Source organism: Dendrobates tinctorius, unplaced genomic scaffold (assembly GCF_039654945.1).
Source record: "Dendrobates tinctorius isolate UK_male_01 unplaced genomic scaffold, ASM3965494v1 ptg000075l, whole genome shotgun sequence".
NCBI lineage: Eukaryota > Metazoa > Chordata > Amphibia > Anura > Dendrobatidae > Dendrobates > Dendrobates tinctorius.
In genome coordinates this window covers 21,399,609-21,471,697 of record NW_027361743.1, presented here as the reverse complement: position 1 = coordinate 21,471,697, position 72,089 = coordinate 21,399,609, and the positions used below count along the sequence as shown (strand labels likewise).

The following is a 72,089-nucleotide window of genomic DNA, read 5'->3' as shown; positions in this document are numbered from 1 at the left end:
AACCCCATCTTGATGTTTTGCCCCCATGGAATAATAAATCCTATGTGTCATGATCCAGGATGGGCTTTGTCTTTGGCCCGTCCTGGTCAGACAGGGGTTAATTGTTTCTGCCTCTCTCTGGCAGAGGGCGGCTATTTAATGCTCACTTGACCTAGGTCCGGTGTCAGTTATACTCCTGCCCTCGGCTGAGTTAGTTGACCTCGTGCGTACGTGTGCCTTGTGCCTGATATCTTGCTTGCTTGTTTGGTTTTCATCCGGTTCTGTCCCTGTTAGGAGTTCTGCCTGTCCCTCTTGTACTGCGCTACCTCTCTGTGTATGACCCTCTGCCTGTGACTTGACTATTCTCTGCTCATCCCTCTGGTACCGCACAGCCCTCTCTGTGTACGAACCCTCGCTTGTCTGACCTGCGTTTTCCTCTACTACAGTTTCCCTACAGTAGGTACATTATATCATCTGCAGCACATGATCTACGTCCTGGAACTCCTTACTATTTTCAGTACCGCAGGTCCTGTCTGCTTGAACCGTCACTACTGTATTGGACCCCACGCTCTCCCATAGTGGGGGTAAGTCACCCTGCTCGGCGTGGCCGTTTGCCGACGCTGACAGGGTCCTGACATTTGAGTCCTGACACTATGTAGTGAAACCTCCACCAGGGGGAGCTGGTGAGGGAAGAGAGGTTACACACTAAGAGCAGCAACCCTGAGCAACAGCACAGGTGCCACAGGTAACGAGAGAGAATAGTCAGACGAACCGAGTCAGAAACTATCAGGAGCAGACGTACCAGAAGGAGCAGCGATACGCGTAGTCAAAATACCAAGCCGAGAGTCAGAAAGCCAGAACATGAGCATGGGGTCCAAAACGTGAGACGAAATACGTGGTCGGGGTACAAGCTGGGGGGGTCAGATGCCAGAGAGGGAACATAACAGCAGAGACGAATACCAAGAGACGGGGTCAGAGATCCGTCCGGGTCATACACGTGAATATCAGTCAAAGGCAGGAGGATCACCAAGGTACAAGGGTCAGAGGCTCTAAACTGGAAGCTTGAGCTATCACTAACACTGGTCAGCAGGCTGTGAGAGACTGAAATAGCCCAGCTAGCTCCAGAACGAGGCTGAGGAGATTAACCCCCGCATGACCAGTCCGGAGTGAAGACAGCAGAAGATAAACTCCGGACTGGACCATGACAGCCTATACTCACTTCCTGTGTCGGCGCCATTTCTGTGGTGTCGGCACTCGCTCTCCTGGGATTGTGGTTGTTGTGACATGTGATGCCGGTGCCTAATCAGCGCCGGTGCCACTGTCTCCGCCTTCGGACAAATTGAACATGAAGAGGAAGTCCGGTCTGCAGCTGCTCTCTCACTTCCTCTTCCGGCTCAATTCAACAGGCGCTGGGGGACAGTGACAGCAGCGCTGATGGCGCGCCGGCATTACGTGTCACAACAACAGCACAGGAGCCCCAGGGAGAGCGAATGCCAACACCGCGGGTACGGTGCCGGCACGGGAGGCGAGTATAGGCTTTATTATTTTATGCGGGCCAAATGAGGGCTATGAGAAGAGGTTGTCCAAGCAGTGGACAACTTTTTTACGTTATTGGGAACACTCCAACTCTGCAATAAAAAACTGCTGGAGTGGTGCTTTCATTCACCAGATTTGGTGACTTCTCGCTTTGCTTCTGCCTGGGGCACAAGCCTCGGCAAGTAGGGACTGAATGGACAGCAGACATGCGACTCCATTTTCCTATACAAAAATACAAATCTTTTTCAGTGATATGGGTTCATTTCTTAACAGTATTTATTAATTTCCACCAGGTATAGGCATAGTCTGGAAAATGTTGAGCAGCTTTGTAAATCTTCCAATTTCCACTGATGACTGGTATGAGCACTCAAGGGTTCTTCCTTTTCATTTATTTATATTTTTAAAACAAATATTCGTTCCTCCTCTTTTCCCTTTTCTTTCTTTTTCCTTTTTTTTTTTTACTAGAAAATCACCTTATCAGTAAACATTGCACTTAGCGTTTGTTCTTCATGGAATCCTAGACTTGTATGACTAGTATTCTATTTGGAGGTAACAAATGGAAAATGAATAGAGGGAAAATGACAATCGGCTTGTGATTCAATGTAATTGTTTATCATTGTGTGAAGAGTCACAAGGCAGCCGGATAGCTCCAAGGCATGAAGGTGATATTGCTAAACTGTTGTCCATGGTGCATTACATCCGGAAGTTTTATATTTCCTTTTTGGAAAACCCTATATCTGGAAACATGTTATTCTGAAGATCTTTGAGGGTAAAATATTGTGCACGCTTTATAATATCACAATGCACACTACATACATGAGTGAATAGCTCTCCCAGACCTGATGAGGCCATTGTAGTTACTTTGACAATTCACATCAGAATGGCAGTGTAATAAGGCCACATTCACACTCTCAGTATTTGGTCAGTATCTTACATTAGTATTTGTAAACCAAAACCAGGAGTGGGTGATAAATACAGAAGTGGTGACATGTTTCTATTCTACTTTTCCTCTGATTGTTCTTCACCAGGTTTTGGCTTACAAATACTGATGTAAAATACTGACCAAATACTGAATGTAAAATACTGACCAAATACTGAACGTGTGAACGTGGCCTAATCCTGAGAACAAAATGAGCATTTTATAAGTGCCACTAAAGAGTCAAAAAGCTTGTGAGTCCAAGTGTAATCAGTCTCCACCCACTCAGCCTGACCGACAGCTGCAGGATGTACTGAGCATCGTGAGATCTCACGCTCGGGGAGGAGGGACACTGAGGAATTCTCAGGTTAGATGCCAGAATGAGTTAAACATAAATTTACAAAATAAATACATAAAAGCCTGATTAGTTGTAAGAGATTTATTCAATAATGTATGTAGTTTGTATTGTGAAATCTCGAGGCAGATTAGTTTTAAGATCTCATTCACACCATAGTTTTGCTCTGAGCTCTGGATGTAAAAAAAAAAAAGGACAGCACTCAGAGCAATGTTATTGAATGGAGCAGTGCAGATGAGTGAGGTTTTTTCACTAACACAATTCTGCGTGTGAAAAAATCACAGCGTGCACTAGTTTCGTCAGTTTATTGGATCAAACTCGCCCATTCAAATGTATAGGTGCGCAAAAAAAAATCAGGTGCTTTTGGAGCCACAGTTCATCATCCATTTTTTATGAATACATTGCAGTTTTTCAATACAGGAAACTGTAAATGGTCCTGTAAATTATTAATAGCTGCTGCTATAAAAAAATGGATTGCACACGGATGACAAGTGAGAAACAAATCGTGTAAGTTTTCTGGATGAACATTTTGTTATACAGTCTTGTGAACCTGGCCCTAGGGTAATATTAACCTTAAAGCGTGGTAGGCAACGACAGTAACCAGACGTTGTACTAATTATATGTCCTCATAGAATACAATGGTGACAGCAGCACTATGTGGATTGATAGATCTGGTTATTGTTTCTTTGTATAATACCAGGGTATAGAGAAGTGTTCAATATAAGTGGGCCACAAATGATTACCACTGTACTATTGATTTGTCATTTGCTGAATTTTTCTGACATTTTTAAACCTTGAAAAAGTTTTACTACTGAGTATTGTTTTTATGTTAATTGTCATGATCCAGGACGGGGTTTCGCTTTGGCCCGTCCTGGTCTGACTGGGGGTTCATTGTTCCGCTTCTCCCTGGCAGAAGGCGGCTATTTAATGCTCACTGAACCTAGGTCCGGTGTCAGTTATACTCCTGCCCTCGGCTGAGTTAGTTGACCTTGTGCGTACGTGTGCCTTGTGCCTGATATCTTGCTTGCTTGTTTGGTTTTGATCCGGTTCTGTCCCTGTTACGAGTTCTGCCTGTCCCTCTTGTACCGCGCTACCTCTCGTGTATGACTCTCTGCTTGTGACCCGACTTCTCTCTGCTCGTCCCCTTGGTACCGCGTCGCCCTCTTGTGTATGACCTTTGGCTTTGTCTGACCTCCCGTCTGTTTATCCCTCCTGTACCTTGCTGTCCGTACTGTGAATGACCTCCGTTTTGCCCGACTCTGAGTTTTCTGTCATCTCTGAAAGCAGGATGCTAAGCCCCGCCCCCTTGCAGTCACATGACCGTTGGTCCCGTGCCGGCTTGCTAAACTTCATCTCTCAGGTCCTGTGCACCTATACTTTCTGGCTGACCTGGTCCCCAGGGGTCCCTACAGTGCGGGTGAGTCCCTGCTCAGCAGAGGCTGTACGCCGGCGCTGTCAGGATCCTGATATTATAACTGACCGATACCATTTTTTTTTTCTCTGCTCCCCTCTCCTGTGTGTGTGATGGATCCTATGCACGCTCTTTCTGAGCAGGTTAAACACCTGACCCAGATGTCTCAGAAACTCCTTGGAGAACGAGTCCTGGCTCAGTCTCAGCAGCTGATCGCTGACACTGTGCAGGGGTTTTTTTCATCGGGGGCTCCGGATATTACATTACTTTCCCCTGAGTCTCCAGTGAAGTTACCGGATACCTTTTCTGGAGATAAAAAAGAGTTCAGAGTTTTCAAGGAGGGCTGTAAGCTTTTTTTTTTCCTTAAGACCACACTCTTCTGGGGATGAAAGTCAGAGAGTGGGGATCATTATGTCTCTGTTAAGGGGCGCCCCCCAAGCTTGGGCTTTCTCCCTTCCGACCACGGCCCCTAGGCGTATGACGGTAGATGCATATTTATGATGAGCCTGATCGTATGCGTATGGCTGAGGACATGGTGATGAGTGTTTGCCAGGGGAAGCACTCAGCCGAGTGGTTTTGTTCAGAATTCAGACGCTGGGCTGCTGAGGTCTGTTGGAATGATGCCGCCCTCCGGGGTTTGTTCCGTAGAGGCCTGTCTGAATATCTGAAAGATGCATTGGCTCTCTACCCTCCGCCTGATTCTCTGGAGGAGGCTATGACACAGGCCATCCGAATGGATCGCCGGTTACGGGCGAGGGGAGTGATGCAAAGTGAAAGACCATTATTCTCCCAAGGAAAGGGAGCCAGTCCTATATTGGAGATAACGGAGATGGGAACCATCGACCTCAAAGAAAATGAAAGGAGACAACGGCGCGTGGGAAAAGGCTGTTTTCACTGTGGCAATTCTGGACATTGGAGAAAAGTTTTCCCCTCCCGTCCACTAACCAAGCGACTGAGCCCGGGTGATTGTCGTGGAGGTCACCCAGGCTCTCAGGTACCTCTTTCTGCCTTCTCTAAAATGTTGTTACAAGTGGAACTTTGTTGTGGGAGTGTCTCCACATCCACTTCTGCCTTCGTGGATTGCGGATCAGCATTGAACTTTATTGACTCTGATTTGGTATCCAGGTGTAAGTTAGGGACAGTTAGGTTGGAGACTCTTATTCACATTGTGGCCATTGACAAAACACCAGTGGTAAAGAATGACATTATGTTTCGTACTGAAGAGTTTCTCCTTAAAGTGAGTTCCTTGCACCAGGAACGTATTTCATGTTTTGTGATGGACAATCTGCCAGCGGGACTGGTGTTGGGGTTCCCCTGGTTACAAGTGCATAATCCAGTGATTAATTGGGAATGTCGGGACATTGTTAAATGGGGTCCCTATTGTTCTGAGAAATGTCTTGATACTGTGTCTGTATCGTCCATGGGTCTGGAAGGTATTCCGGAGTGCCTGATAGACTATACGGACGTTTTCTCCGAAAAAGAGGCTGAGGTTTTACCACCACACCGCCCATTTGATTGTGCCATTGACCTGGTTCCAGGTACTAAATTGCCCAAGGCCCGCTTGTATAACCTTTTGGGTCCAGAACGGGCTGCGATGGAGTATATTTCCGAGAGCCTCTATAAGGGACACATTCGTCCTTCTGTTTCTCCTGTGGCGGCGGGGTTCTTTTTTGTAAAGAAAAAAGACGGTGGTTTACGCCCATGCCTCGATTTTCGTGAGTTAAATAAGATAACTGTGAGGAATACGTATCCCCTTCCACTTATTCCTGATTTATGCAACCAATTGTCCGGAGCTAAGTGGTTTTCAAAATTAGATCTACGGGGAGCGTATAACCTTGTCCGAGACGGAGATGAATGGAAAACCGCTTTTCTCACTACTGAAAGGTTGTTTGAAAATCTGGTCATGCCTTTCGGCTTGACCAATGCTCCAACGGTCTTCCAAAACTTCATAAATCACGTGTTCTCTGATTTTATTGGACGTTTTTTGGTGGTATATTTGGATGACTTATTGATCTATTTTCCTGATAAACAGACTCACATTGGTCATGTTCGGGCAGTTCTCCAAAGACTCCGGGAGAACTGTCTCTTTGCTAAACTGGAAAAATGTTTGTTTTTTTGTCAGGAACTGTCGTTTCTGGGGTTCATCGTGTCTGCTGAAGGGTATCGCATGGATCCTAATAAGGTGCAGGTCATTGATGAGTGGGTTCAACCTTGTGATTTGAAGGCTCTGCAGCGTTTCCTAGGATTCGCCAATTACTATCGCAAATTTATAAAGGGGTTCTCACAGGTAGTTAAACCCCTCACAGACATGACTCAAAAGGGGGCCAATTTCAAGAATTGGTCAACCGCAGCGGTAGCGGCATTTCAGTTTTTGAAAACATATTTCATGTCGGCTCCGGTTCTTGTTCAACCGGACCCGTCAGAACCATTTATTGTTGAGGTAGATGCCTCAGAGGTGGGGGTGGGGGCGGTATTGTCCCAGGGACCCGCCACTTTGACCAATTTAAGACCTTGCGCCTTTTTCTCAAAGAAATTATCTCCTACGGAGAGAAACTATGATGTGGGAAATCGAGAACTTCTGGCCGTTAAGTTGGCCTTTGAAGAATGGAGGCATTTTTTGGAGGGGGCTGTCCATCCTATAACCGTAATTACAGACCACAAAAACCTAGCTTATATTGAGTCAGCTAAGAGGTTGACTCCTAGACAGGCTAGATGGTCACTTTTTTTTTTCCCGATTCAACTTCTCGATCACTTTTCGGCCAGGGTCCAAAAATGTCAGAGCGGATGCTTTGTCACGCAGTTTAGATCCGGTGTCCCCCCGCAACCTCCATCCTCCATTCTTCAGCCTGGGGTGGTGGTGGCAGGTATTTCGAATATGTTGGAACGAGAGATTCGGGAAGCCCAGTCTCTTGCACCGCCGGCTAAGCCGGTGGAAAACTTTTTGTGCCAGCTCAGCTTCGCCTTAAGGTCCTCCGGGAGTTCCATGACTCAGTTCTGGGTGGACATCCAGGGATCTCGGCTACCCAGAAGGCCATTGCTAGAGTATTCTGGTGGTCTGCTTTAGCCTCTGATGTTGGGGAATATGTGTCTGCTTGTGATGTTTGTGCCCGTGCAAAAACCCCCCATAACCGGCCGGCCGGGGAATTGGTACTACTGCCATTTCCTGAGAGACCATGGACGCATTCGTCCATGGATTTCATCACCAACCTTCCCCCCTTCAAGGGTAATACCGTCGTCTGGGTTGTGGTGGACAGGTTTAGTAAGCAGGCACATTTTGTACCTTTGGCAGCTCTACCTAATGCGGAAACATTGTCCAGATTGTTTGTTGAGCATGTGGTGCGGTTGCATGGGGTACCCTTGAATGTGGTGTCTGATAGAGGAGTGCAATTTGTTTCCAGATTTTGGAGGGCTTTTTGTAAAAGGTTGAGTATTGGTCTGTCCTTTTCATCCGCTTATCATCCAGAGACTAATGGGCAGACCGAGCGGACCAATCAGTTGCTGGAACAAATTCTGCGTTGCTTGACCTCAGACCGACAAGATGATTGGTGTTCTGTGTTACCGGTGGCTGAGTTTGCATTTAACAACCGCGTTAACTTGTCTACGGGTACATCTCCATTTTTCTGCAATTATGGGTTTCATCCTCATTTTGGAGAATTTTCCCGTTTAAATTCTGGGTGTCCTGGGGCGGATGAGACGATCCAGCGGTTGGGGGAGGTATGGCGAGAGGTCCAGAGTAACATTACGAAGGCCCAGGACAAATTTACATTTTTTGCGGACAAAAAATGATCCGCGGGACCGGTGTTTCAGATTGGGGATAAGGTATGGTTGTCCACCAAGAATATAAGACTCAAGGTCCCCTCTGCAAAGCTTGGACCCAAGTTTATCGGTACTTATGAAATTACCGAGGCAGTTAACCCGGTGGCTTTTCGGTTGCATCTCCCGCCATCTCTGCGGATCCCAAATGTTTTTCATAAGGCCCTTTCAAAGCCTGTGAGGTCCGCTGGGGAGGGATCATCAGCTTCCCCAACACTGGTTTTGGTAGACGGGCAGTCGGAGTACGAGGTGGAATGAATCGTCGACTCCAGGTTGGTCCGTCGTGCCCTTCAATATCTGGTACATTGGAAAGGCTACGGTCCTGAAGAACGCTCGTGGGTTCCTGCTCGATCGGTTCATGCGGATTGGTTGGTCCGGGCCTTTCACGCCAAGTACCCTGAGAGACCTGGGGGTCTAGTGGCCTCCCATTGAGAGGAGGGTACTGTCATGATCCAGGACGGGGTTTCGCTTTCGCCCGTCCTGGTCAGACTGGGGGTTAATTGTTCTGCATCTCTCTGGCAGAGGGCGGCTATTTAATGTTCACTGGACCTAGGTCCGGTGTCAGTTATACTCCTGCCCTCGGCTGAGTTAGTTGACCTCTTGTATACGTGTGCCTTGTGCCTGATAACTTCTGTTTGGTTGTGATCCGGTTCTGTCCCTGTTACGAGTTCTGCCTGTCCCTCTTGTACTGCGCTACCTCTCGTGTATGACTCTCTGCTTGTGACCCGACTTCTCTCTGCTCGTCCCCTTGGTACCGCGTCGCCTTCTTGTGTATGACCTTTGGCTTTGTCTGACCTCCCGTCTGTTTATCCGTCCTGTACCTCGCTGTCCGTACTGTGAATGACCTTCGTTTTGCCCGTCTCTGAGTTTTCTGTCTTCTCTGAAAGCAGGACGCTAAGCCCCGCCCCCTTGCAGTCACATGACTGTAGGTCCCGTGCCGGCTTGCTAAACTTCATCACTCAGGTCCTGTGCACCTATACTTTCTGGCTGTCCTGGTCCCCAGGGGTCCCTACAGTGCGGGTGAGTCCCTGCTCAGCGGAGGTTGTACACCGGCGCTGTCAGGATCCTGATATTTATGTTTTAATTGGTAAGAAGACATTTTTGATTAAAAAAACCTCATTAACATGTCTATGTTTCGCATAGAGTATTGATCAAATGTTTGGACACACCTGTTCATGAAATGTTTTACTTTTTTCTTATTGGAATATTCACATTGTAGAGTCAGACTGAAGGCAGCAAAACCATGAAGGCAAACATACAGAGTAGGGAAATGTGTGAAACAAATATGTGTAAGGCCATGTTCACATGTTCAGCATTTGGTCAGTATTTTACATCAGTACTTGTAAGCCAAAACCAGGAGTGGGTGATAAATACAGAAGTGGTGACGTGTTTTTATTATACTTCTCTGATTGTTCCACTCCTGATCTTGGCTTAAAAATGCTGAAGTAAAATACTGACCATATACTGAACATGTGCATGTGGCCTTAAACCTTAGATTCCTCACATTAGTGTTTTACTCCGATGAAAGCTTTATACTCCCTTCTAGTCATGAGCGCAAGGGCTCGTTACTCGAATTTACCTAGGGTGCTCGGGTATGCGCCTAGTATCACGGGTGCTCAAGTGACATGTTCGAGTCCCCGCATCGACATGTTTCGCAGCTGTCAGACAGCCAAAAAACATTTGGCGATGGCCTTGTATGTCAGGCCATCCCCGCATGTTTTGTGGCTGTCTAACAGTCACAAAACATGCAGACACGGGAACTTGAACATGTCACTCGAGCACACGCGATTCTCGGTGCATACACAAGCACCCTAGATAAACTGGAGGAACAGGCACTTGCTCTCATCACTACTCTCTTCGCCATTTTTTTAAGCAGCTTCATCAGGTCATCACCTTAAATGGCTTCCAACAGTCCTTAAGGAGTTCCCAGATGTGCTTAGCATTTGTTGGGTACTTAGCCTTTACATTGTGTCCAACTTGTCCCAGACCATCGCATTTGGGGTAAGGTTGGGTGACTTTGGAGGCCATGTCATCTCATCCCTCTCCTAGGACACATAAGCCCTTATGCAGCTTGGATTTGTTTTAGCAAATTTTCCTGTTTCAACACAAATGATAGTCTCACGGAATGGAAACCAGATGGGATGGCATATCATTGCAGATTGCTGTGGTATCCATCTTAAATATATTTTTAATTTGTTATGCAACCCCACATTATTTCACCACCCCGCCATAGTTCACGGAGGACACCACACATGTAGAAACCATCCACTCAACCTATTCTGCGTCTCATAAAAACGTGACAGTGGTACTAAAAGTCTCACTTAGTCTCACTTTTTGACTTAGCAGACCACAGTACAGATTTACACTGATGTAATGTCCAGTCCTTGTGCTGTAGATAAACAATTCTCTTGTTTGTGGTCCTAAGTTGTGGACTCTTTAGAGCAGTTTGACCATTAAGGTCTACTGCTCGCAGTCTCCTCTGGACAGTTGATATTGAGATGTATCTACTACTTGATGTCTCTGCATCATTTTATAGGGGCTGTTCAATCTGAGATGCTGTCAATTTGTGTTTCCTGGGGTTGGCAACTCTGCTGAGCTTATCCTCTTCAGAAGTGGTAATTCTTAATGTTCCTTTTCCAAGGTGCTCATGAGAGCCAGCTTCAGCATAGAAATTGATGATTCTGAAGACTACACCTTCAAGGATACCTTCAAGGTTCTAGCAATATCACAGATGAACTTTTGACAAGGCATACCTGTTTATTGGAAGCCATTTCTGGTGACTACCTGATGAGACTGCTTGAAATATTACAGGGGGTGGGGGGAGGAGGTCATAAATCCATCACCTGAGGAAAATGGATGTACTTTGAGGAATCTAAGGTTTAACACATTCTAGTTTGTTTTACACGAGCTTCTTTACTCCTTTTTTCCATATGCATACCTTCATGGTTTTGCTGTCTTCAATCTGCATCTACAATGTGAACATTCCAATAAGAACAAGGAAAACTAATACTCGAACAAGTGTTTCCAAACTTTTGACCAGTATTGCATGTGTTCTGTTAGAAAAAAAACACACACCCATTATGGTCTACGGGCATTTTTTTCTCGGACCAGTGGAGCCATGTCTGTTTTTTTAATCCAATTTTTAGATCAAACACTTCCATTCAATAGAATACCGTAAGTCTGTAAAGTAAAGATAACACTCTGATGGCATCCTAGTGCTGTCCATTTTATACTGAGGAGCAAAAGGGTAACAATGTTTTAAGGTTTTGACTCTCAGGCTCCATATCTCATTATCCACTGCTGCTTCAAACATGGGACTACCATCATTTTATAGGCAATCATCTTGGCTATTTCATACATAAATTTGACTTATAACTACACTGCTCAAAAAAATAAAGGGAACACTAAAATACCACATCCTAGATATCTCTGAATGAAATATTCCAGTTGCAAATTTTTATTCATTGCATAGTGGAATGTGTTCAGAACAATAAAACATAACAATTATCAATGTAAATCAAAATGAATATCCCATGGAGGTCTGGATTTAGAATGATACCCAAAATCAAAGTGGAATATCAAATTACAGGCTGATCCAACTTCATTGGAAATGCCTCATGACAAGGTTAAGATGCTCAGTGTTGTGTGTGGCCTCCGCGTGCCTGTATGAGCTCCCTACAATGCCTGAGCATGCTCCTGATGAGGCGGCAAATGGTCTCCTGAGGGATCTCCTCCTAGAACTGGACTAAAGCATCTGCCAACTCCTGGACAGTCTATAGTGCAAAGTGACATTGGTGGATGCAGCGAGACATGATGTCCCAGATGTGCTCAATCGGATTCAGGTCTGGGAAATGGGCGGGACAGTCCATAGATTCAATGCCTTCATCATGCATTAACTGCTGACACACCAGCCACGTGAGTTCTGGCATTGTCCTGCGTTAGGAGTAACCCAGGGCCAACCGCACCAGCATATGGTCTCACAAGGGGTCTGCGGATCTCATCTCGGTACCTAATGGCACATAGAGGGCTGTGCGTCCCTCCAAAGAAATGCCACCCCACACCATTACTGACCCTTTGCCAAACCGGGCATGTTGAAGGATGTTGCAGGCAGCAGATCGCTCTGCAAGGCGTCTCCAGACTCTGTCACGTCTGTCACATGTGCTCTGTGTGAACCTGCTTTCATCTGTGACCACAGGGCGCTAGTGGCGAATTTGCCAATCCTGGTGTTCTGTGGCAAATGCCAAGCGTGCGCGGTGTTGGGCTGTGAGCACAACCCCCATCTGTGGACGTCGGGCACTCAGACCATCCTCATGGAGTCGGTTTCTAACCGTTTGTGCAGACACATGCACATTTTGGAGGTCATTTTGCAGTGCTCTCGCAGTGCACGTCCTGTTCCTCCTTGCACAAAGGCTGAGGTAGCGGTCCTGCTGCTGGGTTGTTGCCCTTCTACGGCCCCCTCCACGTCTCCTGGTGTACTGGCCTGTCGCCTGGTAGCGCCTCCAGCTTCTAGACACTACGCTGACAGACACAGCAAACCTTCTTGCCACAGCTCGCATTGATGTGCCATCCTGGATGAGCTGCACTACCTGAGCCACTTGTGTGGGTTGTAGAGTCCGTCTCGTGCTACCACGAGTGTGAAAGCATAACCAACATTCAAAAGTGACCAAAACATCAGCCAGAAAGCATTGGTACTGAGATGTGGTCTGTGGTCCCCACCTACAGAACCACTCCTTTACTGAGTGTGTCTTTATAAATGCCAATAATTTCCATCTGTTGTCTATTCCATTTGCACAACAGCATGTGAAATTGATTGTCAATCAGTGTTGCTTCCTAAGTAGACAGTTTGATTTCACAGAAGTTTGATGTACTTGGAGTTATATTCTGTTGTTTAAGTGTTCCCTTTATTTTTTTGAGGAGTGTATTTAGCATATGATTAGTTATGCAGATTCTTGTCATGCCACTGCATTGTTACTGTTTTGCTCCTAAAAATCTAAATTTTAATTTTTATTATTTTGCAGTGTTTTGTAAATTCACCTTTGGCTTTCAACACTGCCTGAATCCTTCTGGGCATGGTCTCAATCAGACTGAAGCATGTCTCGACTGAAATCTGATCTCAGGCTTCTTCTACACGTTCCCCAAATCAGTGCATACTGGTTTATTCACTTCGTATGTATGCAGTTTTCTCTTCAACTCTACCCACAAGTGTCCATTAAGTTGAGGTCTGGGGACTGTGGGGGCCAATATAGCACCTCTACTTAATTGTCATTGAACCATTTCTTTGCCAATCACAACGTATGTTTCGTGTTGTTGTGCTGTTGGAACTTGTCTAGTAGAATACTCACATAAAGCTCAGCATTGAGACCACCATGGATCCTGGTTAAGTATCCAACACCTTTGTCTGTGAAGCAACCCCATATCATTAGACTTTCTACACCATACTTGACAGTTCTTTCAATTTCTCGATCCGTTAGCCCCTTTTTCCCTTGTTTCTTTCAGACCCATTTGCACCCATCAGAGCTGATTCTATTGACTTTCATCTCATCCCTCCAAAATACCCCTTTCCAATCTTCTAATGAACACTTTTCGTACTTTATTGAAAAAGTCGAGCTCCCACTATGACGATACTGAAGTTGAGGCTTCTCCACCTTTTTTCGGGCCACCATTCCAGACTTGTGTAACGTTTGTCGCATGGTGCTTTCATGGATGTCTGTGATCTTACTCTTACGAAGCATACAAGCCACCTCCACTGCCGTGTTTATCGCACCAGAACTGATAGACCTTGTGATGAACTTACTTGTTGACTACAATATTTTGCCTGGACATCCACGTCTTGGCTTCTCAATGGATGGACGGAGTTCATGTCATATTCTTTCAACTGTTATGGCATTCACATGATGAGGCTTTTGGTTCATGTCTGGAGACCCACGTTAACTTTTGAAAACACCCAGTTGTATATGTAACAGTAATTATATGGGTCTTTTTGTGTACTTTCTGGATTGTGTATCTTTCCTCCTGTTAAACCAGCAGTTTTATGTTTACACAGATTACAATTTTTAGTCCGTCCTAAAAGATTCCATAAGCGAATTTTCATTGACCACGTAATCATATATTTACACTGTATGCCTGTCACGGGTGAATCAGAGGCTGCAGACAGTCGCACTGCAGAAGGTCTCTGCGGTTGGCTTTGCAGACACCTTCTTAATCCTTCTGACTCTTGGACCTAGTGGCAACCCCCCCCCCGGCTCTAACTGACACACCTGGACTGGATGTTTATAGATTTCCTCTCTGCTTCTGTGAATCGCCGGTGATATTTCCATTTCCCCCTGTTGAGGCTTGGAGCTATAGCAGTCGGCTATATTCCTCTTTGGTGCTGTTAGAGGGCGTCTGTGTTACCTCTCTGAGTCTACGCAAGATAAGTCTTCCCCTTGTTTGTCTATCCCATCTGTCATTAGTTGTAGTGGGGATCAGTTAGTGTTACCCCGTCCTTCCCTAAGCAGTGTGTCTTGATCCAGTTTGGATCTGACAGTTTAAATGCACAAAGTGAACTTTTTTTCCTTTGGCTTGGTGCCAAAGTGGTGTGATTGCCCCCGGTGGCCATTAGAATTATTACATGTGGTGTCGTTCATTCTAAATTGCCCTGGTGGTGGTGAGCGGTAGTGCACTTTAGTTTCTTTGGTTTAATGTGCACTTAATTACAAATCAGGTGTTAGGCTTTATAAAAGAGTGCCAGGTGTGTTTGATCACTGTTGGTGATATTGTGTGTTAGTCATTCACAAGGGAGCCTGGGTGAGGAAGGAGCTGAACATGAGTCCTGTGCAGCCCAGCCAGAGGAGACGAGTGGCAGCTATGTGGTCTGCAAGAAGGGCTGGCATGTCGTGGTGGAGTCACAGTTTATGATGTCGGCATGAAGTGCTTGCATGGCTTGGTGGAGTGACAACTATGGAGAGAGTTGCACTCAGCATGCGGGACTTGGTTGCTGAGAGCTGGACTCAAGCATGCTTGACTTTTTGGGCAGGAGCTGAACTCATCTTTGGGACTCTGTTACTGGACAGCTGCAACTGGTGGTGGACTTTGCTCCAAGGCTGCACTATGGTGAAGGATCCAGTTATGGTGATGGATCCAGGTGGAGGAGAAGATGCACACAGGTGGTGGGCTCTGTTGCTAGGAGCGTACGCAACAGAGCAATTCTAAGTGGTGTTTCCCCTGTATTGTCATTTTCCCTCATGTGTGTTTAGTGCAGTGGTGGGATTAGTTTCACCGACCAATTCCCTAGCGAGGGTTTAGGTTCAGGGCGAGCTAGGGGTTTTAGGTTCCTGTGTGTCGCCCGGTGCGGAACCGGCATAGGGAACGTTAGGAGTGCAGGGACACTGGATCAGGGGAGTTCAGGAGGTCTCCACTTCCCTATTCCCTATTGCAGGGCCCACCATTGTTAATGTTACCCAGGTTCCCCCTTTATTATTTAAATTCGCCTTACTGGAGGCGGGGTTTCCAGACTACTGTATGTATAACGTGTAATACCTAAATTCGCCAGTTGGAGGCGGCGTATCCAGCTGCACGTCCTATTATTTAAATTCGCCCAACTGGAGGCGGTGTATCCAGGGTCACGTGTGTAATATGGGTTCGCCTTGCGGTACTCGCTGCGTCCAGACACACGTGACCATGACACAGTGCTTATCGCCAGGGTCAGGCAGGGATTAGATTCCTGCTCAGCGTTAAGTGCAGAACCTGTATAGGGACGTTTAGGGCAGACAGCATGACTTGCCTAGGGGTCTCCACTCCCCCCTCCCCTAGTGTTGGGCTCCCTTCCCCTATTCCCTTCATGTTGCATTTAGTCTTCCCACACTGTGTGTGACAACGCCTGCTTGATATAACAATTTTTTTACATGATAATCGCTCCGCCATCTTACACCTAGGAGACATGGTACTGGCTTTAGGACAGTCAATTGGCCATCTCTAGGACATATTTGGCTTCTACAGACGATTACTTTTTCAGACCAGGAGCTACGTCCCTAGCCAGGAATCAAACATGGTAGAAGATCTCCAAGCCAGCTGTGCCAGCGACTGTGTACATTTAGTTGTCCATGTTTGATCTGGGTTATTTAGCAATAAGGACAAACCTTCCCTGCGTATGACGTATCCAACGCTCTATAAGAACCTTTGACATATTATTGTTTATGAAAGAGAAGCGTAATTCACCATAACCGGCCATTAACGAGATGAAACCCCGGTGATGATCCGCACTTACTAAAATAATAATACGTGTTTACATCCACTTAGTTTTTCCAAATGAACTAATTTTACAAGAATTGGGTTTCGGTTTTAGTAGCTGAAGCAGAGATTTCATCTAGGTGTGTGTTTTCTTTAATTATTTTCTGTGTTTTTATGACCGAGCCGTGATTAATGCTTTATACTTTGATCACTGTTGTATTTAGGTGACAGTTGATGCAAGTCATTATCTCTAAAAGGTGGATCAAACCATTGTGTTATAGCGATGGAATTTATTGCGCGCGCTCATTACGTTCTTCTAAGCAGTTTATACAGTACAGTCGATCTCCAGAGGCACAGCTCCAAGCTCCCGGGGCTCCATGCAAAAGGCATAACTGGGCTAACCACAAAACTTCTAGTCACATCCTACACTGCCCTAAATAATGTTGCATGGGATTTCTATACCAGGAAAAAAAATTATAATTATATTTATAGTGAGATAGTGACATCTTTCATAAATATATTATTCTGAAATGTACTGCTGCTTGCATAGAACTCTATTGGGATTTCAGCTCCTGCAGTTGGATAAGTGGTCTGTGTGAGGATGTTGGATGTTGATGTGTTGTTTATATATTTTTTTTTAGGGGGTTGAATACTTTTACAACATTGCAACACATGGTATATTCCACATTTAGTATAATACAGCTGGTTCACGACTAGGCTGACGTGCTTTCTTTTTTTAATCCGTGCCCTCGGGGGGAGTTTGTTCTCATATGAGTTCTATCATATTTCGAAAACAAGATATTCTTTTGGAAACAAATGTTAAGAATGAAATAATATTCTGGAGAGAGCACTGTCTGAAGGCTGCATTGTTTTCACTTAAGTGGGTAAATGGATTGTGAGTATACGACTGCTAACACCCCCTAAACTAGAGGAACCATCCAATAATCCTTTCAGTGCCCCTGAAATGAATGTGCCACGTATGTACGGTACTTTACAATGACTCTGCAGTCTGGCTCGTATAGATGACCTCTAAATTGCTAAATAAGGGAGTGAATGTAAACCTGATTTAAAGGGTATTCCACTCTAGACAAATGATCTCTTATCCATTGGATAGGATCTATCTGTTAGATCAGTATGGGTCCCACCAATCGCCCAAATTATGTTGCCCTCTGTGCTCTAGCTGCAATCCTTCAGGCTCAGACTAGAAGAGTTAAATAGATGCTAAGACCCCCACTAATCACCAGAATGAGGGATTACTTTTCCCTTTTCTCCCTGGACACAAAATCGTGGCCAAGCAATCTAGAATATAGTAGATCGTAAATGCTGCCCTCCACTTAACTCCTCGGGGCCGCGATTTCGCAGCCAGGAGAGAACAGAACACACAAGCCAGTGGGTAAGTGATAACTTGTTTAGACTAGTAGAGAAGGACGATATCTCGTTGAACGGACTGCGATGCGGTAAATGAGAAGCCTTTTGTTTACCAAAATAATGCTTTATTGTCCCAACGCGTTTTGGCACTGGATCGGCGCCTTTCTTAAGGTAAAAAACCAATTCAGATTTGTTTTTTTTTCTTGTTGACTTCAGAAAGGCTCCATTCTCACACCAAAGCGTGTTGGGACAGTAAAGAACCATTTTGGAACACAAAAGGCTTTCAGTGTGATATCGTCCTTATCTACTATTTCTTCTCCAGCCACGGGGCTCCATCAACAATTACACTTGACTTCACAGAACACCGCCAGGTGAGCTCATACTCCCGCCTTTCACTAACCTTACCAGGCGAAACTCCTCGACGCGCGTGCGCCTTTGTCCCCCAAACAGTTCTTCAGCTTCTTTAGACTGGCAAACCCCGTTAGGGAAGTAGATGTGTGCCCTAGTTTTATCTTGATTTGTTCCCCTTTTTTATACTGACTCCAAAATGCATGCTTCTTACACCATTCCCCAGAAAGTTAGGGCTCGTGCAAGCTTGTGTGCAGGAGACTGGTTGGCGGTATTTGGAGTCCATAGAAGCAATCTCCTGTTCACACATAGCAGCGATAATGTGCGGTGTTTTCTAGTTATGTCATGATGTTATCTGCCTTACTACTGAGGCCTGGGCAAAGATTTCCAGACTCGAGTCTGCGTCTCAAGGCCGATAGTTCTTTCTTGCCAGGAGCCGCCTTCTTGTTCTGTTGTGATTTACCATGCTGGCTGGGATTGTCGTAAACAATTGATTATAAGCTCCAGTGAGGTTTTTATTTGAAATATTAATCCTTGAAATGAAATCCTAAGATACCAGATCAGCCGAGTGCGGTGTAAACAATCTATTATCGTCATGTACTACAGCAAACAACTGCAAAACAAAACTATTTGTCAGTGCTGAGAGGTTTTATGGCCAAACAGTCATTGTACTGACTAAGTGCTGGCTTTGAACTCTGTTCTTCCCGGAAATACAAGATATCAGGGTTTTATATTATTTGTATTTTTTTCTCCATTGATTGCATTCATGTGTGTGTGTGGCATCGATTGCATTCATGAGTGTGTGGCATCATGACCTCTAAAGGTGAAGACGCTGAATATGTTTATTTTACTAAAACTATTCTGCCATTTTGATGCTGCGCACTATGTGCAGGTCCTTCTCTTAGCTGGCTGCTCTGCAAAACAGGCACAGATGTATCAGAGCTCTGTATCTAGCCTCTCTGATTTCTCCTCCTTTCTCTCATAGACAGTAAGAAGGTGGGGAGGAATGTTTTACACAAATCCGGATGTTGAGAGTGGGGAAAAGCCTAGCTCTTAGAAAAGGCTGTACATAAGGAGGTGTATTAAAACCATAAGAAAAATTAAAATGTAAAATAAATTGTTGTGTGTAAATTTGAACGTAAATGTTTACTCCACTACTTTTATATTGATGATCCATCCTAGAGTTAGGTCATCAATATCATATTGGTGGGGGGCCAACACCCAGCACCCCCAGCGATCAGCTGTTCTCCGCAGGGCTGTGGAGTCGGTAAGCCACAGTTGCGACTCCGACTCCTGGATTTTATCAGGCTCCGACTCCGACTCCGGCTCCGACTCCGACTCCTTCATAAATGGCCAATTCATAACAACAAATTTACTGTTGTAAAATATTAAACATCGTGCTTATTCAGTTTCTCACCATCATATAAGTAATCAGACCACTTAGAGCAAAAACTACATTTATTAGAATACAATTAGAATATAGCAAATAACTTTTATAAACTTTTCTAAACTGTAAGTAAATATGCAATAAACACTTTTATGCAGTTAATAAGAAGAAATCTATAAATTTGTCCTCAGAAAAAGTATTGCCTCTGTCAGATCCTCCTTCATGGATGCCCTCAAATCTGATCTAATTATTTTGAGAGCAGAGAACAACCTCTCTACACTAACTTGTGTTGGTGGCAAAGCAGTAACCACTCGGGCAACATCTCTGACAATGTCAGAATACAGAGGAATCGCTTGTTGCACTGTTATTTTTGATGAACGGTCAAATTTCTCAATTTCTTTTAGTGCACATGAAAAATTCTGCTGAAATGTACTGGCTGTGTTCCTTGATGGGGATGACTCTTCTTCTATGCGGGAACGCTTTGCACGGTCCTTGTGATCCAAATATTTTTCGAAATTAAATTCTTCATCAGTTGATGATGAGGGTTAAGATGTGGCAGGACGACCAAATTCTTCTTGTTCCTCCTGACTGTTCTGCAACCCTTTCATCCTTACTGCTATTTCAAACAGAGCTTCTTTTCCTTTACTTAGCTGTTGATCATCTAGAAGAATCCGATGCATTGGGTCTACATAAACAGCTGCCAAAAGAATGTTATTTTGTAATAGTAGCTCCTCTCTCCGTTTCATTGATGTAGCAATGCCACTTGCAATTAACCCTCCTCTTTGGGACAGGCGAAACATCAGGTTCTTCCACTCCTTTAAGAAAATACCTGGAGTTAAGTCCTCTGCTTGTAATTTTTTAGTCACTGTAAATGGGTGCTCTAGCAATTTTTCCAGCTCAGTCACCTGATTCCACTGACTTTCATTTAGCGTCAGTTGAGGGTTAGCCATGTCTACAAGAAAGGTTTTCAGTTCAACCAAGCGCTGAATCATTAAGTAAGTACTGCCCCATCGTGTGGCTTGATCAATAATTGCCCCTTTTCCAGCACGTCTCTTCAAAATTGAGTCAACTTTAGGGGTTCTGGCAACAGTAGCCAATTTTCTCACCTTGCCAATCAGTGCAGCAGCATGTCCTTCTTGCAGACTGTCTCTTATAGCCAGCTGTAGCATATGCACAACACAGCGCATGTGATGAATGAAAGAACATATTGACACAGTTTCAACAAGATCATCTAAACTATCATGTTGCTGTTCATCTGAAGCAACTTCAGTTTGCTCCTCAGTTACAATACTGTGTTCCTCTATTTCAAACATTTCTGTGTCTGTGGACCCAGAATGTTCTTCTAGCTGCTGGTCACCATCATTACTCTCATTCATTAGCTTAATAGTACTTATCATATTTGAAGCATTGTCAGTTACGACAGAAAGAACTTGCTCTTTTTTAAGTTCATAGTCTTGCAGAACCTTTTCCACGAAGACCTGGAGAAACTCACTGGTGTGATGAGCTTTGGTGTCTTTTACTGCCAATGTCTTGGTAACTATTTCATTTTTGTCACAAACAAATCGGACATTGATGGCAAAATAGTTCACTCTGTGATGTGTGCAGGCATCCATTTTAAGAAACAGAAAGCGTCCCTTGAGAGTTTTTTTAAGTTCTTCCTTTTGTTTAAAAGCTTCTTCGATTACTAATTTTCTAATACTCTCTCCAGAGAAACACCAAGCTTGCGGGCCATTTCCCCATTCAGACACATAAAAGCTGGTCGTGAAAATAATGAAATAGGCACACTATCCTTTACAACAAGCTCTATGATCTGTTTTTTAAATGTATCTACTGTCATTGTCACAGTAACTTTGTCACTGACAAAATATCTTGCAACTGATGGCTGCAAAGTTCTCTGCTCCTTTGTTTGGCTGGAAGAGCTGGGCACTGGTTCATTGGTTTGGATGCAGTCTTTCTCATCCACTGCTTTCAGTACTTCTGGATGAAAGCGCTGTAAATGTCTCTTTAGATTAGAAGCTCTGGTAGGAGCATTTTTATCTTTGCCTGAATATGCACTCATCTTGGCTTCACAGCATTTGTTTTCGTCTGGATCATTTGTCATACACTGACAGACATAATGTTTTCTATCTTGAGTGATGGTGAAATGTTCAAATACAGCTGATTTAATGTGATGCTTCTTTGACATTCTCAGGTTTTTAATTCTGCATTCACAATCCAAATGACAATTGTTTTTCCTAAAAACAATTGTACAAAATTATTGCCAGGTCGTACAACTGATATAGTGGTCAGTAATACTGTTATTATTCCTCATGTACTCACAGTTAACTGATGCAAAGTTTGTTGAAAGGATAATACTTCTTACAGTCTTCCTCTTCTGAGTAGCAGGCAGCTGTGAGATGCTTGGAAGACGCACACCTAGTATGATCTAGTCTAGAGGAGGAGCTTTACTACTAAGAATTTGCAACACATTTTCACTTTCAGTTTCATACATTGTAAGTAGGGGGGTTGGGGCAGCATGAGGTTAACCAAGTATAAGATTAGATAAGGGCAGTGGAGAACAGTGACACACAAGAAGTAAGAAATGTCTCTATCTCCAGCAGAACTGCTTATCACTGTTGTTCATAGTTTGATAGAACATATATATTTGAGTAACATTTATAAAATTCATATGAAAGTTCAATTATGAAATATTAATACATTTTTTTTAAAGCTGGAGTCGGAGTCGGTACATTTCTACCGACTCCGACTCCAACAAAAACTAACTCCGACTCCACAACTCCGACTCCGACTCCACAGCCCTGGTTCTCCGTGTCGGACAGATGTTAGCAATTGTGAAGCAAAGCCGTATAGCTATGTCAACTGTGTAGTGGCTGCGACCAGGTTTTGCCTCTCTTGGAATAAGTAGGGGTGGCTCTGCAGTACCCAGCTGTGACTACTACATATTTGATGGAACTGTACTTTTCAGCTCCGCTACTGCTAACATCTGGCAGGTGGGAGTGCCGGGTTTTGGCCCCCCAATTATCTGACTTTGATAACCTATCCTTAGGGTAGGCCCTCGATATAAAGGTAGTGGAGCGACCCTTTAAAGTAAAGGAGAAAAGTTGAGATAAGTAAGGGGACCCCGATACACAGATGATTGTCCAGTTCCACCAATAATCAGCAGCTTCAGCTAACTTTAAAGGCAATTTCAAGTTTATATATTTTTTTTTACTCCATTGACTTTCTCTATATGTAAAAATAGAAAAATGAGCCTTACATGCTCCTTTCCACTTCAGTGCTTCCACTCTGACATGGCCCCTGGTTTTTGTTGACATGGCTGGAGCAGTGACATCACTACTACTGAACCCAAGGCCATTTAGCCCAGTGATTGGCTGCAGCAGTCACCTGCTGTAGTTGTGATGTTACTGCTGCAGCTTTGTCAACAAAGACTAGGGGTAGCGGCAGAGAGGCAGTGCTGGGGCGGCAGCAGGTAAGTGAGCGTTGTTTTCTTTTCATTTTTTTTTTTTTTACATAGAGTAAGTTTGTGGAGTAAAAAAAAACCTTTAACCTGGAAAATCCTTAAACTCTAATGTTATGGAGACCTTAAAAATGTGTAACTGTTTGATGGGTGTCAGTGTCACATTTGAGGAGGATACTGGTAAGTTATTACTTTTGTTCAAATTCTTATCTGGAACAAGAGAAAAAGATCAAAAGAAAACATTTGTAGATCATGTTTGATATTAATCATATCTGGTCTAATAAGTTTTTCTACAAGATACTAAGGACCCCCTTCTGTACTGTGCATGACTATATACTAGAGGTGCCCGGAACAAGCCTGACCTAAACCGAGCCTTGTGTGCATGTCTTCTTTTGTTTATATGCCTATTTAAATCATCTCTGCTTTGTCATTTTTGTCCCCTCCTTAAAGGGGACGTTCACATCTGTAGCACTCCTGGCACTGCAGGAGTGTCATCTCCAAGCTGGGTCTGTGACGTGTCCAAACATCTGGTCAAACAGGTTTCTCCTGCATTGAGAGACTGTCTAACGTCTAACGCAGCATTGGGAGGTAGATTTTCCTCGTGTACAGACGACTGGGAAACATTCTCTTGCTCTTTTGTTTCAGCAAACTTAAGATTTGGAAGCGAGATGTGAAATGGCTGCACGCCGTGTCCGGAGAGTGGTTCGAGGAGATCCAGAAGAAAAAGTTTAAGGATGATCCAGACGTGAGGAGCTTAGTGAGGTCACCTCTGAACCATCGTCTGAAGAATAAAACCCCTAAAGGCGGTGAGTCGGGAAAGCTTTGATGTAGGAGGAGGTGGGTCGTCTGTCAACAACAATGTAAAAAACGAGTTTCACTTATTTAAACAGTAGTAAATCACAAAGTAGCCGAGAGAGTAATGATTGACAAAAAGATCAAGAGGTCCTCAGATCTGGCCAAAAAGTAACTATTAGGGGGCGAAAGGCATTGACCTGTAATAACCCTTAGGTTACATGCTCATCTAAAACATGCATCATTAGTAAAAGTAAATACTTGAGCTGTTGTCAGACGTGATGTGTGTTGTCAGACGCGATGTCTGTTTTTTGAGAAGGTCTGGTAAAACTGGCAGATGTCTCCTTAGCGTACTCCACATTGCAGGACATTTTCATTAATGGTTATGTGAGTTTGGCTGGGATAATGTAGAGTTATAAAAGTTCCAATCACACTGACTTCCCAGAAATGATCAGGATCTTGGTAATCAGTTGGATTTTATCCGTATGGGGACAGGAAGAGTTTTAGAGCAGTTTGCAGTTCTACAGGCTACATGTTCCAAATCGGGTAAGACTGGGTGTGGAATAGTACTCAGTCCTCCACTGTATGTTATTTTCTCCCATCTTACATACAAAATATATTCAAGATTGCATGTGATCTGAAAGTTTTTAATAAGGAGACCTGTAGTATTGATGAGGTGAATGTTTGGTTGTTGTCTACCCATATGGTCTTACAATTCTTAAAGAAGATTGGTTTTATAGAGGGTTTTTTTTTAATAAACACATTTATTTTCCTTAAAATAACATTTACAGAGCATGTTTTCTTAGCACTCTGTCGTTGCTGTTCCTCTATTATTCCTTCTAGAAATCTATAAGTAAATTGACAACTGGGTGTTAATTGTTTTGAAGGGGGTGGTCCAGTCTGAAATTGACCAATCAGCACTAACAGAGTAGAGATACGCCTCTCTGTCATAGGAAAAGGTAACAAGTTGTCAACTTATTTGTAAATGTATAACAGAGCAATGATACAAGGTTGAGTTATAAAATAGTAATAATAATAATAAATTTTATTTCTATAGCGCTGACATATTCCGCAGCACTTTACATTTCAGAGGGGACTTGTACAGACAATATACATTACAGCATAACAATATTCACATAGATTATAACAGATACCAAGAGGAATGAGGGCCCTGCTCGCAAGCTTACAATCTATGAGGAAAAAAGGGGAGACACGAAAGGTGGGTGGTAACAGTTGCCCTGATTGTATGGACCAGCCATAATGTTAAGTGTGTAACAGTATGGATGCAGAGGGCCAATGGTTGCATAAAGCATGTGGGAACATGATGCGTGGAACCTGGTTATGGTAAAAAACTTTTGGCTGTGCCACATAGGGATATATTAGGTTAATGTGTTGAGGCGGTAGGCCAGTCTGAATAAATGCGTTTTCAGGGCACGCTTAAAATTGTAGGGATTGGGGACTAATCGTATTGACCTGGGAAGTGCATTCCAAAGAATTGGCGCAGCACGTGTAAAGTCTTGAAGACGGGAGTGGGAGGTTCTGATTATTGAGGATGCTAACCTCAGGTCATCAGCAGAACGGAGGGCGCGGGTAGGATGCGGGTAGGATAAAATAGAAAATCCAGAAAAGAATTGTTTAAAAAATGTTTTAGAAAAAGCTGAGAATTCTATAAATTAATAATAAACAGTCAGACTCATATTAATGTTCTGAATAAAAGCCCGGTCGGTGAGGAGCGCAAAGAATGGAAGGAGTAATTAAAGGTCTTCTTTTTATTTTATCCACAACGTGTTTCAACAGATGAATCTGTCTTCCTCAGGTGGCAGTCCTCAGTACTCATATTATTGATCTTCAAACTTCTGGGTCCCCCCAGGTCTTTGTTCCAGCAGTGACTTGTTGCCAAAGAGATGTGACTGCTGCTGCCAATCACTGAAATCACTACTACAGCCAGTGATTGGCTGCAGCAGGCAAATGTCTGCTTCGGGATGTCTTTGTTATGTACAGTGAAGGAAATAACTATTTGATCCCTTGCTGATTTTGTAAGTTTGCCCACTGACAAAGACATGAACAGACTAGAATTTTAAGGGTAGTTTAATTTTAACATTTAGAGATAGAATATCAAAAATAAAATCCAGAAAATCACATTGTATAAATTATATACATTTATTTGCATTTTGAAGTGAGAAATAAGTATTTGATCCCTCTGGCAAACAAGACTTAATACTTGGTGGCAAAACACCACAGCAGTCAGATGTTTTTTGTAGTTGATGATGCGGTTTGCGAACATGTCAGGAGCAATTTTGGTCCACTCCTCTTTGCAGATCATCTCTAAATCATTAAGATTTTGAGGCTGTCACTTGGCAACTCAGAGCTTCAACTCCCTCCATAACTTTTTTATGGTATTAAGGTCTGGAGACTGGCTAGGCCACTCCATGACCTTAATGTGCTTCTTTTTTGAGCCACTCTTTTGTTGCCTTGGCTGCATGTTTTGGGTCATTGTCTTGCTGGAAGACCCAGCCACTACTCATTTTTAATGTCCTTGTGGAGGGAAGGAGGTTGTCACTCAGGATTTTATGGTACATGGCTCCATCCATTCTCCCATTGATGTGGTGAAGTAGTCCTGTGCCCTTAGCAGAGAAACACCCTCAAAACATGTTTCCACCTCCAGGCTTGACAGTGGGGATGGTATTCTTTGTGTCATAGGTGGCATTTCTCTTCCTCCAAACACGGCGAGTTGAGTTAATGCCAAAGAGCTCAATTTTTGCCTCATCTGACCAGAGCACCTTCTCCCAATCACTGACAGAATCATGGAGGTGTTCATTGGCAAACTTCAGATGGGCCTGCTCATGTACCTTCTTGAGCAGGTGGACCTTGCAGGCACTGCAGGATTTTAAACCTTTACGGTGTAATGTGTTACCAATGGTTTTCTTAGTGACTGTAGTCCCAGCTGCCTTGAGATCATTAACAAGTTCCCCCTGTGTAGTTTTAGGCTGCTCTCTCACCTTCCGCATGATCAAGGATACTCCACGAGGTGAGATTTTGCATGGTGCCCCAGATCGATGTCGATTGACAGTCATTTTGTATTTCTTCAATTTTCTTACTATTGCAGTTGCCTCCTTCTCACACAGCATCTTACTTATGGTTTTGTAGCCCATTCCAGCTTTGTGCAGGTCTATGATCTTGTCCCTGACAGCCTTATAAAGCTCTTTGGTCTTGCCCATGTTGTAGAGGTTAGAGTCTGACTGATTAATTGAGTCTGTGGATAGGAGTCTTTTATAAAGGTGACTGTGTAAGACAGCTGTCTTTAATGCAGGTAACAAGTTGATTAGGAGCATCTAACTGGTCTGTAGGAGCCAGAACTCATAATGATTGGTAGGGGATCAAATACGTATTTCTCACTGCAAAATGCAAATACATTTATCTAATTTATACAATGTGATTTTCTGGATTTTACTTTTGATATTTTATCTCTCAATGTTAAAATTAACATACCCTTAAAATTCTAGTCTGTTCATGTCTTTGTCAGTGGGCAAACTTACAAAATCAGCGAGGGATCAAATACTAATTTCCTTCACTGTACATGGCCTGTTATTGTAGAAAGTGTCTCACAATGTGCAGAGCAATATTATTTTCCTCGCGGCATTTATATATTGTGTAGGTAGGACAACAAATTGAGGCACATGATGTGTTTTGTCTCTGTTCATCATCATTTCATCATTATTCATTATTGAATTAGAGGCGACAGATCATCGGCACATTATATCATTATTTTTTGCATTTGCATAGAGCTATTGGTTGCAGGGAGTGGTGTCATGATGGTTTATAGACTACATTAGGCCTAATTATTCTTTTCAAAAGAAGCTGATCTGCAGTACCCGATAGCAGCCGCGGCACAGTGTACAGAGCTGTGACGTTCCGTTCCGTACATTGTTTACATCCAACCGCCGCCAGAGGAGAGAACGGCTGATCTGTGGAGGAGCTGGGTGTCAGAACCCTATTGGTCTTATATTGATCAGTATACAAGTGGTAGAAACCCCCTTTACGGCCTTGTTACACAGATCGATGATCAGTGGAACCTACTTTCATAGGAATATTCCTTCCCAATCATTGTCCCATGTAAACATCAATCAGCTGACAATCACCCATTTCTTGATGGATATAATCTTTCATGTGGCAGCACAACAACCCATGTAAACGCCGATGTGCTGTTCATCCCCATACGGTTTTCACATTTATGTAATTAGAAGTGCAATGAAAGCCAATGAATATTGGCTTTGCTTGTTACTGTGCCCGTGTAAAATGCCACTTTCGGTTAAGTTGTGCCTAGTAATGTAATGACCCTTACTACTCTGTTGCCATCACATTCACAGATCTTTTTATACATTAGAATGAAAGGTTTTTTTTGCCTTTTTGTTTATCTTGACATCTAGCCCCAGTGGGCTAAAAAAGGAAAAAAATTGCATACGGTACTCATCGGTCAGTCACCTGCTGTTCCTCCGTGCTGATGGCGATGTTCCCTACCAGTCTCAGCCCTTTGGTTGGCACTTGACCACTACAGCCAATTGTTGATTGCCTGCCAAAAAGTAAAAAATACTGTATATATTAATATATTGATGCTGTTCCTCTGCCCATCTGGCCATGGCTTCCACCAGTCTCATTCCCTTATCTTCCAACATTGGTAGGTGCTCGACCACTGCGGACAATTGCTTATTGGCTCCAGCAGTCACATGCTGACCGTATCGGAGGAGTATTAAAATAACACTAAGTGTACAGTTCATGGCCAGGCGGAGAAGCGATATGGGGACTGATGAGAGAGTATATGCCATTTCTTATTTTTTTGGGGGTACTGGTACCATATGTCAAATTAGAGAAAAATTCAGAAAACCCCTTTAATTGCAAGGGATAAAAAGAAATACTTGAAATGTGATGGCAATGGTAACAGGATTGTAAGGCTTAGTACAAGAGACAGCTCTGATAACTATCAGGGACCTTTTACACAGGTACTGTAACAAGCACAGCCAAACATATACCATGTTGATCGGCTTTGGTTACACTTCCAAAACAGTCGATGAGTATATGCTACCTATTGTTACTTTACCTCAATGGGGCCAAATGTCAAGTTAAAGAGAACTTCACTATGTGGTGAAAGTTACTACGCGAGCAGAAGCCTCAAAATGACGAGGAGTTATAAGAGAAAGTCTAAAATTTGTAAAAAAATAAAAATAAAAAGTTACCATTTGCTGAAAGTTGTGAATATGACTTGGTTAATAAGGGGTAAACTGAACAAAAAAGAGTTAAATGTTGTAGAAATTAAGAAGTGTCAGAACTTGTAGTTCCTTCTAAGTGAAATAATTATAAAGCCCACTGCTGGAACAGTAATGATACGTAGAAAAGGACTGATCCAGTCGACTAGCCGCATCAGCACCAAGAAAACTTATCAAAACATGTTCTTGGATAGAAAGAATATTTACCCATTTGTAATCAAAGTGGATTTGTCCCCCCAGATTTCACAATACAAAGTGTACAAAAGAGGTCCCTTAGACCTGATGAAACTGGTGTACTTACTTTGAAATTGCACCTCAGAATGGCTAGCATAATCCTGTATGGCAATTTTGGCATTTTGGTTTTTTTTTACCATATCATCTGGGTTAAACAATTTTAGATTTTTATAGATTGGACCTTTATGCATGCAGCAATTCTGATATGTGCATATTTTATATTTTTACCTGGGAAAAAGAGAGTGAGTTCACTTTTTATAGTTTTTTTTATATATATTTTTAAAGCTTTTTTTTTACCCTTAATGGAGGATTTGAACTTGCAATTGTTTGATGGCTTGTTCTATATTACTGCAGCACTCCTCTACTGTAGTGTATGGTGGTAATCTGGGACTGCTATGAAGCTCAGCCAGAGGATGGGCTTCACAGAACAACCAATATGGCAGCATCGGGGGCTTTCAGCAGTCCCCCAACTGGTATGACATCCCATCACTCCTCCGTAATTACGTTTCAAGGGGATTGAGGGGCATCCGAAACTGAAACTTGAACAGGATTGCACATCATTGCTGTCAGTGATTGATAGAGGCATTTAAGAGGTTAACAGCAGAGATAGAAGCTAGCACCGGTTCCTGTTAATAAGAGGCAGATTTATTCGTATCCAAAAAAAAATCCAACATATTGTAAAAACTTTGTTATACATGGAATCCATGTCGCTTGTGTGAACAGACACTAATTCTCGCTGTATCGGCCCCCATGCTTATACTGAGAGACGTTTTAGATTTTATTGGCCAGTTAATAAAAGTTCCAAAGAAATTAATAGAAGCTAATCCAAAAGGTTTACATGGGGTTTCAGGTCTGTGATGGCTCTCTGAAGGAGAAGATTGAGGACAAACTGGATTTTAATCTGACTGATGCTTTATTCCCTGGGGATAAGCATTGAATGAAATGTCTAGCAGCCACTTGTATCATGTTCAAAAAATGCAAATCCAAGCATGTTTTATGAAACACGCAGGTAAAATAGCTTAAAGGCTATGGAAATCTTTGACATGGAAAAAAATAATTTTTACATATGTTAGTAGTTACCTTTAGATAATCAAATTGCACTAAGTTTCAGGTTGAAATTTTAATTCCTTCATTAATTTCCAGACCTCTTGATATGAAATTTGCAGCTTGATCCAAGTTTCAGATTTTTCTTTTTGTAGGAGTGTCTTTCCCAGTAATACAGGTTGGATGTGAGGTGCTGCTGTTTTTATTAGCTCATATATCAGCACAGCTTCTATCCTGCAGTTATTTTCTTCTTCATGTTCTTTACAACTGTTTTATAGAAAGTAGCCAGGAGAAGCCCTCAGACATTTTTTTGCAAAAGTAATCGGCTGGATAAAAGACGTTCAGACGCTCTGCAGCAGCAAAATTTCAGGAAGGCTTTTTATAAAGATGCTTCAATATGTATTTAGGAAGTAAGTTAACAATAAAATTGAGTGCAAAGGTGTACGTAGCCTTTAAAAAGCTTTGGTAAATGTATATTTGTTTTTGTTCGTTTGCTTCATAAATGCAATATTAAGCAACTTTCTACAGACTCTTCATAAAAAATGCAGAGAATTTTGCCTAGCTAGCTAGTCTGCAAAATCTGCTCCTGGCTGTGACAGCTCCCGGTGCTCTCACCTTCTGCCTTCTCTGTGTGTGACATGTCAGCAGGTAGGATGAGGAAATCAGGAGAAGCATTCACATTAAATAGGGAGAGCAGATCACTCCCTTTGTGGACACAGCGAAAAGCACACACAGGTCAGTTTGTAAAGGGAGTGAGAGAATCGTACAGACTGGGTACAAGTGCAAGGAGAAGTCAGAGCGCGCACTGCAGACAATGGAGAGAAAAATCACACATTCTTCAGCATGAATGTCAACACAAGCTGAAAGGGATCCTTCATGAGGTCTAGCTGGTGAAATCACTCCCAGGAATGAAGCTGTGCTAATACTTAAAGGGGTGGTCTAAAGGCAAAGCATTTTTCTCCTAACTCCCTATCTATTTCGTCCCATAATTCTAAGCTATTTTGTAATATACTTGCTTTAAAAATTCCCTACCGTTCCCGAACTGCATTGTCTAACCGATCTTGTATTTTTGTTTCTATTCCTGTTTGATGATGAATCGTTTTGAGTATCACCTGTGCATGCTGGGATAATCAAACTACACACGTGGTCAGAATTGTTGGTACCCCTCGTTTAATAACAGAAAAACCCACAATGGTGACCGAAATAGCTTGGATCTGACAAAAGTAATAATAAATCAAAAATCTATGAAAATGAACATATGAAAGTCAGACATTGCTTTTCATCCATGCTTCCACAGAATTAAAAAAAAAAATAAAACTCATGAAATAGGCCTGGACAGAAATGATGGTGACCTTAACTTAATATTTTGTTGCACAACCTTTGGAGGCAATCGCTCAAACGATTCCTGTAACTGTCAATGAGACTTCTGCTCCTCTCGACAGGTATTTTGGCCCACTCCTCAAGAGCAAACTGCTCCAGTTGTCTCGTGTTTGAAGGTTGCTTTTTCCAGACGGCATGTTTCAGCTCTTTCCAAAGATGCTCAACAGGATTTAGGTCAGGGCTCATAGAAGGCCACTTCAGAATAGTCTAATGTTTTCCTCTTAGCCATTCGTGGGTGTTTTTAGCTGTGTGTTTTGGGTCATTATCCTGTTGCAAGACCCATGACCTGGGTGGCTTGTCAACATGTAGTATGGCAAATTCCAGTCTGGCTTTTTATGATTTTTTTTCAACAATGGTGTCCTCCTTGGTCGTCTCCCATGAAGTCCACTTTGGCTCATACAATGACGGACGGTGCGATCTGCCACGGATGTTACTTGAGCTTGAAGTTCACCTTTAATCTGTTTAGAAGTTTTTCTGGGCTCTTTTGTTACCATTCGTATTATCCGTCTCTTTGATTTGTCATCAATTTTCCTCCTGCGGCCACGTCCAGGGAGGTTGGCTACAGTCACATGGAGCTTAAATTTCTGAATAATATGTGCAACTGTAGTCACAGGAACATCAAGCTGCTCGGAGATGGTCTTATAACTTTTACCTTTAGCATGTTTGTCTATAATTTTCTTTCTAATCTCCTGAGACAACTCTTCGCTTCCTCTGGTCCATGTTGAGTGTGATACACACCATGTCACCAAACAGCACAGTGAGTATCTGTAGCCCTCTATACAGGCCCACTCACTGATTCCACGATTGTAGACACCTGTGATGCTAATTAGTGGACACACCTTGATTTAACATGTCCCTTTCGTCACATTATTTTCAGGGGTACCATCATTTCTGTCCAGGCCAATTTCATGAGTTTTATTTGAAAGCTATGTCTGACTTTCATTTGTTCATTCTCATAGATTTTTGATTTATTATTACTTTTGTCAGATTCAAGTTATTTCTGTGACCATTGTGGGTTTTTCTGTCATTAAATGAGGGGTACTAACAATTTTGACCACGTGTGTAAGTGTCACCAGGGGGCAGAAGCTGCGGTCTCAGTCTCAGCCGCTGCTCCCTCTCAGCAACGAAGGGTCATCAGTGACGCTCATTTCAGGGACTGGTCCCGGCTCTGTCCTTGAGTGTCTCCTATGTGCAGTGTCTCCCCCTGTGCGCAGTCTTCCCCAGCGCCCTGTGCGATGAGCATAGCGTCCGGTCTGTTGTCAGTTTAGATGAATAGTAATGAGCTGGCAACAGAGTTTTTTGACCGCCCCTTTAGGCATTAGTGACCTCTGGACCCACAGATATCACATCCAGCATGTATTACTGGGAGGCTCACTCCCACAAGAGAAGGGCGTAAAACGGGAAGCAGGGTGCAAACTGCATAACGAGGGGGGTCTAAAAATAAATGAAGGACTGAAGATTAGAGCTTGAAATGTAGTGCAATATTAACTAAAGGTAACCACAAATATACATGTAAAAACTCTTATTTTCATGTCAAAGGTGTCCATAGCTTTAAAGTGGTGATGTTCTTCAGTCTCTTAGGGATGAGCAAAAAAGATTCCCAGGACCATGGTCTCCGGAGTCCACTTTGTACTCCGGCAGCCGAACCTACGTCTACGCATCACGTGACGTTATGACGTTGCGAGCGCCATCAAGGGACCCTGAAAATAATTTTGCTATTCTGTACTGGTTAGAAATGTCCCTTGATAATAAACCAGTGTCTCCGTACTGGAAACTCCAGTGATCAGCTGTAACCTCTTGAGAAACCAGTCTTGATCCATGCACAACCTCTTAATGAATTTGACAAATCTTTCAGCTGCCCGTGCGCCAGAGGCAGAAATGTTCAGTATATTTCTGCTTTAATTTACGGCGATTTTGTGGAATATATTATATACTGAATCTGTCAAACTGCATTAACACCGCTCTCTCCAAATTCCGCACACTTTTTAAACAGTTGTTGGAGTTGATATCAAAAATCACCCAGGGGGCAGGCAGTTCATTAAGGTAAAATCTGGTGTAAGCACTTTAATAAATCCTTGTATTTTTGCACAACACGATAGTTGCATAAAAAATATTGCATCTTTTGGATTTTTACATACCGGTCCGCACAGCGGCGTAACTTCCTCCAGAAACGTAGGCACAATCCTGTCGACTGTACACGCTGGGTATCATGCGCGCCGAATTCATTAAGCTGCACACGTGCACTTAATGAATCGCCCCCCAAATGTCTCCGTTTTTGGACAGCTGGGGTCTACTGGTAAGTAATAAGTATAAAGGAGGGTCCGACACTTTCTCCTCAGTGACGATATTAGTGAAGAATCTTTTTAATCACACCCCATTCCCCAGACACAGCAGGCTCATTGTGTGTCCTGGATACTGGCGTGTATCTAAGCTGCAGTGTGTGCTGCCGTCACGGAGTAGCGTGCTAACAATAGTCACATACTTTGCACTTTGAACCTTTTGAGTTATGATTTTGATATGATAAGTACAGTTGTGCACTACGGATCGGCAGATTATAGAGGAGGGACCGCATACCAGCACCCTGAGATGACCGAGGGAAATGCATTTATTGCTAAAAAAAAAAACTAGCTTCACTTTTTAAGTCCGGATTTCACTTGTCACGGACTGGACTTACCATTCCAGCACTTGCACTGCCAGTATGTGCGTAGTCCTGCCGAGCAGCATCCGCTGAGTCTGTGGGTGAATGATTAATATGTCTTCTTTGCTTCCAGATCCTGAATTCTCTAGAATGACAACATCTAGAAACTTTCAGCCCCAAAAGAGCTCTGGATCGTCTTTCCTCGGACTTCGCTCTCCTTTATCGTCTTTATTCTCCTTCAGGAAATCTGCCAAGCAAAATGTAAAGCCGCCATCTCCGCAGGAAAGGTAATGCTTCGCGTTATTGAATTTCTTCATCGCCAATCTCTAAGAATATCCAGTTTTATGGTTACAGTCCGATGTGTCACCTGTGATCCCCGGTGCTCTTTTTTCCTGGTACATGCAGTGATGGTGGTAATCTCTGCAGATTGCGGAGCCTCGTCTCGTCGGGTATTCTGTGCCCTAAGTCATACGTACAAGAATTGTCACCATAATGGTTTCGTTGCTTAGGGCAGAAGTGCGAGGGAAAGGAAGCCAGGTGTGGGCGCAAATTGTTTTTTTTCAAATTCTCATTACTTTCAACGAGTTAAAAACACTGCAAAAATCCTGAAAGAATTGACATGCTGCAGTTCTCAGTTTCAGTAAGGAAAAAAAAAACCATGAGATTTCTGTAATCGTATACGGTAGTTTTTGCTGTAAAGTGCAGCTTTTTTTCCACCCGAAAAAAAAACCAACAGAAATACACTGCAAAAAGCAACGTGTCAACGTAGCCTTATGCAGCTGCTGCTATGACAGAGCATCGTCTACACTTGGTATATGACTACTTCCACTTTGCTGCCTGCAGACTGTCCTTATTCACGGACAGCAAGCACATTGCTTGAAAATGTTGATGAAGTGAGACATGAAGTATTAGAAAGTTGTAGAAGTTTGATTGTAGGTAGGGATTACGTCTTATTAATATTATAACCACAAACCCCTCTAATTGTCTGACGCCGTCCGTGGATGTGATGACAGTCCTATTAGAAGGGAAAAGTTGGAAAAGGCTGTACGTGAGATGAAATCCCTAAGTAACAGCGGCAGGTCCTGATACCCCTAAGGCTCACGTTAGCTATTTAAGGTATGTCCACACGTGACGGAAATACTGTAGATTTCACCTCTGAAAAATGGGAGAAGATTACAGGACCGGACACGTGAATCCTTTCTGAGCGGGAAGATTTCCACTGCAGATTTCACCCCATTCAGTTTATCAGGATGATATACGCGACAAAACCAGAGTGAAATCCATACATGGCACATGAAGGTTTTACTGTGGATTTTATCATCAGATAAATTTTAGCTTAATCTAAAAATGGAGAAAGTGTCAGTGATCAGATAAATGATTGGTATGTTCAATACACAAGCGTCGCCGCCGCCGATCATATGCTAGAACTCTCTATGGAAATTGCATTGGTCTTGTGAATAGTCCTGACAGTACAGTATGTTGGTCCTGAAAGGACGTTGTCCTAGTCCGGTGCAATTCCATAAAGTGATCCCTGACTACAATTCGTAAGCTCAGTGTCACGAAAAACAATTGTCTAACTATTTCCATTATTGTATGACTAGACAATGCGCACATCCATTTATATTATTCTTGTGCTCGTGACCCTGATGTGGTCATTAGCATATAATGGAAACATGTGGTCACAATCTCAGGAACTAATGGGAACTAAAGGGGATATCCGTTTTCTAAAACTATTTATGAGTCACAGTGGAGAGTACCTACTAAATGTGTCTAGTGGAGCCAGCCTGACTATGTGATGCACAGGCCATCGGTTGAATGGATAACGTGTAAAGCTGTGTTTGCAACTTGGTGGCGCTGTAGAAAATCGTGCACTTGGATGACTTACAGTCATGGCTGAAAGTGTTGGTACCCTTCATATTGTTCCAGAAAATGAAGTGTTTCAACCAGAAAATTATTGCAATTTCACGTGTTTATTTCCTTTTTGTGTATTGCAACAACACCAACAAAAAACAGGAAAAAAAAGGCAAATTGGACATAATTTCACACAAAATCTCAAAAATGGGCCGGACAAAATTCTTGGCACCCTCAGCTTAATATTTGGTTGCAAATCCTTTGGAATAAATAACTGCAATCATTTATTTCCTATAACCATCAACAAGCTTCTTACACCTCTCAACTGGAATTTTGGACCACTCTTCTTTTGCAAACTGCTCCATGTCTCTCATATGTGAAGGCGCCTTCTCCCAAAAGCAATTTTAAGGTCTCTCCACAGTTGTTCAATGGGATTTAGATCTGGATTCATTGCTGGCCATTTCAGAACTCTCCAGTGCTTTGTTTCCATCCATTTCTGGGTGCTTCTTGAAGTATGTTTGCGGTAATTGTCCTGCAGAAAGACTCATTACATGGACACAATTCCAGCATTCTAACACTGGGCATTACATTGTGACCCAAAATCTTTTGGTAACCTTCAGATTTCATTATGCCTTGCACACCGTCATGGCACCCAGTGCCAGAGGCATCAAAACAACCCCAAAACATCTTTGAACCTTCACCATATTTGAGTATGTTCTTTTCTTTGTATCATTCCTTTTCAGTAAACAGTAAAATGATGTGCTTTACCAACAAGCTCTGTCTTAGTCTCATCTGTCCACAAGACATTTTCCCAGATGAATTTTGGCTTACTCGCGTACATTTTGGCAAACTGCAGTATATCTTTTTTAGGTCTCTGTGTTAGCAGTGGGGTCCTTCTGGGTCTCCTGCCACAGCGTTTCATTTCATTCAAAATGTCGACTGATAGTTCTTGCTGACACTGATGCACCCTGAGCCTGCAGGACAGCTTTAATTTCTTTGGAATTTGATTGGGGCTGGCTATCCACCATCCGGACTATCCTGCATTGCAACCTTTTATCAATTTTTCTCCGCCATCCACGTCCAGGAAGATTAGCTACAGTGGCTTGGGTTGTAAACTTCAAGATTATGTTGCCTACCATAGACAAAGGAACATCAAGATCTCTGGAGATGGACTTGTTGCTTTGAGAGCGTTGATACTGTTCAAGAATTTTGGTTGTCAAGTCCTCACACAATCCTCTTCTTTTTCTGTACTCCATGCTTAGTGTGGCACACACAGACACCCATTGCAACGATTGAGTCATCTTCTCACCTTTTTATCTAGCTTCAGGAGTGATTTTCATATTGCCCACACCTGTTACTCGCCACAGGTGAGTTTGGCCGAGAATCACATGCTAGAAATAAAGTTGTTTACCCACATTTTTGGAAAGGTGCCAACAATTTTGTCCAGCCGATTTTTGTGTGAAATCATATCCAATTTTCCTTTTTTTCCCTCTGTTTTTTTGTGTTGTTCCAGTACACACACAGGAAATAAACATGTGCATAACAAAATATGTATAATTGCAATAATTTTCTGGGAGAAATACTTCTTTTCAATCGAGGGTGCCAACACTTTCGGTTATGATATAAATGCTTATGCGGATCCTACCTCTTGGTGATTCATGCTGGCTGCTGATCGGAGGATAGTGGCCCTATGTTTTAAGTTGGCCATATCTTATTAAAGCTGCGGGAAGACATAGAGAATGGCAATGTTTACGTCCTAACAAGGCTTCTAGACCTGTGCATCTCATACCGTGAGGGGCCCTGTATTAGTTGGTGAGAGGCAGCTCTGGAAGATCTCAAATAAATGGTAAATCGAGCCGGCTGTACTTTTAGTTCTGGTGTCGACTGCCTTCAGCATTCTCGAGGCCAATTGCTTGCAACCGTCCCTCTTCTTCATTCTGCAGTGGAAGAGCCGTCACCAAGGGTCAAGAACGGACAATACATTCTTAAAGGAGTTGTCCAGCTCTGAACATTTTTTTTTTTAAAGTATGCCCGCAATGCTAATAAACAATACTCGCCATATCACTCCTGACACAACGCTGCTTGGGTCTCCGTACTTCTTGTTACTACCGCAATATTGGACACCAGTGCATGGGGTGATTGATAGCAGCAGTCCCATGTTATCCAGAATGAATAGTAAGTACGGAGACTGCCAGGAGACTAAGACACTGTTGAAGAGGCGGAGTATTAATACGTTGAGCATTATTATTTTTTGTCACACTTTGAGGAGGTAGAACCCATGGCTGTCCAGGATGATGGGGCAAAGAATAACCTAGTAGTAGTCATAATGTGTCATCCCCAGGTATAGTAACATAGTTAGTAAGGCAGAAAAAAAGACATTAGTCCATCCAGTTCAGACTATAAAATTCTGTGAGAATAAATCCCCAGATCTACGTCCTTCTAAAGAACCTAACAATAACTGTAAGATACAATATTGTTACGCTCCAGGAAGACATCCAGGCCTCTCTTGAACCCTTCGACTGAGTTCACCATCACAACCTCCTCAGGCAGGGAATTCCAGATTCTCACTGCCCTAACAGTAAAGAATCCTCTTCTATGTTGGTGGAAAAACCTTTTCTCCTCCAGACGCAGAGAATGCCCCCTTGTGACCGCCACCTTCCTTGGTATAAACAGATCCTCGGAGAGATATTTGTATTGTCCCCTTATATACTTATACATGGTTATTAGATCGACCCTCAGTCGTCTTTTTTCTAGACTAAATAATCCTAATTTTGCTAATCTCTCTGGGTATTGTAGTTCCCCCATCCCCTTTATTAATTTTGTTGCCCTCCTTTGTACCCGCTCTAGTTCCATTATATCCTTCCTGAGCACCGGTGCCCAAAACTGTACACAGTACTCCATGTACGGTCTAACCAGAGATTTGTGCAGAGGCAGTATAATGCTCTCATCATGTGTATCCAGACCTCTTTTAATGCACCCTATGATCCTGTTTGCCTTGGCAGCCGCTGCCTGGCACTGGCTGCTCCAGGTAAGTTTATCATTAACTAGGATCCCAAAGTCCTTCTCCATGTTAGATTTACCCAGTGGTTTCCCGTTCAGTGTGTAATGGTGATATTGATTCCTTCTTCCCATGTGTATAACCTTACATTTATCATTGTTAAACTGTATCTGCCACCTTTCGGCCCAAGTTCCCAACTTATCCAGATCCATCTGTAGCAGAATACTATCTTCTCTTGTATTGACTGCTTTACATAGTTTTCTCTAGTCACCTTCCACGACAGCTACCTTGGAGGTTGTCTCCCCGCCCTAATAAGGGACAGGAACACAAAGAGGTTAAATAACCCTCCCCTTCCTGCTACCTCAGTGTTTTTCCTGTCCCCTATCGGGGCATGAAGAGGTCACAAGGGGCTGTCGTGGCCAGCGAACGGGGCCCCTATGTACTCACCGAGCTGGCAGCTGATGTCGGGGGGTCCGCCTCTCCTCCTCCATGGGCTGCTCCCGTCTCCACCGCGGTGTGACTCGGGACTTCTGCCGCCCCTCCCGCGCCCTCCGGGGTAAAGCGGGGTGGTATGGTGCCTGCCGGGGTCCTGTATAGCTCCCCGGCTTCCTCCTTCCTCCCAGCGCTGCATTGGAGCCGTGCGCGCTTCAGAGGGGGTGGGCAATCGCCCGGAAGTAGCGGTGACGCGCACTTACGGTTCGCAGCCTCCGGCGTCCTGTGAGGGGGAAACACGCGCCGGCACCCGGGAAATGAATCCAATGGCGGCGGGGGTCGAGCGGTATCCTCCCCAGGGGAGGAGGGAGGAGCACCCAGCAAACGAACGCAGCATCATCCTTAAAAGGGTGCAGCAGCTCCAGGTAAGCGCAGTGTGTCTGTGGTGTGTGCAGACATGGATGGTGAGAAGCCCTCAACTGCAGCATCTGCGAAGCCCAGCGTTCCCCCTCCTACAGTGAGTAGCAGGGCCGGTCCCTTGCCTGTCAAATAATTGGTGGCACAGGTCTGAGTAAGCCTTTTCTTCCTCTTGCAGGAAGACAAGGCCTCTGCCCCTAAAAACCCCCGCAAGTGTGGTATATGTGGTGCCAGGTTTCCTTCTGACTATAAAAAGAAGTTATGCCAACCTTGTACCCAGAATATTCTGCGTACCGAGCAACCCTCCCTGTTTGACAGCATAAAAACTCTCATTAGGCAGGAGGTTCAAACCTCCATAGCAGCCCAAACCCCGGTGGCCCAGGGCCCTGCCTCAAAAAAGAGGAAAAGGGCTCCTATGGAAGCCGACTCAGACTTGGGAGTAGTCCGTTCCTCAGGATCGGAGGATATTTGGGAAAATGAGGGCTCCACGTCCGCCTCCAGTCATGATGCAAAAAAATACTATTTCTCCTCAGAGGATATGGAGGAGTTAGTCTCCATGGTAAGAAATACCATGGGTTTGGAGGAGGAGGAGTTCAGGCTCTCAGTCCAGGATGAGATGTTTGGAGGGTTGAAACCCAGAGGTAGAAAGGGTTTCCCGGTTCATGAGGTTATACAGGACCTAATAGCTCAGGAGTGGTCCTCCCCCGAGAAGGCACTTACGGTACCTTCTGAGCTAAAAAAACGGTTTCCCCTAGAAGGTGATAGTTCTATTTGGGAGATCCCTAAGATAGACGTCCAAGTGTCTAAGGTCACTAAGAAAACGTCCTTGCCCTTTGAGGATGCTTCCCTATTGAAAGATCCGATGGATCGCAAAATAGAAAGCCACTTTAAAAAGTCCTGGGAAGCTTCTACGATCCTGCTCAAAGCAAATATTGCTTCCACCTGCGTAGCCAGATCTTTGTTTTTCTGACTACGTACGTTGGAAGACCACCTATCAGGGGGTACCCCAAGAGAGGAAATCTTAGACTCTCTGACATCACGCCAGCCTTTCTAGAAAACACCGGCATTTGTCTAAACGCTGTGTCCAACATCATGTCCTCACTATATCTGAAACTGAACCTGTCAAAGACTGAACTCCTTGTGTTTCCTCCCTCTACTAATGTACCTATACCCGACATTGCCATTTCTGTGTGTGGTTCCACTATTATTCCCCAGCAACATGCCCGCTGTCTTGGGGTCATACTTGACTCCGAGCTTTCCTTCACCCCCCACATTCGATCACTGGCTCGCTCTTGTCATCTGCACCTCAAAAACATCTCTAGAATTCGACCTTTTCTTACTTTTGACTCTGCAAAAACTCTTACTGTTTCTCTTATTCATTCTCGTCTCGACTATTGTAACTCTCTTCTAATCTGTCTCCCTCTTACCAAACTCTCCCCTCTCCAATCTGTCTTGAATGCTGCAGCCAGGATCATATTCCTCACCAATCGTTACACCGATGCCTCTACCTTGTGCCAGTCATTACACTGGCTACCCATCCACTCCAGAATTCAGTATAAACTTATTACCCTCACCCACAAAGCCCTCCATGACTTAGCACCACCCTACATCTCCTCCCTTGTTTCAGTATACCACCCTACCCGCGCCCTTCACTCTGCTGATGACCTGAGGTTAGCATCCTCAATAATCAGAACCTCCCACTCCCGTCTCCAAGACTTTACACGTGCTGTGCCAATTCTTTGGAATGCACTTCCCAGGTCAATTCGATTAGTCCCCAAGCTCCACAATTTTAAGCGTGCCCTGAAAACGCATTTATTCAGACTGGCCTATCGCCTCAACACATTAACCTAATCTATCCCTGTGTGGCATAGCCAAAAGTTTTACCATAACCAGGTTCCCCGCATCATGTTGCCACATGCTTTATCCATCCATCAGCCCTCTGTGTCCGTACTGTTACACACTTAACCTTATGGCTGGTCCATACAATCAGGGCAACTGTTACCACCCACCTTTCGTGTCTACCTCTTTCCTCATAGACTGTAAGCTTGCGAGCAGGGCCCTCATTCCTCTTGGTATTTGTTATAATCTATGTGATTATTGTTATGCTGTAATGTCTATTGTCTGTACAAATCCCCTCTGAAATGTAAAGTGCTGCGGAATATGTCGGCGCTATAGAAATAAAATTTATTATTATTATTATTATTATTATAGACTCGCTGTCAATCCTCCAGAAGGCAACAGGTTATTTAGCTGATGCTTCAGGAGAAACGGTACGGGTGGCAGCAAGGTCCCTAGTCCTTTCAAACTCGGCCAGGAGAGCCTTGTGGCTGAAGTCATGGGGGGGGCGACATCACCTCCAAGACTAAACTCAGCGCCATCCCCTTCCAGGGGCACCACGTGTTCGGGCCTGTCCTGGGTGATAGAAGGCTTCCGACAAAAATAAGTCACTGACAGAACAGAAATCCACCAAAAGGCAGTTTTTTCGTCTCTCAAGAGAACAGACCTCTCAGAGGGCATTCAGAGGGAAGGGCAAGATGGGTCGTTGGAGCTACCCGAAAGGGGGTAAAGGAAGAAACATCCTTGTGCCCCAGCAGCAGCAGCCCCCGGAGAAGCAGTGACTCCCGGGTCGGGGGTCGACTCACACAGTTTCTTGCCCAATGGCAGGCCACGACCTCGAACTGGTGGGTCCTGCACACTATACAATTTGGGCTGAAACTAGAGTTCGAGCACCCCCCCCCGCATGCCCTAAGAATTACCCCGACACAGTCCCCAAGTCTGCAAAAAGTCCTGTTGCTTCAGATAGAAGAACTTCTACGGGAAGGAGTGGTCTCGTATGTACCTCCACAAGAGGCGGGCAGAGGACATTACTCTCACCTGTTCCTGATAAAGAAACCCTCAGGAAAGCACAGGCTCATACTAAACCTAAAGCCCCTGAACCACTTCATCAAGTACCGAAGGTTCAAGCTGGAGTCAGTGAAATCAGCGATCCCTCTTATTGAACGAGGCTGGCAGATGGCTACAATAGATCTAAGGGACACGTATTATCACGTTCCCATTCATCCAGACCACCGGAAGTTCCTGAGGTTCGCGTTCTCCCACGACCGAGGAATCAGCCACCTCCAGTTCAATGCCCTGCTGTTTGGGGTATCCCCAGCACCAAGGGTGTTCACGACGGTCATGAAGGAAGCAGTCATCTCCATTCGGCTTCAGGGGATATGCATTGTGCTGTATCTAGACGATCTGCTGATCAACGCCCCATCGGTAACCCGGCTGAACCAGGACGTATCAAGAACCCTACAGATACTCGAAACCCTAGGGTGGATACCGAATCTCCAGAAGTCGGCCCTCTATCCTTCCCCGAGGAAAAAATTCCTGGGGATCCTCTTGGATTCAGGGAAGAGGACGTCCTTTCTTCCCGAAGATCGTCAAAAAGACCTTCGGCAGAGAATAATCCGGTTCAGAGACCAAAAGGCACCGACGCTGAGGGACGCCATGTCCATCCTGGGTTCCCTGACAGCGTGCATTCAGGCGGTATCTTGGGCACAAGCTCACACGCGAGTCCTCCAGTCATACGTTCTGATAAACGCGAGGAAGTACCCAAACAACCTATCAAAAAGGGTTCCACTTCCAGGACATGTAAAATCGACCCTCTGGTGGTGGCTGAGCTACCGAAACCTGAGGCGAGGAGTAAGCTGGGATCAGCTTCCTCTAAGAACATTATGTACCGATGCCAGTCTGAGAGGCTGGGGAGCCATGGTCGAGGATTCATACTTCCAGGGGCAGTGGCCCCAGAACATAAGATACGGATCTTCGAACCTAAGGGAGTTGACGGCGGTGGAAGAGTCACTGAAGGCCACAGCAACCCTTGTCAAGAACCATCATGTTCGGATATACTCCGACAACATGACCACGGTGGCATATCTCAGACACCAAGGTACACCAGTCTAAAGAAGGTAGCAGCAAGGATCTTCCTCTGGGCAGAGAAGCACCTGTTATCCATTTCTGCGGTACACTTGAAGGGGTCGGAAAACATCCAGGCAAACTTCCTGAGCAGGAAGGACGTCCATCCAGGAGAATGGTGTCTAAACCAAGAGGTCTTCCAGGCTCTAGCCTCGAGATGGGGAGACCCAGAGATAGACCTGTTCGCGAATGCGCAAAATACAAAAGCAGCGACCTATTTCTCCCTCAGTCCCACGTACGGAGCCCAGGGGACGTATGCATTTGCCCATCCATGGGTCTTCAGACTGGCCTACGCCTTTCCACCAATCCCGATGCTGGCAAAAATGTTACAAAGATCACAGCGGACGGGGTCATGACAATCCTGGTGGCTCCCATGTGGCCAGGACGAAGCTGGTAGAGCGCTCTGTTGGACATGGCCCAGGAAGGTCCCTTGCTTCTACCCCAGAAGACCGACCTCCTTTTTCAGGGTCCATTACTACACCCGAACCCAACCAAGTTATGTCTAGCAGCTTGGTTATTGAGGCCGACATTCTGAGGGCCAAAGGGTTGTCAGATGAGGTAATCCGGACCCTTCAAAAAATTAGAAAGCCGGTAACAAATGCAATTTACGGCAAAGTATGGAAACAATTTTCCTCCTGGTGCCTTCCGGGGGCCTCTGACCCCACCCACCCAAATATTGCCCAAATACTAGACTTCTTGCAGAAAGGGTTAGATCTAGGGCTTACTCCAAGTACGTTGAAAGAACAGGTATCTGCCCTTAGTTCTTTTTTAGACCAAGACCTAGCCAAACACTGCTGGGTCAAGCGGTTCATGACAGCGGCAGGCAGAAATCGCCCTTCGCTCCCTAACCGGGTTCCTCCCTGGGATCTTAATTTAGTACTCAATAGCCTAACACAGGCCCCGTTGAGCCCCTGTCAGAAATCACATTAAAAATTCTCACACTTAAAACGGTGTTTCTGGTGGCAATCACATCGGCTAGACGGGTGGGAGAGCTACAGGCCCTTTCGGTACAGGAACCTTACCTCCTACTCAATTCAGAGAGTATAGTACTGCATCTAGACCCCTCCTTTATGCCCAAAGTGGTGTCAGACTTTCATAGAAGTCAAGATATCATGTTGCCCTCATTTTACCCAAATCCTTCTAATCCAAAGGAAGGAAAATTTCATACCTTGGGTGTCCGCAGGGTAGTTCTCTGCTACCTCAAGGCAACCAAGGATTGGAGAATCGATCAGAACCTGTTCCTTCAGTATTCGGGAAGAAATAAGGGGAAGAAAGCGGCAAAGAACATGATAGCAGGTTGGATCAAGCAGTCCATCTCCCTGGCATATTCTTCAAGACATCTCTCTTCTCCCGGATCGTTAAAAGCTCACTCCACTCGATTAGTCGCTACGTCCTGGGCATCAAGAGGAAATACGTCTTCGGAGCAGATATGCAGAGCGGCCACCTGGTTCTCTGTGCACACCTTTACCAGACACTATAGGCTGGATTTCAGTAGGGATCTGACGTTCGGCAGACGCGTCTTGCAAGCCGTAGTCCCTCCCTAAAAAGTTAACGTTGGCATGATTCCAAGGTGGCTGTCGTGGAAGGTGACTAGAGAAAATAGAATTAGACTTACCGGTAATTCTGTTTCTAGGAACCTTCCACGACAGCACTAATTTTCCCTCCCTATATAATATCTGATGATTCCTGCTCTACTGGCGGTAACTATTCATGCTAGTACATTCAGAAAAAACACTGAGGTAGCAGGAAGGGGAGGGTTATTTAACCTTTGTGTTCCTGTCCCCTATTAGGGCGGGGAGACAACCTCCAAGGTGGCTGTCGTGGAAGGTTGCTAGAAACTGAATTACCGGTAAGTCTAATTCTATTTTGTATCATCTGCAAATATCGATATTTTACTGTGCAAACCTTCTACCAGATCGTTAATAAATATGTTGAAGAGAATAGGTCCCAACACCGACCACTGCGGTACCCCACTGGTCACAGCGACCCAGTTAGAGAATATACCATTTATAACCACCCTCTGCTTTCTATCACTAAGCCAGTTACTTACCCATTTACACACATTTTCCCCCAGACCCAGCATTCTCATTTTGTGTACCAACCTCTTGTGTGGCACGGTATCAAACGCTTTGGAAAAATCAAGATATACCACATCCAATGACTAACCTTGGTCCAGTCTATAGCTTACCTCTTCATAAAAGCTGTTTAGATTAGTCTGACAGGAGCGATTCCTCATAAACCCATGCTGATATGGCGTTAAACAGTTATTCTCATTGAGATAATCCAGAATAACATCCCTCAGAAACCCTTCAAATATTTTTACCAACAATAGAGGTTAGACTTACTGGCCTATAATTTCCAGGTTCACTTTTAGAGCCCTTTTTGAATATTGGTACCACATTTGCTATGCGCCAGTCCTGTGGAACAGATCCCGTCGCTATAGAGTCTCTAAATATAAGAAATAATGGTTTGTCTATTACATTACTTAGTTCTCTTAGTACTCGTGGGTGTATGCCATCCGGACCCGGAGATTTATCAATTTTAATCTTATTTAGCCGTCCGTCTCTCTCTCTCTCCTAGACAACGGTTCCTTTAAATTTCTTCCTTCACCGGATCCGTCAGGCGGATCCGTTTTCTGCCATTTTGGCGGATTACAACTGACAGAAAAAACTGATGTGTGAAACAGGCCTTAGCCAGTTGTTCGCATCAAGGATCCTGTTCCATCTCCTGGTGCCATGCCCGTCTACTGCAAGGATAGAAGAAAAAACTACCTGTGCATCCAGTTCCTTTACTTTCTTCCCCAACTCTTCAAAGTCCTTGCAGATTGTGTTAGGGTTCTAGGTAGGAACCCGAGAGTGGACCCTCTGGGTCGTGGCCCCAGAGCCCCCAAGGGCGAGCGGACCAGGTGATGACCACCCCCTATACAGGGAGCGTTAGGGGCAGGCCCAAGGGAGATGGAACCACGACAGCCGGAACCAAAGGGACGACCCGGGGAGTATACAGGAGAGAAGGTCATAGAGCAGGAGAGTATACGAGGGAGGGTAAGGTCCCGAGGCAGGCGGAGACAGGCAGGGAAGACTGGAGTGGATCAGGACGAGCGGAAACCTATAGCTGAAATAGACGGAGGACACAAAGAGACTAGGAGACACTGGAACGGGGAACCACTGCCAGCATACAAGGTAAGGGGGAAGAGGCACGAAGCACAGGGAAACGACAAATACAGGGGCAGCGGTACAGGAGAGGAAGATAGGACGGGAGGACGGACCGAGAGCAGGGAGACACAGGACGAGGAGGCCAGGCAGGAGGCCGAGCAAGGCTGACAGAGGCACAGAGGGAGCGAAGAGACCTGAGAGTCAGGGGGTGACGCTGCGCATAGAGAGCTTAGCGTCACAGGGGAAGACAGACAGGCGTCTTACCTGTCGAGACGCCGAGTAGAAATACCCGGTGGGCGCCGCCATGATGTGGCGGAGCCGCCGGGTCACGAGGTCCCAGGATGCCTGGCGGCCGGGGAAGCGTGAGCGCGCCTGCGCAGACCACCAAAGCGCCGTGACCCTGCAAAGCCAGGTGAGGGACGGCATGAGAGTGGACAGGGAGCGCGCCTGGAGGAGGAGGTCCCTAGGTGAGATTCGGGAGGTGTAACAGATTGTCGGTAGGTCCTTCCTTGCCGTGTCATTGGTGCCAACATGTATCAGAAGAAATGGGTGGACGTCCTTGGAACTGATGAGCTTTGGTATCCTATCGGTCACATCCTTGATCTTCGCACCTGGGAGGCAGCATACTTCTCTTGCGGTTATATCCGGTCTGCAGATGGCTGCTTCTGTGCCTCTCAGTAGTGAGTCTCCCACCACTACCACAATTCTTCGCTTCTTGGCTGTACTTTTTGTTGTCACTTCTGGGTGTTGCTGTGTGCCCTTTTCTTCTTTGCTTGCTGGTTGTGCCTCATCCTTAGGTGTACCATCGTCATCCTCCGCAAGGCCTTGGTATCGGTTTGTCAGTTGTGTGGTTGGTGATGTCTCTATGGTCTTCTTGCTTCTTTTGTTCACATGCTTCCACTCGTCTGCTTTTGGACGTTCTCTGACACTTTCTTCACCTTCTGTGACCAGTAGAGATATTTCTGTTCTGTCTAGGAAGTCTTCATTTTCTTTGAGTTTCAAAGTTGCAATTCTTTTTTCCAGACCATGCACCTTTTCTTCTAAAAGGGCCACTTAATCTACACTTCTGGCAGGTGAAGTTGGATTCTTCTTCTGGTCGATCTGTGAACATGTAGCACATGTTGCAACTCACCATGTAGGTTGTCACATATGCCATGTTGCTCCTAGATCCTGCTGACTTGCTGCGTGTTTTCCTTCTTGTGTAATCTAGCAAGCTTTCTTGCAATAATGTCCTAGAGGCAAAAATTTGCGCGCCGTAAGGTGTGCAGTTCGGCGATGCTTTCCAAGCAGCTGGTCCCGGCTATATCCAACGATCCTGTCATGATCACGTGTGTCGCAGATGTTACCGCAAGGCGGACCCATAACACACGTGACCCTGGATACACCGCCTCCAGTGGGGCGCATTTAAATAATAAAACGTGCAGGTGGATACGCCGCCTCCACCTGGCGAGTTTAGGTATTACACGTTATACATACAATAATCAAATAATAAAGGGGGAACCTGGGAAACTTTAACAATGATGGGCCGTGCGATAGGGAATGGGGACATGGAGACCTCCTAAGCTCCCCTGAGCCAGTGTCCCTGCACTCCTTACATTCCCTAAACAGGCTCCGCACCTGTCGCCGCACGCGTACCTTAACGCCCTTGCTCACCCTGACCCTAAACCCTCACTAGGGAATGGGTCGGTGCGGAGACTAATCCCACCACTGCACTAATCACACACATGAGGAAAGAGACAATACAGGGGAAACACCACTTAGCTTTGCTCTGCTGCGTGCGCTCCCAGCAACAGAGCCCTCCACCTGCGTGCGTCTTCTCCTCCACCCGGATCCATCACCATAACAAGATCCTTCACCTTAGTGCAGCCTTGGAGCAGAGTCCACCACCAGTTGCAGCTGCTTAGAACCAGAGTCCCAAGGATGAGTTCAGCTTCTGACACGAAGTCGAGCATGCTTGAGTCCAGTTCAGCAGCCAAGTCCCACATGGTGAGTGCCACTCTTCATAGTAGCCACTCCACCAGACCATGCAGACACCTCCCGCTGACACCATCACTGCGACTCCACCTCGCCATGCCAGCCCTTCGTCCAGACACCATAGCTGAAACACGTCCCCCCTGGCTAAGCTGCGCAGGACTCCTCACCAGCTCCATCCTTCCTCCAGGCTCTCCAACTCAGAGTGAACACCAACTCACAATATCACAGGCAGTGAGTGAACACCCTGAGCACACCTTTATAGGGTGTCACACCTGATCCATAATTAAGTGAACATTAACCTAAACCTAAGGTGCGATACCATTCCCCACCACCGGGCAACTTAGAATGAACGACACCACGTGATAATTCTAATGGCCACCGGGGGCAATCACGACACACTTTGGAACCAAAGGAAAAAAAAGTTCACTTAATGCATTTAATACCGCCAGATCCAACACTGGATCATGACAGATCCTCTTGTTTAGGGAGACTCTTTGCTTTTCCCAGAAGGCACCTGGAATATGCAAATAAATCTTCCTCAAGCTTCAATCCCTGGTTCGGCGACGCTTTCCAAGCAGCTGGTCCCGGCTGTATCCAATGATCCTCTTGCTTAGGGAGACTCTACGCTTTTCCCAGAAGGCACCTGGAATATGCAAATTATCTTCCTCAAGCCTCAATCCCTGGTATAAATTGGGTAGAACTTTTTTTTAAGGTTAGGTATGTATTAACCTGGAAAATATGCAATGTATAGTAAATTGACTAGAACTGCAGATTTATGCACTTTGCCAATTCATGCTGCTGGTGTCACCATGGATTTTACTCTGTGCAATGCGAAATATGAAATATTTGGCAAATATGGAGCATGTACACATCAACATCCACACTGATTTTGGGTGCAGTCGAGCAGAAGTGCGACCATTCTGAGTGATGTGCATGGGATTTATGGTATACTACTGCTTTACATCTTCCTAGTGCACCACTGCATAGTATAATGTGTATCACATATTCAGCACAGAATGTAAAAAGAAGCTAATACTAACAGATATACAGCGGGGAAAATAACTATTTGATGCACTTTTGCAAGTTTTCCCACCTACAAAGAATGGAGAGGTCTGTAATTTTTATCGTAGGTACACTTCACCAGTGAGACAGAATTTTAAAAGAAAATCCAGAAGAAAATCACATTGTATGATTTTTGCATAATTAATTTGCATTTTATTGCATGAAATAATTATTTGATACAATAGAAAAATAGAACTTAATATTTGGTACAGAAACCTTTGTTTGCAATTACAGAGGTCAGACGTTTCCTGTAATTCTTGACCAAGTTTGCACAGTGGGATTTTGGCCCTCTCCTCCACACAGATCTTCTCCAGATCTTTCAGATTTCAGGGCTGTTGCTGGGCAACATTGACTTTCAGCTCCCTCCAAAGATTTTCTATTGGCTTCAGTTGTGGAGACTGGCTAGGCCACTCCAGGACCTTGAAATGCTTCTTGCGGAGCCACTCCTTAGTTGCCCTGGCTGTGTGTTTCAGGTCATTGTCATGCTGGAAGACCCAGTCACAATCCATCTTCAGTGCTCTTACTGAAGGTAGGAGGTTGTTGGCCAAAATTTTGCAATGTATGACATCCAGCCTCCCTTCAATACAGTGCAGTCATCCTGTCCCCTTTGCAGAAAAGCATCCCCAAAGTATGATATTCCCCCTCCATGCTTCATGGTTGGGATGGGGTTATACTCATCCTTCTTCTTCCTCCAAACACGGCGAGTGGAGTTGATACCAAAAAGTTCTATTTTGGTCTCATCTGACTACATGACCTTCTCCCATGCCTCCTCTGGATCATCCAGACAGTCACTGGTGAACTTCATACGGGCCTGGATATATGCTGCCGTGAGCAGGGGGACCTTGTGTGCCCTGCAAGGATTTTAATCCATGACAGCGTATTGTGTTACCAATGATAATGTTTGAGACTGTGGTCCCTGCTGTCTTTAGGTAAGTGACCAGGTCCTCCCGTGTAGTTCAGGGATGATTTATGACCTTTCTCAGAATCATCCTTATCTCACGAGGCGATATCTTGCATGGAGCCTCTGACCGAGGAAGATTGATAGTCATCTTGTGTTTCTTCTGTTTGCTAATAATAGTGCCAACAGTTGTTGCCTTCTCACCAAGCTGCTTGCCTATTGTCCTTTTCCCATCCCAGTCTTTTGCAAATCTACAATTTTGTACCTGGTGTCCTTAAACAGCTGTTTGGTCTTGGCCATGGTGGAGAGGTTGGAGTGTTATCGATTGTGTGTGGACAGGTGTCTTTTATACAGGTAATGAGTTCAAACAGGAGCAATTAATACAGGTAATGAGTGCAGAGTAGGAGGGCTCCTTAATGAAAAACTAACAGGTCTGTGAGAGCCAGAATTCTTACTTTTTGGTAGGTGAACATATACTTATTTCATGCAATATAATGCAATTTAATTATTTAAAAATCATACAATGTGATTTTCTGTTTTTTATGTTTAGATTCTGTCTCTCACAGTTGAAGTGTACCTGCGATAAAAATTACAGACCTCTCCATTCTTTGTAGGTGGGAAAACTTGCAAAATTGTCAGTGTAGCAAATACTTAATTTCCCCACTGTAACTTAAAGGGAATCTGTCAGTACAATCATCTCTCCTAAGCCATCTATGTGGGAACACGGGTCATGGGAAGCTGAATAAAATAATACCTTGATATCTGCTATCTTATTCCATAGAAATCCACATTTTTCTTATTATGTAAATGAGCCATTATGATCTATGGGCCGCACATAGATCTTCCCGAGAATCTGCCTCCAGAGATTATTATAAATGAAAAGATTTGTTACAAGTGTGAGACATAATGACTGACAGTCTGCTCTCCTGGCTCCTGATCTACATGTAATTCTCTGGAATAAGACATTGGAACGCTAATATCAAGGTATCATTTTATTCAACTTTCTATGACCTACATGCCTATATAGACGACTTAGGAGGGTTTATCGTTCTGACAGATTCCCTTTAAAGGGAACATAACTGTCTGATATACAGGCAGCATGTATCGGCCACTGGCTGCAATATTTTGGCTAGGTATGTTTGACTCTGAAACTCTGTTGACACTTTAAAAGCGCCGAGCACTGAGCTGCACAAGAGACTGATCGACAGGTGGATCCCCGACGGCTTCTCGTGTCCACTGCCAATGACTGACAGATCTCACTGTACACACACGCAGGGAGTGATCTGTCACTCGGGGGGGGGGGCAGGGATAAGCCGCAGAGGATAGGCCTTTCCGACTAGTTTCCCTGTGTAGCCAAGCTACACTATATATCTATTTTACCAAGATAAGAACTGATGGTTTGCAGTGAGCTTACGAAGAGTTTTAAAAATGGAAAAATGTAAACTCAACTAGAATTCATAAACTATACAACTTCCTAATATACTGTATATATACTACCTCCCACTATAGCAGGTCAGTTCTGTCTTATGGTTACAAACCGACCCCAGACAGCGTTTATTGTGGTGGTTTGTGACTGCAGCAATGTATGAAGACTATATACCTATTTTAATAGCTAAGCCAGCCTCCTTCTGTAAATTTACACCCAATAATGGAGGTGGCGCTTCTGCAGTGGCTCGTCCATGTGAGTCACTCACAACACAGTCCCATTCACTTGAATCACAAACTACTGTGCTAGGCAAAGCCACGCATGGAGACTAGAAGCCACGTCTGTGCAATAAGTATTGGGTACGTGGCGCTCGCAGGAGGGCCGTACAAAGATTTGTGTTCTCCAATAGAACATAAGGACAGATCGTGAATGTTGACGTAGCGGACAGCCCATCTAAAGCCAGTTTTACGTGCCAACTAAGACAATTGCGTACCTTACTGACAAGATGATTGTTGTATGTAGGCCATGGTCAGCATTAACATGCATGCACGCCGGTCTCGCCCTGGATCAAATGATTGTTTTGTTTCTGGTGCTGACGTTGCTTGGTGACAGTAAATCACTCCTCTATGATTTTGCTCCTGACATTTCCACACATGGCGATCAGTTCATGCTAGAGCAAGTAAGAACCTGATCGCTCGGTGACTGACGGCTCATACGTGTCACTGCCTTTGCCTCTAGAAATTCTCAATTATTACATAAAAAAAAATAAATTGGGGAGTGCTGGAAGGCAGGGTAGGACACCCATCATGAAGAGCTTTGATTTTGTGTCTGTGATTTGGCTTCATTTCCTCTCGGTGATTTCATGACAGTAATTTGGAATGATTTATAGATTTATAAAAGGTGAACTTGTCTTCTACTCTCCGAAAAAAAACTTCTTTATTTAGCCATTTACGGTTTGCTAAAAATTGTGATACCTCTAAAATTGCTTCTTCTGGTTCCCGAATGGAGCGTGGTGTAAAATGTGAAATGGATCAAGACCTGAGGTTGGATACGGGGAGAACCTGCTGTTTCTATTTTTTTCATTTTTAAGGATAAGCCAGAAATGCGTGGTAACTGCAGGTCCCGGCAGGTTTGACAATGATCAGAGTTCCTATAAAAAAAGATTGGAGAGAGCTGCAAATGGGCGGCCATCTCTGCTTTTGACAATGGAGCCCCGTTATAGTAGTGGTAATCTGTCATTTACACACGTGGTCAAAATTGTTGGTACCTCTCGTCCCATGGATCTTAATTTTCTGAATAATATGTGCAACTGTAGTCACAGGAACATCAAGCTGCTTGGAGATGGTCTTATAACTTTTGCCTTTAACATGTTTGTCTATAATTTCTTTCTAATGTCCTGAGACAACTCTTTCCTTCGCTTCATCTGGTCCATGATGGGTGTGATACACACCATGTCACCAAACAGCACAGTGAGTATCTGTAGCCTCTATACAAGCCACTCACTGATTCCACGATTGTAGACACCTGTGATGCTAATTAGTGGACACACCGTGATTTTACATGTCCCTTTCGTCACATTATTTTCAGGGGTACCATCATTTCTGTCCAGGCCTATTTCATGAGTTTTATTTTTTTTTAAATGCTGTGGAAGCATGGATGAAAAGCAATGTCTGACTTTCCTTTGTTCATTTTCATAGATTTTTGATTTATTATTACTTTTGTCAGATTCAAGTTATTTCTGTGACCATTGTGGGTTTTTCTGTCATTAAACGAAGGGTACCAACAATTTTGACCACGTGTATATAGTTTATCTTATGGATTTGCCATAAATGTAAGAGAAGAATAACCCTTTGAGCTGACAGATCCGCTTTAACTAAATGAAGAATCATTTCTGCAGTATTTTGGGTCCAGCCATTTCCACATCATTCCCCATCTATGCATTACTCTGGGTATTTTCTTCTTTCGTGTACTTTTTCTCTGGACGGCACATTGGTAAGGCGACTGTGTTTTCACACATTTGGAAATCTTATTTACACACATTTGGTATTTTGAGATTTGGTTAGTTGTTGGCATGTTCCCGTCCATGAGACCCGGGCCCCTATGCCCATGGACAGGATAGTACGTCATAGCGATCAGCGGCGCTCCCGGCGCTCCCTGATTATCACAGCTGACACCCGGCATTATGTGTCAGGGGCGGTCACGGACCGCCCCCGGCACATGAACCCCTGGCACACTGCGATCAAACACGATCGCAGTGTACTACCGGGGGTTTAGGGAAGCAGCGGCAGGGAGGGGGCTCCCTCCGTGCTTCCCTGAGACCCCCGCAGCAGCACGATGTGCAGCGCTGCTGCGGGGGCCTCCTTCCCTGCAGATCCCCGGATCCAATATGGAGGCGGGGATCTTCGGGGGCCTGCAGGGAACCGGCTTCCTCACTGCCTGCAAAGCGCAGGCATGAGGAAGCCTTCTGCAGTGCCTGTGTCAGATCGGTGATCTGTCACAGCAATCTGTGATGTGTCAGATCAGCGATCTCACACATGACAGTGATGTCCCCCCCCCGGGACAGTGTAATAAAGTAAAAAAAAAAAAGTGTAAAAATAATTTATAAAAAAATCGCCAAATAAAAAAAAAAAATAAATAAACCTTAATAAATTCATTTTTTGGAAATAAAAAACAAACAATAAAAGTACACATATTTAGTATCGCCACGTCCGTAACGACCCGCCCTATAAAACTGTCCCATTAGTTAACCCCTTTAGCGAACCCCTTAAAAAATAAAAAACAAAGCAAAAAATAATGCTTTATTATCATACCGCCGAACAAAAAGTGCAATAACGCGCAATCAAAAAGACGGATATAAATAACGTCATCTTGTCCCGCAAAATACGAGCCACCATACAGCATCATTAGGGAAAAAATAAAGAAGTTATAGCTCGCAGAATAAAGCGATGCAAAAACAATTATGTTTTATATAAAATTGTTTTCATTGCATGAAAGCGCCAAAACATAAAAAACGACCTAAATGAGGTATCGCTGTAATCGTACTGACCCGAAGAATAAAACCGCTTTATCAATTTTACCGCACGAGGAACGGTGTAAACGCACCCCCCAAAAGAAATTCTTGAAATGCTGGTTTTTGTTCATTTTGCATCCCAAAAATCAGAATAAAAAGCGATCAAAAAATGTCATGTGCCCAAAAATGGTACCAATAAAAACGTCAACTCGTCCCGCAAAAAATAAGACCTCACATGACTCGGTGGGTCAAAAATTATAGTTCTCAATATTATAAAAATTATAGCTCTCAATATGTGGTGATGCAAAACTATTTTTACAATAAAAAGCATCTTTTAGCGTGCGACAGCTGCCGAACAAAAAAACCGCCATAAATAGTAAGTCAAACCCCCCGTCATCACCCCCTTAGTTAGGGAAATATAATAAAATTAAAAATAAGTATTTATTTCCATTTTCCCATTAGGGTTAGGGCTGAGATTAGGGTTAGGGGTGTGTTGGGGTTAGGGTTGGAGTTAGAATTGGGGGGTTTCCACTGTTTGGGCACATCAGGGGCTCTCCAAACACGACATGGCGTCTGATCTCAATTCCAGCCAATTCTACATTGAAAAAGTCAAATGGTGCTCCTTCCCTTCCAAGCTCTGCCATGCGCCCAAACAGTGTTTTACCCCCACATATGGGGTATCAGCCTACTCAGGACAAATTGCAAAACAACTTTTGGGGTCCAATTTATCCTGTTACCCTTAGCAAAATAAAAAATTGGGGGCAAAAATATCATTTTTGTGGAAAAAAAAAATGATTTTTTTATTTTCACGCCTGGGCGTTATAAACTTCTGTGAAGCACTTGCGGGTTCAAAGTGCTCACCACACATCTAGATAAGTTCCATGGGGGGTCTAGTTTCCAAAATGGGGTCACTTGTGGGGGGTTTCAACAGTCTGGGCACATCAGGGGCTCTCCAAACACGACATGACACCCGCAGACCATTCCATCAAAGTCTGCATTCCAAAACGTCACTACTTCCCTTCCGACCCCCGACGTGTCCCCATACAGTAGTTTTCTGCCACATATGGGATATCAGCGAACTCAGGACAAATTGGACAACTTTTGGGGTCCAATTTCTCCTGTTACCCTTGAGAAAATAAAAAAATTGGGGACTAAAAGATCATGTTTGTGGAAAAATATGATTATTTTATTTTCACGCCTGGACGTTATAAACTTCTGTGAAGCCCTTGGGGGTTCAAAGTGCTCACCACACATCTAGATAAGTTCCTTGGGGGATCTAGTTTCCAAAATGGTGTCATTTGTGGGAGGTTTCCCCTGTTTAGGCACATCAGGGGCTTTCCAAAAGCGGCATGGCGTCCAATCCCAATTCCAGCCAAAAAAGTCAAATGGCTCTGCTTCCCTTCCGAGCTCTGCCATGCGCCCAAATAGTGGTTTACCCCCACATGTGGGGTATCAGCGTACTCAGGACAAATTGCATAATAACTTTTAGGGTCCTGTTACCCTTGGAAAAAAAAGAATTGAGGGTGAAAAGATCATTTTTGTGGAAAAAATATGATTTTTTAATTGTACGGCTGTACGTTATAAACTTCTGTGAAGCCCTAGTGGGTTCAAAGTTCTCACCACACATCTAGATAAGTTCCTTGGGGGGTCTAGTTTCCAAAATGGGGTCACTTGTGGGGGTTTACACTGTTTAGGCACATCAGGGGCTCTCCAAACTTGACATGGCGTCCGATCTGAATTCCAGCCAATTTTGCATTGAAAAAGTCAAACGGCGCTCCTTCCCTTCTGAGCTCTGCCATGCGCCGAAACAGTGGTTTCCCCCAACATATCAGGTATCAGCGTACTCAGGACGAATTGCACAATAACTTTTACAGTCCAATTTCTCCTGTTACCCTTGGTAAAATAAAAAAATTGGACCCAAAGTAATATTTTTGTGAAAAAAAGTTAAATGTTCATTTTTTTTAAACATTCAAAAAATTCCTGTGAAGCACCTGAAGGGTTAATAAACTTCTTGAATGTGTTTTTGAGCATCTTGAGGCGTGCAGTTTTTAGAATGGTGTCACTTTTGGGTATTTTCTATCATATAGACCCCTCAAAGTGACTTCAAATGTGATGTGGTCCCTAAAAATAAAATGGTGTTGCAAAAATGAGAAATCGCTGGGCAACTTTTAACCCTTATAACTTCCTAACAAAAAAAAATTTTGGTTCCAAAATTGTGCTGATGTAAAGTAGACATGTGGGAAATGTTACTTATTAAGTTTTTTGTGTGCCATATCTCTGTGACTTAAGGGCATAAAAATTCAAAGTTGGAAAATTGCGACATTTTCAAAATTTTCACCAAATTTCCATTTTTTTTCACAAATAAACGCAAGTTATGTGAAAGAAATTTTACCACTAACATAAAGTACAATATGTCACGAGAAAACAATGTCAGAATCACCGGGATCTATGGAAGCGTTTCAGAGTTATTACCTCATAAAGGGACAGTGGTCAGAATTGTAAAAATTGGCCCGGTCATTAACGTGCAAACCACCATTGGGGGTAAAGGGATTAATGTTGCAGCATCTGGAAATTTTTAGTTGCATGCATTCTGAAACATGTCTTTGCGGGAGGTTGCATGACAGCTCTAAATAGGGCTTCCACGAACAGGCTTTGCATCTACTCTATTAGGTCCCATGGCAACTTTGGTCTTCACACTTTCATCCCTGTACAGGGATTTGGACTTACTGCGTTGAGTTCTTGGAGTAGCTGCTGGCTGGTGGAGCTGCCAAGCAGAATTGGTCAGGTTGGTTGCCGGGTCAGGACCTGGAGGTATGGATTGGGACAAAATTGTCAGGTAGAAGAATGGTCAGTAAACAAGGCGAGATCTGAAACAGGAATATTGACATGAATCACAAGAGCTGAGAACAATAGGAGTTAACCAGAGCTAGTATAAACTATAACTGGCAGGCGGTCTGAGTCCTTCCCATGGCTGCAGCAGAGTACTAATTACATCAGACTAATGATCTCACTGAAGAGAAACAGAAAAACTTGCTGTGAGAACACAAGTCTTAGTAGCACGAAGGTCCACCAGAAACACGTCTGCACTGCCCAGCGACAACCATAGTCACGATGTTACACATTTGGACATTTTTAGTTGCATGTATCTGGATATTTTTGGTTACATGCATTTGCATTTCAAAATTTTGGTAGCAGGCATTCGGAAATCTACGTTAGTCATTTGTGGTTTTCTTTTACTAATTTGAGTGGTTTTTTTTTATTTCTGGGTTGTGTGATAACTGTAAGATCAATTTTTCTGACATTTTTTTAACCTTAATAAGAGTGCAGAGTGGTCATTATTATTTTGAACGAATCTTTATTATGTACCGTAAGTGGTTTCTAGTTTTTGAGCCTAGTTTGTGTATTCCATAAAGTTCAATATTCGATGCTGTAATTTTTTGTGCATTTTTTGTGTTTCTTGTTGCTGTATATCAGTTTTTCTACTTTCTGATTTTCTGCTAATCATAGTAATGTTTCATTCTTTTCCTTAGACATAGCATCTTTTCTATCAGTGGACAGATGCGGCCTAACACCGAGGTGAAGAAAAAGGCAAGTAAATGATTTACAGAAGTGTTTTTAAGTTCCATGTTTTATTTTTGGATTTGTTTGCTTAAAAAAAAATAAATTCTAATCCCGTTTGCACAAAAATAAAATTAAAGAGAAAATGGGCCTAAAATGAGTTTCGTACATTATTATATCACAATCTGCCAACAGACATCTCCTCATGTCAGCAATTGTTTCATTACCTTTATATTAATAAAACTTCAGTTAAAAATAAGACATAATATAATGCAAATGTTGACTACAAATTTACAAAATGTGTTATTTATTTCCCTTAATGGTTAGAGAACATTCATAAGTATCTTGGCTAAAAAATTTTACCTATAGAAATTGGTGATTTTTTTTTTTTTTTTGTGCAAAATTGTCATATGGATGCCGCCATAGTTTTGTCGTAATCTCTAACCATTTGTGTTTTGACAAGGACGGTTCCTTCTTCGTTGCTATTAATGTATTTTTATTCCTTCCTTAATCTGGTCATTATTTTCGAGCAGATACAGCGAGAATGACAATTACGGACGCCCATTCGAATAATAATTTTTCAAAACTGTAAATGAGAATAAAATAGAGACCTTTTAATCTGTCAGTAGCTAAAAAAAAAAGAAAGAAAAATGTTATTCATTTTTGAAAGACAAAGAAAGTAAATGTCCATTGAAATCAGATTTTATTTATTTTGAAACATGTTCTTTTTTTTAATTCAAAGTTTGAACACTACCATTCTGCAAGAAGCGTAAAACAGATTGCCAATTTTTTTGAAGGGCAACATAAAACCAGACAAAATGACGCCCCAAAGGCCGCCGTCCAGTTCGAAAGAGAAGTTTTTCAAGGTTAGTAGTTGAGTCAAGACTGAGTATATAATTGTCATGAGATGGATGATAAAAACGGACACACGGACCATACACTGATGACACACTGATCCAAAACAATGATGACATTGGTACCATTTACGTGTTTAAACACTGAAGTGTGAAAGAGGCCTAATGCACACGCATGCTATGTCTAATGCACACACATACACGCTAATACACATACACACTAAGGGCGCAGACAGACGGACATGTTTCTCGTGCAAGGGCCACAACCCAGTGCATGGACTGGCACAGCACCTCCCATAACCTCAGCGTGATATATTTCTATGCAGCTGTCACACTCCGGAAACAGTCAACAAGTTTATTAGGACTTACAAACCCCTTACAGCTCAGTTAAGCTACACTAATTCTTTGAGAGTTTTTTCTACATCAGTTTACTTTACTGCAAATCATATTGGGTCAGTAGAGAATTCTGGGAGATTTCAGCTCTGAGGCCAGCCGAATTGTGATTACAGCTCTACATTATTATGTATTAAAAAGCATATAAATCTACAAAGTTACACAACTTTTTATGCAGATGAATTATACATATATAAACTGTAAGATGGTGTTATAATGTTAGTATAAACTTTTTTGATCTGTCTCCAGGGACACAATGTAATAGTTGGAATTTCCGACATATATTGTCAGAATGTCCAACATATTAGTAGAGAGAAGAAATTCGACTTGCGTTGCCATAGTCCAGTCCTCCTGGCAGCTAGTCATCACTTCTGTGTCTGACATCCTCGACTCTGTATCGTGGGCTCCCTCTACATTAGGCAATTGCTGTTCATTCTGTATATCTAGTCAGGTACTACAGTCAGGCTTCACTAACATTGTGTACATTACCTCCTCAGCAGGAACTGTATCCATGCTCCTTCACTTATCTACTAGGCTTGTCCTACAAAGACAGCCGCAATTACGGTATATGACCGTGACTCATGCATTCCTTTATATGTGGATAATTACAATGAGGATTGCCATGTCTAGAGAATACTAGCCAAAAGGGGAGTTCATACATTTATAATGTGTAGGCCTTTGTTCAATCCTTAAAACCTAGGTATTCCATAAGGTACAAGGAATATGTTTGGACTTGCCATTATAGTAAAGTTATTTCTTACTTAAAATGTTTAAGTAAGAATCTCAGAAATTATGAAACTTGATCTAAGCTAAATTTTTTATATGTTTCAGTTTTAGGAGATCTGGATCAAAAACTTGCCCAAGAACAGAGTCACAGCCAAACACCAAGGACTAGTAGACATGAAAGCTATAAGCGAAGAAGGCAGTATGGCAAAGAAGATTCACTCCATAATACATCACAAGCTAAAAACGTGTACAGCAATTTACTTTCTCATGATGGAAAAAGAACTGTATCACTTGAGGAGACTCAAACAACCTATGCCACATACCAACCCAAAAAGTTTTCTGAAATGTACTTAAACAGACAACACTCTGCTTCCAAACTAGAGACTTCCAAAAAACCTCTTTACAAAAGGAGTTCTTTGCTTTTTTCAGCTACAAGCAACACGTCAGCAACTTCATCCTCTCATTCTGGCTCATTTTCATCAAGTAGCTTGCAGCCGTCAACTCCAAGCATAGACCTGGAGAGGACAAGACCACACAAGTCAAAGAGGACACCTGTCACTTCCATCAAATGGGATAATGCATTTCCTACTGAGCAGCCTAAGGAGGTCGGTAGACCGTTCAAGACACAATCGGCTTTGGATCTCACAATTCTGGATAAATACAGTCAACAAAGCAGAGTGTCTGATCTTTTCAAGTACAACACACCGAGATTACGAGTGTCCCCTAAGAATGACTTTAGTGAATTCAGGAATATCAACACTGAAGCAAGCACATCATCATTTATGAATACTGCAGATAATAGATCCACTGGATATTACAAAAATGACTCTGCTAGCCATGGCCCTGAAGTCAAATATGCCACAATATCTGAAAGGTATTGGGAGGAGAAATCTAAAAAGAATGATTTTAATAATGAAATAAGTAAAACGCCTAATGAGAATTCGAGTAGCAATGATAAGGAAGCAAAACCAATGGAAATGGAAAGTGATTTATCCATACTGAATGATAGCAGTGTGTATTATTTAATGGGAAGAGCAGAGGCTTCTAGTAACGTGCCATCAGAGGGCTGTTCTACAAAAGCTGATGGCAGAGAGTCAAAAATGGCAGTAGACAATGAACGATGCAGACATTCCAAATCTGAGATCAATGATGATGTTCCAGTAGATCGTACGTTCCATGAACCGATTAAAGTATCTTCCAGTCACACATTAGAACCCAAGATCATGGATACTGATGCTCCAAAAGTCTTCCTTAATTCTAGAGATACCAGTTTGTCGACTTCTGTCGACATTGGTTCCATTGCTCAAGAAGATCGTTTCCCACCAAAAACAGAAAGGCTTGCTCATAATCCAATATTAAATGCCACTAAAAAATTTACTTCACTTGAACACAAAACATCTTCTAAAATTGATCCTCCTTCTTTAAAGGATATAAAATCGTCAATAATCAGTGATCGGAAAAACACAGCAGCTTATAATAATAGATCCAGTTTTGTTAGTGACGCCTCACATACTGGCGGAAGATTTGCTTGGATGAATAAGAGGAGAGGATCAAAAGACAATCAAACAGCAGGTTTTCGGTCTGATACACTTAAGTTTCAGAAAAGAAACGCGTCTTCTCTTCCAGATTTACTTGACCAGGACAGTGATATTTTGTCTAATAATATATACTCTACAAGACTCAAAAAGAGTTGTGAAAATCTAGAGGTAGACTTTGATGCCACCCTGGTTCCTGAAACAAAATCTTTCAGAATGTCTGATGACTTAGATAAAAGGTACTTAGAAAATGATTCCAAATATGAGCAGCCTTGTGTTCAAAATACCATTTATCAAGCAAAAAATCTAGGTACAAAAACTTTTCTGTATCCACAAAAGCCTTATACGTCAGATATAAATGCAACTTTCAGAAACCTAGACAAAACGACAACTTACACACCAGCACCATATCAGCCAGATAGATTAAGGGAAAAGCGAGCAAAGTATAAACAGTCAGGAGGTTTCATGTCAGATACTCTGATGTATAAGAAAACAAATGCGTCCTCTCTGCCAGATCTACTTGACCAGGAGAGTGACCGTTTCAGTAATGACCTTGAAACTATATTATATAAAACCAGTTGTGAACCTTTTAGGGATTACCATCCCTCGAATGTTTCTGAAACAAAGTCTTTAATGAGCCCTGATAAAAAGGAAGAAATGTACTTGGACAGTAGTACAAGGCATGGACGATCTTCTGTCCAACGTCCCTATCAATTAGCAAAAACATCAAATTTGAACACTAGTCAGTCTTCACAAAAGATTTTTACATTATCCTCTGGTTCGGAATTAGATAAGGTTTCAATAAAAAATGAAAAAGAGACAAATGACTCAGAATTATCATATAGGACTACTCCATTTTCTCGTGTACATGCAAAATTTAAGTCTGTAAACTTTAATAGAGGTCGAGACAATGGGCAGAATATATATGACTCTAATAATAATAATTTTGATGATGGATTAAAAATTAAAAGTGAATTTGAATCAAAGCCGAACCAAGTAACGGCCTCAAAATGTGACACATCTTCCAAATCTAACCGGTCAGTACTTTATCCACAGGATGTTGTTTCATCTGCACATCAAATTCGTACTGACCAGCAAATCCAAGGTGAGCAGGGTTATAAGTCCGAAAGAAACCTAAACCAAAATTTAATTTATCAGTTGGATGAAAAAGAAAACTATATAGAACCAGCCAAAGTCATGGACTCCTCAAGGTTTCCTATTAGTCAAATTGTGAAGGAACATTCAGAAGGGAACATCTTGAGCAAAGGTACATGCCTGCCACCCACAGAGAATAAGGCAACAAACATATTAAGGCAGCACTTACTTGTGACACCAGAACCGTTCAAACGCAATGTCCATATAAGTATCATCCCCAAGTCCCAGTGGAATCAATCTACAAGTTGTGAAGATGGCCAGACCCAAACTTCCCTGGAAGGAGGAATTATTAAAGATTTTGCTCGTGAAGATGAAACATCACCAGAAGGTTTACAGCTTTACAGTACATACAGCTGTCAACAAGTTGTTGAAAATACTGAAGTTTATGAGAGCATTACAAATTCTCCTTATCCAGAAGTAGATCAAATTGAGTATCGTAAAGTTGTCTCAGTCTATTATAGCCTTCCTCGCAAATTCTCAAGAAGGATCTCTGATGTGTCCAAAAATAACCTAAAAAACACTGATAAGACTTTAGAGCAAAATAGAACACCTAGTGCAATTCTAGATAAAATAAGTAGCCATCACAAAGAAGATTATTCCAAAGACCAAAACTCTAAAAATACAACTGCCGTTATGGAAAAAATACACAATGATAAGGGACATTCAGCAGATGATGTTACATGTAAAATGCATCTCTTAAATTTCCACATCATTCCTTTACAAACGAATCTCATGAAAAATGACAACAGGACAAATTCTGATGAAGAAAGGGATGATTTGGTGAACAAATTTAGTTCTTTGCAGATTTCTAGCAATGAAGACAACTATGCAACAAGAGAAGAACAAAAGAATAAAAATGAACACAGCCCTTCAAGATCCTCCCCAAGACATTCTCCAAATACTTATTATACGTTACCAAATAGGAAATCTGGTGTCCAGGATCTGGAGCGAAACGTTCTAGAGAGAGACATTGCCATGGTACGGCACAGGATTAACCCATATTCAAGCAGAAGTCCAGTATCTCAAGATGTTGTCACAGCACCAACGTTCTCCTATGATAACCTTAATTGTTCCCCTGGTTATGATTTTATGCATTTTCAGGAAAACAACAAACAAGAACATAACATTAATAACAATTTTGCAAAAGATGGTGCTTTCTATGACAGAAAATCCATGGATGAAAGTATATTATTAAGAGAAGACTTGCCTTCAATCTATAAATCAAAAAGTTTCAAAGATTTAAGTCACAGCAAGTCCTACAACACAGAAGACATCTCGCCACACCACGAATATAACACCAGTCCACAGAGTGATTATAATTATCCAAGCTTTAATAAAAGCAATGATGTTATAAATCGGACTCGGCCTTCATATTGTTCTGAGTTTGTCCAAAAGAAAATGAAGCCTATTAATGCTAAGAAGTTCAGCTTTTCTTCTGACCGTTCAAGTCAAGAAAGTGTGAGCCCTAGACGTACTGGTTCTTATAGTGATCCTTTTCGGATATCTGACGTCGATTCCACACCTGTATTCTACTCTACAAATGACAACTATGCATCTCATGTACCCAAATATGTTGGCCAGAGAAGTCCCAAACATTGTCGAAACCCTACATATTCTAACTTGTATAGATCAAAGAGCATGAAGCTCTTAAACACTGATGGCCAAGAAAATGTTATGGACTACAGAAGAAAGAGTGATAGCAGTTTTTCTTCGAAAAGTTATGGTGGAACTTTGAGGAGAAAAAGTCCTACTTCTGGTGAGACATGGAACAGGAGGTTTTCAGATGAAATTTTAGATGAAAATGAAAATTGGCCAATTTCTGAAGAACACAAACCTATTTGTACATCAAAGTCTCTTGATTATGGAATTTTTGGTAAGGAGCAGCAAGAGGCTATTTTAAACAATGTAAAGCGATCACTTAATGAAGGCAGGCTATGGAGACCAAGTTTTTTGAAAAATCCAAGCTTCTTGAGAACTGAAGAATATTGTTTTTCTCAGGAAGTAAATCCAGTAGGTCGGTCTCCTGAAGATATCCCATCTCAAGGACCTAGTTTGAAAGACCATCTAAATATTTATGAGGATGAGCCTGTTCCATCAGATTCAGATAGTGACACAACCACGGATGATGAATATTACTTAGAAGAAAATGACAAGGAGTCAGAACTATGAGGTCTCCTGAAAAAGTAACCAACGCAGTATTGATGGCTTCATTGACGAGATACTGATTGATTGTTTGTTTGTCTGTCTTGCTGTCCAATATTTAGTAATTTAAGTGCAATATAACCGCCCCACCCCACAAGCCCTGGAATATGCTAAATTATATATCAATGCAAAATATTAACGAGGATCCCATCAGCTCTTCTGAAATGTCTTTTTTAGTAGGTACTTGTATTCCCCATGAAATAACCATGGTGCATTTTTACTTAGAACTCTGCATTTTGTCCTTCTGTTTATCCTGGAAATTGGAAATTGAGTGTTATCATTACCCTATCAATAAAGTGTGTCTTTATAAAGGCTGACACTGCCAGCACTGGTTGGACAGTATCAGACTTCAGTGGCAAGGTGAATGATAACACCAAATTCAAACATTACCAGGAGGAATCGGAGAAATAGCACAATGTAGAGGTGTAGGAAAAGATATCTCAGAATTACTTAAGGTGAAATACAAGTACGATATTTACTAACCCAGAATGGTCAGCAGTGCAGACAGGTCCTCTCCTCTGTCTATGGATGCTTAATAGGAAATACAAATATAATTATTGCAGAAAACATTCAGAAGATTTGGGCAATAATGGAGTGTATCTAGTAAATGATATGGTTGCCTTCTAATGAATAGTATGTGTAGACTTGATAGTTGAAACTGCCCATGTAGTAAGGTCCAAATGTGTTACTGTTCAATTACCAGTTTTGGATATGATGTAATGCAATCAAAATTTTTCAACTGCAAATTAGGTTATATTGGCAAAATTGCCAAACTTTCTACTGATATAATATTTAACTAGTTCAAACCAACTATTTTAACAAGTAGGGTTTTTTTTTGTAAATTTAACACAAAATAGAACTTTTATTGACTAGTCTTCCTGACAAACATCTTTAGTATTTAGTAGAACCCCTTCAGCTGTTGTAACCAGGTGCATACATGACTAGACCCCCAACTTTCTGGTAGTGATCCTTAGGTAGGCTCGGACTGGCCCATAGGGTAACGGGAATCCCCCGGCGGGCCACCAATCCCACTGTATGTGTAGTACTTGGCATAATTTACTTGGTCATTCATTAAACAAACTACCCAGTTTATTATTATGTAGAGATATAGGTAAATTTGTGATTGAGGGTCGTGTAATATTTGTATGTAGGTGAAAAGTGGGTCTCCTCAAAGTCAATGTTACTGGTGGGCCCTTGGCACCCCACCCCGACACTGTCCTTAGGAATCCGAGTTCATTCCTCATGGACAGTGACCTCCAAGACACTAACATTCTTGGGAGTTAAGAGAGTGGTCAAAAGTGTTATGAGATCATCATTAGCTTGCAAGAAACAAGGAAAAGAATAAAAGACATTGCATGTTCTTGGAGATACAGGTGGAAGCAGAGTTCAAAGTTAAAGTCTACTGGCTACACTACCTAGATGTGGAAGCTGCCACCAGATTCCTGAAGCGGCAACTGGTCAAAAATCCTTTAGTGACGAGCAGCAAGATTTGTTGGCAGCAGGCTCTAAGGTTTCAGTGTGCACAGTAAATGTTGACGTTCTTCATGCCAGAATTCCTAGACGGTCATTTCTACTGACAGGGCAATGAGAGGACAATGACAGGGCAATGTTCCCAAGGATATCTCAAAGATTATGGAGTAGCAGACACAGTGGTTTGACTTGAATCTTTGATGGGATTTGAAGGTGTTTGCAGCATGAAAACCCAAGAATTAGTGACCTGGAGGTCATTGCCCTAATATTCCTCAGGAATGCCACCAGAAGCTGATGTCCAGCTATGGATCACATTTCCAGCAGGTCGTAACAGCCAAAGGTGCCCTTCTAAGTACAAAAGACAATTGTCATGAATTGGTTGAAAAATACAGTAGTCAGTAAAAGTGTAATTTTGTGCTGAATTTGGAGAAACCACTTCTTACATTAGTTGTGTTTGAGCTATTTATATTGCTTTTATTTGGTTTATTGCTCATGGCAGAAATTTTGTACATTTTGCAACAACATAAACCTAATTTTCAATGGGGGAGTAAATAATTTTGATTGCAACTATCTTTATAATGTTTTCTGTTTTGCTGCATTACCCATTTTTGTAAAACTGACGGAACTTACTGCTAGAAATATTATATGTTCACTGTTCATTATCGGTTTCTGAAAAAAAAATTCTTGAAGGAAGAATGTAGTGAAAATGATCGTCTGCCATGTCATAGATACCTATGAGAAAGTCACGTCGGTAAGGTTCGTCATCTAAGATCGGCACTAACTTTTCCTGGAGGCCTCTGTGCACGATTAAACCCTTTTGATACTGTTCATGGATAGAAATCTCATACAATATTCCGAGTAAATTTTCATTAGTTTGAGAGAACCTGTCCAGTTGTTTTACCACCTTACACCGCCAGCTCGCTTATTACAAGAACTGACAATGTTTCCAAACTTTCTCCTGTTTGATTGTAATCATTGTGCAATGTGGCGCTGGGCGGGAGACTTGTCTCTTACGCCCCAACACGCCACAAGGTGGGGGGTCCTGGCTGGGTGTGAGGAGTTGTGCTCTGAGGGCACTACGCCCGTGCCACATGTACCCAATGTTGCTGGTTTGGCAGGACCAGATGTTTCATAGTTTAATGAGGGAGACCACCAGTCAAAAATAAACTTTTGACTGAATAGAAACTTTGGGTTTCATTTACAACTCAAAGCATTTTCCACAGTTTTCTTCCTTCATTTTCCCTGATGCTTTATTTCCACTGATCCTCACTACTTCTCCACAACCCAGCGTGAATACTACAGTCTTGCTCAGCACGAGTCATTCACTCGTCCTGCGGTTCCGTGTCCTCCTTTCCTTTTAGGGTGCCAGTATGGCCAGTAATGCTGACACTCTGGAACTCCTACCAGGGACACTTTACTCGTCCCACATACTCAGTCCTGTTCAGACCCGTTACCTACAAGTGTTATAGGCTCAGGACCTTGTGGCTAGGCGTCCTCTCCTAGGAATTGTTTCTGGAAGATCACTCTATTAGTCACTTCTGCTCCGAATCTCGCTACCCCTTTTCCTCTGTCTCCTCTCACTTAGGGTCACCCCAGAATACAGCACTTCTCACCTTGGTACCTAGGTCCACTTACTATGCACTCCAGGCCCTATCTGATTCCAGATAGGGAGTTGTCACTTTCCCTGCAACGCATACCCTCCCACTCTGGGCTAGTCCCGAACATTAACTGTCCCTATTGTCAGGCTACACACAATATCAGTATTACTAACACATGTGACAATTCACAATATATCGCATAACATACCATATAACGTTAAAACTTGTTTTTTCCAAAGGAAAACGTGGGCAGCATTTGAATTACATTAAAAAAAAAGCTTAAAACAGCGCATGTTGTATGACCTGTGAAAAGTCAAGTGGATGCTGTATGGAAACAGTCTAATCTCCACCTCTGCCCCTCCAATCTAGATTCACATACTGACGGTCACCTTTAGCTTCCTGCAAGACTCCTTTATTAGTGGGTTACCTTGTGCGTCCTGAGCATAAGCAGTGCAGCAAGGTGTTGTAGCAAAAAAGAGTACACCTCAGTTCACTGCATATGCTGACTCATACAATGCAAAGGCAAATTGGTGACATATGGAGGAGCCTGAATACAGGAGGTGGGTAGGAAGGGGGAGGCTCCTCCAGGGGGTGGCTCCAACCCTGACCCTCCGTCAGGGTTGGACATCGAACTTCCGGTCTCTTCAGCACAGTGTCAACTCCCACTTGACTCTTAATATATCTTCTGCTATTACAATATTATTTAGATTTTAGCTTAAAAAAATTGCTGGAGCATGTTCTGTCATTTAATAAGTCATGCTGTTTGTTTTGGGTGGTAAAGCAGCCTGACAGGCTCCCATTAAATGGTCTTACATTGTTGCATCGAGGACTATAAAGAACTCGTGTTGTGGATATTAGTGGTGATGCACGTATGATTTTGTGCTATATCTTTCATGTATATTTGGCTTATCAAAAAATAATTTTGATTGAATTTTTCTTTTAGAGTTGGTGCGAATCGATTGGCAGGATCGGGGTCCATCGGCCATGTCAGTAATCTGTGGCCGCTGGACGGGAGCCAGGAGAACCTACTCTTTGGCTCTTCTTTTGATTAGTCGGCCTGGCGTGATATCAGACCAGGCTCGCTGATCAAATGAAGAGCAGCGGATCATGTCGAGTAAGAGCGACCATAGACTACTAACGTGGCCCATGAACCCCGTGGTCCTCAAACCAACTCTACCACCAATATGTCTGCACTTCCAACAAAATGGTGACACGACTGTACAGAAAAATGCCAAGAAAACATGACATCAATACCAAACATGCATTTTCGGTGGAAATTCTGTTTAATGATGTCCTAAAGGGAACCAGCTGCTGAGGTGGTGATCATGGAAAGGGCTACTGCTCAGCATCGCGATGGCGGCACCGGCTGTGTGGCTTACACTGGATTAATACTGCATAAATCAATATCAGTTGGAGACCGTGTGATCATATAGATTTATGATTCCTACAAGAAATATCATTTTTTATTTGTTGTGCAGAATTAAAGTGAAATTCATTATGGTTTTAGGTAATAAGTAGTCCAAAGAAAATTAAAGGGGGTTTCCATTCTTTTTGAAAAATATACAGTGGTGAGCCATGCTGATAAAAGAAGAAAGAAAGCTACTCACCCTGGGAATCTGCTCCACCGATCTTTGTTGAGAGTGCAAGTGATGATGTCACCTGACCACTGCAGACAATGATTGGCTGCAGGGTTAGGAGATTGGTCACCATAACATCATTGCAGAGATTGCTAGGAGTGGCTGCACTGGATCCGATCCCTGGGGTGAGTATCTCCAATCTCAGCCGTGTCTCCCACTGGTCACCTGAACATAAACAAGGTCCAGTGACCGCTGCAGCTAGTGAGCTGCCACTGATTGGCCGCAGCTTTCATTATTCTTTCACAGTGGAAAAACACATTGTATAGGTCAGGTGACCGGCGGAAGGACGCATTGCTGAGATTGGAGCGATACTGCCAATTCAAGAGGGAAGTATAGCGGGTTTCTTCTAATTTATACTGCACCCTGCAGCTATTAATAGTGGGCTGTGCAGCAAGCAGTGCCCCTTCAAGTCATACAATGCTGATTACCTCTAGTCACCGCTAGGGGGAGTGAATTTTTGAATAAATTTAGCTCCCCCTTGTGACTGCAGGCAGCCAGAATTTTATAATTGCACTCTATGCGAGCTCAGGGGCTCTGGAGCCATGCATCAGAGACAAAAAGCTCTGAGCAATATCAAGAAATATTAAGAAATTAATCAGCAGAATTATTGAGTCTGAATATAACATATTGAGGACATTTAATGCTGCAGGTGTTTCCTTTTATTCTGAAATCCGTGTATCCTCGGTGTTAGGCTCCTGCTCCCGCACATGACGTATTTATTTTCAGGGGATCATCTTTGTAAATTTCTGTACAGAATGGAATATATCGGAGACGCTGTCCTGTCTCCCGCCTACCAGTTCTGATGTATATAGGTGTATATGGCCTTTATGTGACTGACCGCACTTTCAAGTGGATATTTATTTTGTCTTTGCTCTTCTGTAATATGGACGATGTCACACTGTAAATTAATGCTGTCTTTTGGTGTATCATATAATAAAAGTATTTTGTATTTTTGTATTGTATTTCTATGTGCTTTTTAATAAAACAAAGCAATCGGAAATTATTATTATTATTAGCAATCTGCAAGAAGACTTCTTGGGTATCAGAGTGGACCAGAAATGGTCAGGCTGCGTTCACCCCGGGCCAAACATAATGTGTTATGCTCCTAGGTGGGGCACGTGGTTCGTGGCCCCACTGTGCCACAGACTGGACTTACCCTGCAGGGGCGTGACTAAGCAGCTACCTAGGTGTTCGCAGGAGCCTCTAGTGGTGAGGTCAGATTTGTGCGGCAGGTAACTGCCAGGTGCCACTCGAGGCTGATATCCAGCAGTAGCTGATGGCCCAAAGGGCATAGACGATACATCAGATTCACAGAAAAAAATAGGACTGCCACTTGAGACAAGTTCAGACAAGACGGCCACTTGGGACAGTTTCTGACAGGACGATCTCTTGGGACAAGTTCTCACGGTGCGGACAGGATGGTCACTGGGACAAGGTCTTCCTGTGCAGTCAGGGTGGCCACAGGGACAGATTCCCATGGTGCAGACTGGACGGCCACAGGATAGGTTCAAGGTTCTAGTCTGGGTATTCAGCCCCCAAGGTGACAGACAGGTACTGCCGCTGTAACCACCAGGTACAAGTACTGCAGACGTGGTTTCAGGATTCTGACACTGCCACAGCGGTCGCAGGGAACAAGGACCAACTATGACGGACT

At 43.3% G+C, this 72,089-nt stretch overlaps 1 protein-coding gene across 1 annotated transcript; it reads left to right on the top strand.

The window, feature by feature from the left end:
* The first annotated feature begins 33,542 nt into the window (after positions 1 to 33,542).
* Positions 33,543 to 71,397, top strand: EXPH5 (exophilin 5). Its single transcript, XM_073583094.1, has 4 exons — positions 33,543 to 34,414; positions 58,838 to 58,895; positions 59,608 to 59,731; positions 60,944 to 71,397. Exons 1-4 carry the CDS (start codon positions 34,233 to 34,235, stop codon positions 65,695 to 65,697), a joined length of 5,118 nt encoding a protein of 1,705 aa, XP_073439195.1. The 5' UTR covers positions 33,543 to 34,232; the 3' UTR covers positions 65,698 to 71,397.
* The last annotated feature ends 692 nt before the right edge of the window (positions 71,398 to 72,089 follow it).

What these genes read in the sequence shown, in the direction of transcription:
- EXPH5 (XM_073583094.1), top strand. Translation starts at nt 34,233, where the DNA reads ATGATTAATATGTCTTCTTTGCTTCCAGATCCTGAATTCTCTAGAATG. An exon ending in CCGCCATCTCCGCAGGAAAG is followed by an intron (nt 34,415 to 58,837) that starts GTAATGCTTCGC and finishes TCTTTTCCTTAG; the next exon opens with ACATAGCATCTTTTCTATCA. An exon ending in CGAAAGAGAAGTTTTTCAAG is followed by an intron (nt 59,732 to 60,943) that starts GTTAGTAGTTGA and finishes TATATGTTTCAG; the next exon opens with TTTTAGGAGATCTGGATCAA.